Here is a 61,918-nt window from a genome sequence, read left to right on the forward strand (position 1 = left end):
GAAACATGGAAAGGAATCATGAAGGTGTTTCGTGGAGCGCTTATGGTGATGAAAGGTGAAAAGATAGCATCAAACTTGTGTACATACTGAAGGGAGAGACTTTGCTAGAAGCAGAAGCCTCTGTTGCCTCATGTAGTTCAGATTCTGCAATGCAATGGCATCAGAAACTTGGACACATGTCAGAATAAGGAATGAAAGTCCTTGTGGAGCAAAAGTTAATTCCAGGCTTAACGAAGGTATCACTTACTTTTGTGTGAACATTGCATAACAAGTAAGCAGCACCGGTTGAAATTCAACACGTCAAATTCTAGAGGCAAAAGTGTTCTAGAATTGGTTCATTCTGACGTATGGCAAGCACCAGTTACATCCCTAGGTGGATAAAAATACTTTATCTCATTTATTGATGACTACTTCAGGATGTTGGGTGTACCCTATTAAGAAAGAATCAGATGTGTTTTCAACTTTCAAAACTTCAAGGCGAGGGTGGAACTTGATTCTGGAAATAAGATAAAGTGTTTCAGAACAGATAATGGAGGAGAATGCACAAGTGAAGAATTTGATGACTTTTGCAGGAAAAAATACATCAAAAGACAGTTCACAGTGGAGAACACTCCTCAATAAAATGGAGTCGCAGAGCGGATGAACATAACCTTGTTAGAAAGAATAAGAGCAATGTTGAGAGCTGCAGGCCTAGAAAAATCATTTTGGGCAGAAGCAATCAATACTGCCTTAGCTCCATCAACTGCAATAGGCTGAAGACACCAATAGAGATGTGGACTGGTAAACCAGTGATTAATCAAACCTCCATGTATTTGGAAGTATTGTGTACGTGATGTACAACTCCCAAGAAATTTCAAAGTTGGATCCAAAAATCCAAGAAATACAAATTCTTGGGGTATGTGATGGTGTAAAGGGGTGTATCGTTTGTGGGATCCCACTGCCCGCAAAGTGATCATCAGCAGGGATGTTATCTTGTAGATAATGGGCAGAAGCAATCAATACTGTGTTAGCTCCATCAACTGCAATAGAGCTGAAGACACCAATAGAGATGTGGACTGGTAAACCAGTTGATTAATCAAACCTCCATGTATTTGGAAGTATTGTGTACGTGATGTACAACTCCCAAGAAATTTCAAAGTTGGATCCAAAATCCAAGAAATACAAATTCTTGGGGTATGTTGATGGTGTAAAGGGGTATCGTTTGTGGGATCCCACTGCCCGCAAAGTGATCATCAGCAGGGATGTTATCTTTGTAGAAGATAAGCCAAAAAGAAAAGAATACGATGATAGCGTTGAAAAGTCAGAGACTACACAAATACATGTGGAAAATGAGGTTGAACAAGGAGATTCTTCTGAAGCAGAACCAGTATATGATAAACAATAACCACAGAGTTCTAAATCTCCAACAACTCATCAATCAGATCGTGTGAGAAGACGTCACAATTGGCACTCAGTTTATGTTATAGAAGGAAATATTGAATACCGCCTTTTAACAGAGGACGGTGAGCCATCAACATACCATGAGGCAATAAACAGCTCAGATGCTTCACTGTGGATGATGGCGATGCAAGAAGAAATTGAAGCCCTTCATAAAAATAATACATGGGACTTTGTGCCACTACCACAAGGAAGCAAGCCAATCGGTAACAAATGGGTCTTCAAAATCAAGCGAAATAGTGACGATTAAGTGGAGAGGTATCGTTTAAGACTGATGGTAAAAGGATATGCTCAAAAAGAAGGTATTGATTCAATGAAATATTTTCTTCTATGGTTCGACTAACAACATTTCGAGTAGTTTTGGCAATGTGTGCTACATTAAACTTACATCTAGAGCAGCTAGATGTTAAAACAGTTTTTCTTCATGGAAATCTTAAACAAGAAATTTACATGCTCCAGCCTGAAGGTTTTAAAGAAAAAGAAAATAAAAACTTGGTTTGCAGGTTGAACAAATCTATGTACAGTCTAAAGCAGGCGCCAAGGTGTTGGTACAAGAGATTTGATTCATTCATTATGTGCCTTGGATACAACAGACTTAATGCAGACCCTTGTGTTTATTTCAAGAGGTTTAGTGATAATGATTTTGTTATATTGTTGTTGTATGTGGATGATATATTGGTTGCAGGACCCAACAAAGATCATATTAAATAATTGAAGGCACACTTGCTAGGGAATTTGAAATGAAGGACTTGAGATCAACAAACAGATTCTAGGGATGCAAATTCACTGACAGAAGTAATAGGAAGATTTGGCTTTCACAAAAGAATTACTTGAAGAAGATCTTGTCACGATTCAACATGCAAGATTGTAAGCCAATTTCTATCCCTCTTCATATTAACTTCAAATTATCCTCTAGTATGAGTCCTAGCAGTGAAGAAGAGAGGACGAAGATGTCTCGAGTACTGTATGCATCAGCAATGGGAAGTTTAATGTTCGTTATGATATGTACAAGACTAGACATTGCACAAGCAGTGGGAGTGGTTAATCGGTACATGGCGAATCCAGGCAAAGGGCATTGGAATACAGTAAAGAGGATCATGAGGTACATCAAAGGGACCTCAAATGTTGCATTATGTTACAGATGATTAAACTTACTTATCAATGGGTATGTCGATTCTGACTATGCAGGGGATTGGATAAAGCAAATCTACAACAAGATATGTGTTCAAAGTTGCTGGTGGAGCTGTAAGCTGGGTTTCAAAATTGCATTCAGTTGTGGCTACATCCACAACAGAGCAGAATATGTAGCAGCTACACAAGCCAGTAAAAAAAACAATTTGGTTGAAGATGCTTTGGAGGAACTTGGGACAATCAAGAGTATGTCTCTCTGTTTTGTGACAGTCAAAGCGCCTTGCACCTAGTAAGGAATCCAGCATTTCATTCAAGGAAAAAACACATACGAGTTCAATACCATTTTATTCGTCAAAAAGGTGGAAGAAGAGACGGTAGATATGCAGAAAATCCATACCAAAGACAACATAACAGATTTCATGACGAAACCAGTCAATGTTGATAAATTTACTTGGTGTCGATCCTCTTGTAGCCTATCAGAAACGTAAGCAACATGAAGGTACAAGGTAGAAAGAATGGTGTGAAGATATGATTGTTCAAATCAAATCTTCAAGTGGGAGTTTGTTGAAAAGTCATAGCCTCCAGGCAGCTAATTTTGGTAGCAAATGGGGCGACTATTTTTTGTCAAAAAGTGGAAATATAAAGGGATAATTACTAAATTTAGTTTCTAAACTTTAGGGTATTTACAAGATTAGTCCTTAAGCTTCATCTATAAATACCCTAACCCATTTAGCTTTAAAACCATCCCAAATCATTCTAGCTTTCTCCAATACTAGAGAATTTAGAGAGTTTCTTGAGAATTGTTTTCTCTTTTTTATCAAGAGAGAATTGTTATTGTTTTCTCCTTGTTAGATCGAGAGAAGTTGTATTTCCTATTTTCTCATAGTGAAATTCTTCTACCTTTGCCCGTGGTTTTTACCCTATATTATTTAGGGTTTTCCACGTAAAATTTGTGTCTTCTTTATCTTCCTTTTTATTTTCTCAAATTATCAGTTGCGATTTTGCTTATCCGATAGTATATTTCGCAACATTTTAGGGTCTCTTTTATTTCCTTTGATAAGGAGATCATTATCTTCACAAGACACCGCCCATAACTTAGTCCACAAATACATGATGATCGTCATCCCTCATCAACACCTAGGGCACAATAATTCTCTTGCTCATAGTGCCACCGTCATTAGATCTTCACGATTCACTACAACCTTATATTCCAAACCTATTGCAGTCACCAGGCTTCCAGTGGCTACCTTTGCCCGTGGTTTTTACCCTATATTATTTAGGGTTTTCCACGTAAAATTTGTGTCTTCTTTATCTTCCTTTTTATTTTCTCAAATTATCAGTTACGATTTTGCTCTATCCGATAGCCGTATTTCGTAATACATTTTAGGGTCTCTTTTTATTTCCTTTGATAATGAGATCATTATCTTCACAAGACACCGCCACATAACTTAGTCCACAAATACATGATGATCGTCATCCCTCATCAACACCTTAGGGCACAATCAATTCTCTTACTCCGCCATAGTGCCACCGTCATTAGATCTTCACGATTCACTACAACCTCTATATTCCAAACCTATTGCAGTCACCAGGCTTCCCAGTGGCCGGAATCATCGAAACAACAATATTCGAAAATAATGACTTCCATGCTGGAAACTAGTTGTGGAGGAGATAAAGAAGCGCGACAAAGAGGGCAGGTGGAATGTCGATATCTGACCCATTGATCCATGCAAACTCTATGGAACAAATGATCACATCTCAACACTCGAATCTCATTGTCTTCATCAATCCTGCATAAACAAATAGCGCATTCAACAACTTCTTCATATTCCAATTCTTGCTTACTGTTGTGATTAAAGCTTCCTAGGTTAGAATCTTCGCCTGCAACGGCTGGGGGTATTTGATAAGGGAAGAAAGAGTGACGAAGCAAGAATTCACACGCCTATTTCAGAGCCGAAAGGATCAAAAGAAGAGAAAAGAAATACTTCCCTAGCTTGTCAATCGCCATGACTGAGTGATCGAAAGATAACGATGAAACGAGAATTGAGATATGGCTTCCAAAAGGCTGGAAAATATTGGGTTACTTAAGGTCTATTTTATAGACTGTAATTGATTTTCTGTAAAATAATTTATGTAAAGTGAATTACTTGAAACTCTTTACGTAAATGAACACCATGAAATTGTTTTACGTAAAATGAATTACCTAAAACTGTTTTAAGTAAATAAATTACATTTTTAAAAAAAAGTTTCAAAAACTATTTTATGGTGTTTTGATGATATTGTGTAAACCATTTTCACAAATTGTTTGATACACTATAATTAATTTTATAGAAAACGATTTACTTAAATTGAATAAAGTTTGATTCTTTTAATATTAAAAAATGGTTCGATTAACGATTAAATAAAAAAAAGTTAGACTAATTCGGTTAATGGTAATTCGATTCGATCGGTGGTCGAATTAACCGTTTGAACACTCCTAATTTTAATTATTAGTATTTTATTAACATAATATTAAATTATTATATTAATATTAAATGTATAAATTAATATTATTCACTATTAAATTTAATAATATTAAATTTTAAAAAAAATAGATAATATTTAATTAAAATTTATTATACATTATTAAATTAAAATATAATATAATATATTATTATAATATAACTGAGTACATATGAATATAATATTATTAAAATTATATTATATATATATTTAATATTTTAATACTTAATATTTTCATTAAAATAATATTAAAATATTCTATTAATATTAAATAAATAAAATAATATTTTTTGAATGATTATACTTTGAATTAAAAAGTTAGGAAAATGTTTTACCGAAAATCAGATGGTAAACATTTTACAAAAAATACAAAGGAACTAGGAAAATGAATTACATTAGGAAAACCAATTACAACTATCAAATACTGAAAAATATTTTTCGAAAAATATTTTTCAACTATCAAACGCAGGAAAATGAGGAAAATATTTTGCGGCTATCAAACACATCCTTATAAAACACATCCTTATAGAGGATTCTTTTCAGAAATAGAAAAGGGTTATTTGGTGTTGAAATAACAATTATGTATAAATTTTCAAAAAAAAATAATAAAAATTATGTTGAATAATAAGGGAAAGTTAGCCAAATGTCATTTGAATTTGATTTAATTTTACAATTTTTTTTAATTTTTGGAGGCACTGCCTGAGCTACAGTAACAAACATAATTCTTTTCAAATATTGTCATCATACTTAGTTTCTAGGTCTAAGTTTTCATATTTTTTATGCAAACAAAATCCATATAAATAACAAGTTGCAGAGCATACATCAGGAAAATTCATTAGAGATCTATTCATTCATCATTGAAGACCCAGAAAGAAGAAGGGAAGAAGTTTAGAAGGCCATATTAAAGAAAACACGATTTTTATTTGATGGCCAACTCCTGCCTTCTTACAAACCTTAATTCTCCTTTTATAAGCAGAAGGAGAGGAAAACGACAAACTTACAAACTTTTTACGTTTACAAACATAATACATAGGGTACCAGACAAAGTCTGAAAAGCCGAAATACTTAAAAACCTAAAGATTCATTACTTTTTATCACTATAACCAGTGGACTCATCAAACGTCAGATTCAACTCTGTCTAGAAAATACTGAAGATCTGATAAAAAGAACTGGATAGCTACATGATGTATATGGATAAAATACCATAATAACCATTTCAATTCATCTGGAACCTCAGTTAATTTAAAATGGAGTGGGTGAATAAATGAATATTCCCATAAGGTTTTAGGAATAATGGCTAGAATTTTTTATGTATAATGTGGCAACTAATGTTAGTGTAAAAGCTATTTTATTTGCACTTTATCATCTTTTCATCAAAGTTTGATTTTTTTTTATTAATTTTTAATCATTGACGGTAAACGTTATTCATTGATAATTTTTATGGTTACCCTAAATAACGATAAACTCATTTAATCATCTTTACCACTTTACCGGTTTAGATTTTCTTAAAATATCTTTAAAAAAATTAGCTGACCTTATTCTCATACGTAATGGGGTAAGGGGAGGTAGGATAGTAGGATGTCCTCAACGCCAGGTTGAGAGCAGCTTCCGTGGAAGACCTCTGTTATAAATTGCCCTCAGTGGGACTTGATCCCACGACCACAAGATTAAGAGCCTTGTGCTTTACCAATTGAGCTAAACAGGCAATTCTCTTAAAATATCTTAAAACTCCAAAATTAAACATAAAAAATTATCACTTGAAGGGATGTGAAAGCTTTATCGAATTTAAGGGTTTGGGTGTTTATTCAAAAATTCAAATATTGAGAAATATTCTTTTAAGAAGCTCTTCAAACTAGTTTCATCAGACAGTCGAAGGAGGGATCAGAGCATTAGAACGTCGAACCTTTAAATTAAATTTTATTGATTTTGAGTAAGTTCCATAAAAAATCACTAGTTGAATGATAAAAGATGAGAGGAATATAGATATTTTAATTTTAATCTTATCGTGAAAAATGATGAATGATTATAATAATTAGATGATAATGACGATGATCAGTAACAATATACGTTATATTAATTAATAATTCCACAGTTGAGCACATAAAAACAACGAGTGTAACAATAAATAGTTAGTCTTTTAATAAAGATCACCAGCCATAGTAGATTAGCAAAAGATTTATAATTTAAAAAACAGCTACCGACGTTATACATGAAGATGAATATCTTCTTCTGGCATGGCCTACCCAATTCGCATGAAATCCTGCCAAAATTTTCTTACATTGTCAACGGCCTACTTACTATGACCCAAAAAACCAAACAGCTATTATTGTCCTAAAAGAAGTGTTGGCAGAGTAAATGTGGCAAGTTTTGTCAACCTAATCAACCTACCTGCTCACCTCAGATATTTAGATAAATAAATTAATATTTTATTAATAAATTATAAAAATATGATTAATTTTTTTAAACATATTGTTTTTGTTATTTTATTAAAAAAATAACTTAAATACAACTATAATGATAAGAGACAAACACTATCTTATAAAATTGGCATCAGTAGCAAAATCAAAAATACATTCAAGTATGAGCACGCATTATTAACAACATAAAATTTTCATATGTGAGTGAACATAAATAAAATCTGAGAGTGAGCACAATCAATAAAATAATAATTAACAAAAAAAATTGAATTTCATAATAGACACTCACCCTGTCAAGAAACTAGAAAAAAATACACAAGAAGGTCTAAAGAAGCAAACAATAAGGATTGAAGGAAGAAGAATACTTTCTTGAATAGAAAAAACGATGATTTACATTTACATACTGAGTGATATTTAAAGGAAGAAGAAGAACGTAAAACTGCTGCTAATAACTTCTTTATTTGTTACAGCCACTCAACTGAACTTAACAGCATGAACACGTGAGCTTTCACCCAACATTTCAAGCACACGAAACAAATTATGTTTAACATTCATCCTGCTTCTTGAGCTTTCCACACCCAACCTCTTTTAACTCAAAAACACTCAGTTTATTCCTTAGCTTTAAATCTGTTGAGTGCCAAAGGTTTGTTAAAACGTCTGCTACTTGGCTCTTATGGCACATAATTCACTTGTAGCTATTGAGCTCCACTTTTTCTCGAACAGAATGCAAGTTCAGCTCGATGTGCTTGCTTTTAGCATGTAATATAGGGTTAACAGCCATGGCTTCTACATGGTGTTGTCACACCAGATTTTTGGAGCTTCAGGTATAGGTACTTGTAGAACCAATATTTTTGATAAACAAATAAGGAAAAATATTTTTGGACCAAATTGAATTTATTCAAACATTGCAAAAATAATTCAAAGTTTTTAAAAAAAACACAATTTTGGGCCTGGTTTCGAAACCCCTTCAAGAGGTTTCGAAACCCCTATGGTAGAATGCAAAACTTGCCAAAGATTTAGAACCCCCATACCCAACGATCAAAATTTTAAAGAAGATTTCGAAACTGCCTTTAAAGGTTTTGAAACCCCTACGTAGAATTGCAGTTTTTCAGCTCTTAAACAGCTCCAAATCATCCCACGGCTAAAAACGGCTAGTAACTCATTCCAACATATAAAAACAAGTTGAGAACACTTGAAGAAATAAACCAACACCTATCCAAGCAATCAAACACGAGAAAAGCTTTTCATTCTTTCTTCTTTTTCTCTTGCAAATATTTGTGTTTTGTGATCTTAAACTTTGTAAACACCTTTTATTTTTAGGGGTTTTCTTGTTACATCTCTTATCATTTGTAAAGGGGTTTGTTTCTAGTTTAGCCAAGTAAAAAACTAGGGAGATGTAATGTTACTTTTGATCCTTGAAAAAGAAAGAACAAATTAGTGGATTTGTTGAAAAATCCTAAGAGAGGAGCTCATGTAGTGGATTGATAATTCGAACCACTATAAATCATGTGCAAAATTTTCTATCTTTATACTCCTTCTCCCTAAATTTCAAAAAGCCAATTCGCCCCCTCTTGGCATATTTCGGTTGATCGATCGAACTTCACAACGAGCTTAACAATTGGTATCAGAGCTTGACTCATTAGAAGGTCTAACAACCTTGAGACGATCCTTGAAGAAGCTTTAACCATTTCTGACACAACCGAGAAGATGACTTCCACCTCTGGCTCGTTCCACATAGAAGACTCCTAACGATCGACAAGCCTCCATACTTCAATGGAGCTAACTACCATCATTGGAAGAAATTTATGAAGTTATTTATCCAATCCAATGATCTTGATGCATGAGAGATGATCGAGAACAATTACTCTTCTTCAACGAAGAAGACGAAGAAGTGGAGTGATCAAGAATGAAAGAACGCCCAACAAAATGCCAATGACATGCACATGTTGTTTTGTACATTTGGTCCCAATGTCTATGAAGGTGTTTCTTCTTGTTCAAATGCAATGAGCTTTGGATAATGTCGAAGAGATCCATGGAACAAGAAAGAAGAACCAATAAAGGTGGTGTGCATAAGACTCTTGAAGAGCCCAATGTATCTTCTAAATCAAATGAATTAAATTCATATTCCTTTGATGAGTTACAAGATGCTTATGATGAATTGATTTTGGAATTTGAGACCATGAATTCCAAATATAATAAATTAATTTCAAAATTTAAAGTTGAAAATGATTTGATTTTGAAAGCAAAAGTTGATTTAGAAAAACAAAATGAAATTTTGAAAAATGATTTTAAACTTTCAAAATCAAGATCAATAATTTGTAAAAAGAAAATTTTGATTTTAAAGTTAAGCTTGAAAGATTAACAAAGGAATATAATTATTTCTCAAACCAATCTTCATATTTAAAAATGGCAAAATGCTCACATTATCATTTCCATGGTCATGTTGGAACATACTTGTCCCTTAAAGAAAGGAATTTTTTTTGAATTAAAAAAGTATGTGTTCCTCAAGGGGCATTGAAACTAATGTTCAAGGATCCCAAATTGGATACCAAATCCAAATAAATGTCTCTTGTAGGTGTGGGAAAAATGATGATAAAGTGAAGAAATTGAGATGCTCTAACCACACTTTAAAAGGAACGGGTAACCTCTAAGCTTAATGTTATTAATTTTTATATAATTGGTTGTCTATTTGTTTAAGCATGCATGAGTTTTGATTTTAAATGATTTTATATTTTCTATCTCATGTATGTTAAAAAGAAATGTGATGAACATTTTTTTTAAAGTTTTAATGATTTTTCGTGAATATTTGTTCATTATAATGAATTTTGGTCAAAATTGGTTTTAATGTTTTGTTTTTACAAATTTTAATTTTTGACCTTAATTTAAATGTTTATGTATGTGATTTTTTGCAAATCATATATCTCTAACAATTGATATCAATTTTTTTAAATGCATAACATTTTCGGATAGCTTTATGCACATGCACTTAAATACAACAATTGGTTGCATAAAGTATATTAAACTTGATACATTAATTTCTTGTGCTACTAACTTGTTTGTTCATCTTTGTTGAAATTCAGTATCTTTTAAGTTTCATTCTTTTAAAGTCAAATTTTTGTTTGAAATGCATTTGTTGAGGGGGAGCTTTTGATTTTTAAATAATTTTAATGCTAAGATTTTCTACTTAATCTCCATTGTTATTTTTGAACCTAAAGTTTGAATTATTTTTGATATAACAAAAAGGGGGGAAAGTATGAGTTTTAAAAATTCAATTTCAAGAATGAAAAAAGAAGAGCTTTAATATTTTCCAAATATTGCTATTTTCATTAAATGTTTTATTAAGGGGAAGCTTTTGCCAAAAACTATTTTTCAAAGGTTTTGTTATATAAAAAAGGGGAGATTATAGAACCAATATTTTGATATAACAAATAAGGGCAAAAATACTTATGTACCAAATTGAATTTATTCAAACATTATAAAATAATTCAAAATTTTTAAGTTTTAAAAGGCAAAACAAGCATTTTGTGTCTGGTTTCAAAACCCCTATGGCAACAAAACTTGTCAAAGGTTTTGAAACCCCTTAAAAGTTTAGAAGCCCCTTTGCCCAACGGTCAAAATTTTAAAAGAAGGTTTTGAAACTCTTGAATAGTATTGCAAAAATTTCAGCTCCCAACAGCTCCAAATCATCTCCACGATAGTAATTCATTTCAAATATAAAAATAAGTTGAGGATACTTGAAGAAGTAGACCAACCCTATCCAAGCAATCAAACACAAGAGAAAAACTTTTCATTCTTTATTTCTCTTTCTCTTGTAAATATTGTGTTTTTTGAGTTTAAACTTTGTAAACACCTTCCTTTTTAGGGGTTTTATTGTTTACATCTCTATCCTTTGTAAAGGGGTTTTGGTTCTAGTTTAGCGAACTGAAAAACTAGGGAGTTGTAAATGTTACTCTTGATCCTTGAAAAAAAATGAACAATTAGTGAATTTGTTAAAAAATCCTAACTGATGAGCTTAGGTAGTGGATGTAGACTTGGTTGATAAGTCGAACACTATAATCATTGTGTAAATTTTCCTATCTTTATAATCCTTACTCCCTAAATTTCAAAATGTCAATTCACCCCCTCTTGGCATATTTCGGTTGATCGATCAAGCTTCACAACGAGCTTAACGATACTGACATTCCTTCAACACAACTTTTACCCACACAACCTCAGAGGCTACATGTAAGACTTCTGTATTCAACCTTCGCAGTGGATCTAGACACTGCACGCTGCTTCCTCGAGCTTTAGGATAAAAGGTGGTTGCCATTGAAGACGCAATATCCTGACATGGACCTTCTGCCATCTACATCTTCTCCCCAATCTGAGTCTGAAAAAGAATTTAATGCTACTGCTTCTTGAACTTGAGCGAAGAACCACAAACCTTGATCTAAGGTTCCTCGAAGATACATTTGTATTATTTTTACAGCCAACCAGTGTAACTCGATGGGTTTTTAAAGAAAACTATGCAACATTGTTAACTGCAAATGCAATGTCTGGACGAGTTTGACATGTGTATTGCAGGGCCCTACCACCCTACGATACTGAAGAGGGTCACTCAACACCTAACGTTCATGCTTACTCAACTTAGTTGTTGAGGACATAGGTGTGGATGCAACATTATATCCAACAAATGATTCTTTTGCAGAAGTTCTGTGATGGATTTCCTTTGATTAAGAAATAGACCACGTTATAATCGAAGCACTTCTATGCCCAGAAAGAATTTCAATTGAATAAGGTCTTTCAATAAAAACCTCTCATGCAGCTGGTGTATAACCTGATCCACCTCCTCCTGTGAACTCCCAGTGACCAGTATATCATCTACATAGACTACTATGTAGGTAATCAGTCCCTTATGTACACGAACAAAGAGAGATGAATCAACACGTGAGGATTGAAAGCCTAGAGTACAAAAATTCTTGAAGTTTGAGAACTAGTTCCTTGGTGCTTGACTTAAACCATACAATGCCTTTTGCAATTTGCACACCAACTCAACTTCTTTATGTGAGACCATAGTCACATGGAACGCGATACGCTCTAGTATGGGAACGTGGAACGAGATCGCAATTCGCTAGGTCCCTAAAATTCAGTACGAGGGGGGTAGACTTATTTTGGATCGCTCCGGTACGTGTACCATATAAATTGGTACGATGTACCAGTTTCATAGGTTGCTATTTTTCAACATCAAATTTATAAGTAACTATAAATAGTAGGAATAAAATAAAAGAAATTAAAACTTCCTTAATAACTAAATAACACATAAAAAAATAGGGATTTAAACAAATATTTACCCTTACCAGAAACAAATATAAAATTGAACAGGTAAAATTAGAAATAAATCAGTGACCTAAGTACAAAATGCGCATAAGTTACAGGATCCTATATACAATTTATCAAATTCGATTTAAGCTAAAATAATATATAAAATAACATAAATGGTACCTAAACATTTGAAACAAAATAAGAAAATTGGGACGAATTAGGGACCGTTTTATAAAAATTCGCTAAATTACGAGGGCCTAAACATAATTTATCCCTAAGAATATTGTGACTAAATCCTAATTTAACCGAAAACTTTTAAGATAAAACCAAACTAAAGGCTCAAACCTAATTTAAATACCCAAACTCAGCCGCCTCTCTCCAACTCCCTCTTCATCCTCCTATCTTCTTCTTCAAACCCTCACTGAGACTTTGAACCGCCGACCGATGAAGCATATAAGCCAAAACGGGCTTATTTTCATTTTGTTTCATTTCTCAGTTTTGAGAGAGAGAGAGGGTGATACAATCAACGCCCAGATTCCGGTGGGTTTTCCGCCGCCACCGTACGCCAAGGTTAGTTTCACCTAATTCATTATCTTCTTCAGCCTTAAACCGACCCCCGTCGTTCCCCCATTTCCTCTCCTTCAAGCTCCTATTTAACACTCGACGAACCCAAAACTCGTACCGAATCACGATTTTGAAACGACAGGAACGCGTTCGTACCGCGTTTTGGATCGTATCGTACGGTATGTAGATCATGGGCTGTTGAGCGATTTCTGTAACTATGTGTGAGACTTCCTCAAAACCAGGAACTTGATGCATATACACATCTTCACACAAGTCACCTTTTAAAAGGCGTTATTCACATCAACCTGATTTATCTTCCAACCACAAGTTATCACTAGAGAGAGCAAGATATTCACAGTGGTGAATCATATGACAGGACTGAAGGTATCCATAAAATCATAACCAGGAATTTGAGAGAAAACTTTAGCAACCAGCCTGGCTTTCAGCCTTTCAACTGTATCATCTGCATTTTTCTTAACTTTGAAGATCCATTTACAACCAATGGCCCTTCTATCGGCTGGTAGTAGCATAACTTTCCTAGTATTGTTCTGCACAAGTGCATTATATTCAAGCAAAACAGCTTCTCTCCAATCAGGATCTTGAAGAGCAGTTTGAATGTCAGGAGAAGCCTCTTTACATTGAGCAATGTACACTTTTGGTTTGAAGACACCAAGTTTACTTCTAGTGACCATGGCATGAGTGTTTACCATCATTCTCTGTGAGTTACTAGTTTGAGCTTGATTTAACTGTTGATCAGGAGCACGATCAGAAGAAGCAGAACTGGTCTGATCCTCAGAAGATATTTGAGTTTGAGCTGCTTGCTCACCACTGAACTGATTCGAATTCTCAAGATGTGGAGACTCTGCCATGTGCTCTCCACTTCTCGAACCTCCATATCATGTAAAGAGTCATTATTAATGTTGTTCGTAGAAATGAAAACAAGTGTATCATACTTGCATTTATCATTGATGTTCACTTAAAAATTCGCATCCTCTTAATATTCTTTGAACCAAATTCATTAATCATTCTTACATAAAACAGTTTTATCCAAAATTACATTTTCGATTGTCATTAAAACAAATATAATTTTGTGAAACTGTGAAAGTGAAGGATGAGACCCTAAGCTGAAACTCATGTTGCCCCCTGTTAATCGGACTTGTCTACCTCAATCCTAACTTGATCCTAATAATAGAAAATAAATCTTATGTAAAATTTGACAGTAATAAATTTATGTATTATAAATTAGAAATCAATTACTATTAAAACTCATATTTTTTTCTTTTTAAATTAAATAGTTTACGTTAGTGATAACTTAATTTGATATTATTATTTAAATAATTTATAATATTTAATTTTATTAAATTACATCATTCAACTTTTATTATTAACATATACACTTATATTAATTCTATCAACTAATTCTACTAGAGGACTTGACTCTCATGCATACGTGACTTAACATGATATCTTAAATTTAATTTAAAGATAAGTCGTGTGTATGTTGATAAGATAACTTCTACTTAAGAATTATTCAATGAAATCCACATAACTTAATTTTGGTGAAAATCTAAATTAAATAATATAATTTAATAAAATGAAAGATTTATGTTCTACATGAAAAATATTAAATTAATTAATTTAAAATATAAATCACTTTTAATTTAGGCCACTGATGTGTCATAATTTCAAATACGTACACGATTCTATTTTGCACTAGCTTGTTTCCTAATGGTAAGCCATTTTGGTGTCATAGATTAGGATGTTAGATTTTTGCAAGCATGTTTCTTAATGCTATTTTCATGCGTTATTATTATACTAGGTGTTTTACTTTTTTTAAGTTTGAACTCATCTTGGAGTTAAATTGGTTGTGAATTTATTGAGTGATTTCGGTGATAAAATAGAAGTTTGATTTTTTTTGAAGACCCGAGTTTAAGGAACTACACATGCAGGGTGTCTGTACTTTATCAATAGATTAATAAAATTATGAACATATACTACCTTATAATCACCTCGTATTATAAACAAAATTGTTTTAGGAGCTTATGATGTAAGAAAGGAAGATGGATTGCAAGTAAGAGTGATGGGTGTACATTGTATAATGAAAATAGGATTTTGTATTCGTAAATCCTTCGTAAATTCCTTAAAGGTTTGAACCCTCCTAAAACTTCTAAACACTTTTTCAAATCTTAATATAAAAGTCCATATCTCATTTTGAAGTTTGGGCTACGAGGATAATGATTTTTACTTTCAAGAATTACTCCATCAATACCAAATGTTGTGAGATGAAGAATGAAGAAAATGAAAGAATAGAAAAGGAGTAGAAAATGAAGATAAAAAGGTCGACGTTACGAGTTCGTGGAAATATATTATAATATTGGACACTACGGGGTTCACTTACTTAGAACCATTTAAAATTATTATTTGACAAATTCATCACCTCGACAGTATGACGAATTTGCTCTTTTCTATAACATTTATCATAAATTCCAAAATAAAAGTTTAGACGATCTAATAGTTAAATTAAATATACCGCTTGCCATGGGCCAATTCATTTAATTAAAAAAATTGACTATGGAAAGAATAATAGTATAACTATTTCTCTTTTCTGCTGCGTGTTGTTGGTTCGTGTATATATATTCATTTTGTCGTTCAGTCAAAATTAAACAACAGCTGAACAAATGCCAGGTGAGCGGGCCCCGGAAACAAATAGACTAAGGTAGCGTTTGGTTCGCTTGAATATATTGGAATTAGAGGGAATTAGAATATAATTCCACTACTTTCTCATGTTTAGTTCAAGTTTTCAAAAGGGGAATTGTAATTCTATTCCATCAAGAGAGGAAAAGTAAATTTCATCTATAACATGAATTGAAATCCTTTGTAGGAGGGAATGTGAAATTTGACCATACTACCTCATCAATCTTTTGGTATTCGGGTCGGGTCGGGTTTTTTAAAGTTTGATATTCGGGTCGGGTCGGGTTTGGGTCGGGTTTTTTTAAGTGTGAATTCAGGTCAAATCAGGTTTTTTTAAGTGTGCTATTCGGGTCGGGTTCGAGTTTAGGGTGAAAAATACCGGACCGGACCCGAAAAAAATATATAATTTTACCTTATATATTTAGAAATAATTACAATAATACCCTTATATATAATATTTTTTAATTAAGTCACTGTTTTTATTGAATAAAAATAATTTTTTTATTATTTCGGGTCGAGTTTCTAATTTATATATTCGGATCGGGTCGGGTGAAACTTTATTTTGGTTGGGTCGGGTCGGGTCTCTAGTGGAGGTTCCCTTATTCTCGGGTCGGGTTGACCAAAAACCCGACCCATGACCATCCCTAATTGGGATGATTTTAACTTATGATGTTTATTAGTATGATTTTTCTAATTTATTGAAATGAATAATCAATCAATAAAATGAAAATTTAATGTTTTTTAAAATTTTATAATATATTGGTACATGTAAGTTATAAAACAAACTAAAATTAAGCAAAAAAATAAGAAGGGCAATTCTGTCATTTTACATTACTGAAATCAAATTCATCTGACATGTCTGCGAACCAAACAGAATATGGAATTGGATTCCAATTCAATTTCCTGCCAACCAAACATGTTTCAGATTCAGATTCCAATTCCTACAGATTCTAATTCCTTAAAAGATTCTAATTATCTCAGAAATATTCTAGCGAACCAAACGCCACCTAAGAGTCTTCTACTTATATGTTAATATATTATACATATAGTCATAAATATTCAATATTTTATTAATTTAATTTCAATTAATTTTTAATTAAATTTAATCATTAGTATTTCGAAATATTAAATTTAAGTTTCAATCATTAAAAAAGAATCACGTCACTAATTTTTTATATATAAAAACAACAAATAAAATGTCATTTTTAATAGCTTTTATAATGACACTTTGTAGTATAGTCCATATACACGTATTATATGGGTAAACTACATAAATAATTCCCCTACCATATGTTACAGTTTTGTTGAGTTATCGATTACTAGAAATTATAAAATAGTTTTTTGACTATTAAAAGTTATAAAATAATTATTCAATTATTCATATGTTTCAAACTCGTCATTTTTCGTTATAAAAATTAGTGGTCGTCTGAGCTGAACGTTAACTGGTTGACTGTGATATGATAAAATTTGATCCCAAAACCATTTGAATTTTTTTAGATCGACTCTCTATTTACATTATGTCGTCGAGTAATTGTTTGAAAGCAATAACTTTGTCAATAAACATCATAAAAATATTATTTTATCATATCCCATATGGCAAGTCAATGTCCAACTCAATCGATCGTCAATTTTTTAAATAAAAGTGACAAGCTTGGAACATATGAATAGCCAAGTGACCATTTTGTAACTTTTAATAGTCGGATGACTCAACAAAGCAACGATATATATATATATATATATATATATATATATATATATATATTAAAAATTTAAACTTTTATAAATTTTAAATAATTTATTAATATGAAATATAAGAAAAATAATGATATGTTAATGCTCGTAGATCAATACACGTATTAGCATGTAAAACCATTTAAATTTTATAATTTTAGTCAACACAGAAAACGATATAATTATTTTTTATAAATTTGGAGTTAAATTCAACTATAAAAATAAAGATGAAACTGATAAAATATATGTAAGTTAAACTTCTCGATTGTAATGTTTTCTGCAATATCCACGTGAGAAAAATTAATAGAATTATGGAAGCAGCGAGGATTGGAGCTTGACCAGGCTTGTGTTTTAAAGTACTAGGTGAGCCATCGGTTTTGAATTCGTGAGATGAAACAGGAATGGAATGGAATGGGAGTCAGCACGTGGGGTGAGAATTTAGGGAATAAATCTACTGAGCCAAGTCGCTAATGGTTCCTTTAAAACACAATAGTGACTACAAACGCTGAATCTTACACGTCGAAAGCCTCCTGCCTCCCTCCGTCAAATTATATTTATTTACAGGGTTGGACATTCAGACCGTAATTGTAATGAATAAATAAATAAATACCGTGCGAGAAAAGTTACCGCTTGTGCGAACCATTACATAAAATCATATAGTTAGCATCTATTTATACAATATAAAACTTTTTAGTTTTATGCAACGTAACTGATATATATATATATATATCAATAATATCGAATACCTTTTTACATTGCTTTAAAATATATTCTATAAAATATTACATAATTATCATAAAGTTTATTTTATGTAATGTTTCATTGAACTGGTATATATATATAGGGGTAAGATCATGTTATACAATGTAAAACTTTTTTAGTTTTATACAAATTTAAGAGTGTTGGATGAGGAAAAATATATGACTAAGATTAACAGTAGGAAATGAGAAAATATTCACTGAGAAAAAAACAAGTAGTTAATCTCAGTCGTCTATTTTATGTGTAAAACTAAAAGAATTTTACATTGTGTAACATAATCCTATCCCCACATATATATATTAGACATAATATTAAAAAGTAAAAAAAATAAATGAAATAATATTTTAATGATTTTATATCCAAAAACCAAAAAAATAGCCCTTGTAAAATTTAATTGAAAAACATCTTTTACTCCAAATTCTATTTTCTTAAAATTATATTAAGTTGATTTTGGTACCAAAACTCCAAACATAGGTTTGAAAAGTAAGGAAGAATTGTTTAACTATATTCACAAGTCAATTGATGCGAAATTATTTGATAAAAGTATAAAAATATATAAACTCATAAAATCTATATATAAAGTGCTATAAGAATAGTTGTGTTGATTGAAAGTGTTTTTATTTTATTTTATAAGAACTACTAATTATTTTTTAATAAGTTAAACTACTCACTCACGTTCATGTTCACGTTCACGTAACATCTCAAATCAAATAAAAGTGTAAATATGTATTTACTCACTCAATCATCACTTTAATTCTATTTTGATCACTCAACTATTATTTTTTTCAAAATCATTTCTAACGTTACGTTTTAATTTCATTTTAATTATACATCGTTAAAAATTAATATTGATACTGACGTGTTATCATGAAATAATATCACATCATCATTAAAAAAAATCACTCTTGATTATATTGTTCAACTTCATTTTTCAAATTTAATGTTTATGCTCTAAGATGGATAATCTAACCCTTAAATGAATTCACACCATTAATCCATCCAAATTTACTCCACTAATTCCATAGGGGAAAATTCAAAACAAAATAAAAGATTTCAAATCCCGCGGTCAAGCTTTAGCGATGGAAAAGAAATAGCATGCGCTATGCACCCGTAAGCTCCTTCCCTCTCTTTTTTATCTTTTTCTTTTTGTATTAACCCTATATTTTATATATGTATATAATTGTTGTTTCTTAAGTTCAACTTATATAAATTATGTATTATATCGAGTTTTAATTTGATTGAGATAATAAATTTATCTACAATCCTATACGCATGAAAAATATAATTACATAACATGAATCAATTGATCTCAATAGTTAAAGGGACGATTGTTATCTTTAGAGGTCTCTGGTTTGAGCACCAATAACTGTAAGGTATTTGAGCATTCGTTGTTAAATAATTTGATCTTTCTAAAATTTTATAAGTTTAAATTCGTCCCGTAAAACTTTATAAGTTTAAATTCAACCCCTTAACTTAAGATCATGTGTACATTCTTGTATGCATCATTTAATATTTCTTACTCAACGGTAACTATTTGCCTTGAATTTATTATTTTTAACGTGTAATTCATTCTTTAATGAAAAGTCCTTACATTCCACGTTTAGAGTCAAACAACTTTACGTCAGGGATAGAGAGCTTGTAGATTAATCGCTACAAGTTAATTTCATGCATACTACGTCTAAAATCGTTTTAAACTAGTGTGCATCGTATATAAATGGGTTTTCCAAATATTTTTCTTTTTGAATGGAGATTTTTCAAAGTTAATAAATCATATAGTTAATTTTTTTATAACAACTGGTATTTGATCTATTGATCGATTAATCCGGATCGGGTATTGCAGAGGCAAGGGTGACACTCCCAACCCAATTTGCTCAATTCGCAATAGTCAGGATTCAAACCCCTGACCTTGCTTAATGGATCTAGTGCCTCAAAGTTAATAAATCATATCGTTATTAAATACACATCCTAAAACTAGTCAAAACTAGGCTAAATCTTAATCAAATATGTCATTGTTAGAAACAAACTATAATAAATATGAAACCTAATCAAGATCTAATCATACTAAATTATCAAGAATAAAATACTAGATATGGAAGCGTACATGGATTAATTGATAGATTGAAATCCTTAAATCTTTCTTTATCTTTATTTATAACTCTATCTCTCATCAAATTATAAATACAACTTTAATAGTATCTACACTTTTATTTTCATTATACTTCTAATACCTTATGATTTTATAACATAATTTGTCACCTAATTTGTTCATATTTTATGATAACAATATATATTAAAAACACGTGTCCATAATTATGGATTTTAATCCAACAAATAAATAAAAACCAATCATCGTACACCACATGAATCACATGATACAAAATTGTAAGTTATATGAATATTCTCAATTTTAAATTTATTATCATAAATTATATGAATAATATAAAATTTGGCTAAATCCAAATCAAATATGCCCATATTTTTTTTTGCAACTAAACAATTTCAGTGATTAAGTGATTATTATTATTTTTTAAGGTCTCATGTTCGAGTAAGTCTTATGTCAAGGTGTATGAGCATTTATTGTCTAATGATTGATAATCTTTAAATATGTACTACTAGTGCGCAATGATGGTTTGGCAACGATGATTAAAAATTATCATAAATCACCTTCTCTGTCATTGTGAGTGTGTATGGAAGGTTTGGCAAAGATGGTGTAATCTTTGGAAAGTTGTCCTGCTTTTCCCTGGGAATGTAAAGAGCTTATTGATTGTTGGATCGTACAACCAGTGCGCAAAAGATTAAAATTTTTTTGGCATGTGAGCTTCTTCGGAATCTTGTGGTCTGTATGGATAAATAGGAACGAAGCCATTTTTAAAAACATCCCCTGTTCGGAGGACCGATTGTTTGAGAGCGCAGTGATGTGGATAGGAGTTTGGATAAACAGTAAATGGCCACTGGTATTGCCTTTAGTACAAGACTTTATCGTATGCCCAGGATCGTACATCGGACAGTAGAAATCGCTTAAGTTTTAAATAAAAAGCTGTTGCAAGTACTAGCATGGGAGTTCGGTTGTCTGTCTTGCAGGTACTTGCACTGGGATCAATGTTGGCAGTAATTTGGAGGCAATTAACTGTGTTGAAGGAGTGAAGGTCTGGGGAGAAAAACAAGCTAGCTTGCTACCCGGGTCTGTGGTGACTTCAATAGAGCATTCTGGGGGATGAAAATTATAATCTTTGAGGCTTTAAGTGGAGTAGCAGTATCAATATATCGGTGAGTTCGTTTATACCAGAGACATGTTTTCCATGATTTGAATCGGTTTGAATCTTAACAGATGTTTTCCTGACTCTCAGAACAGTCATGATATATCTGTTGAAGATGTTTGCTGGTTTAATGATCATGTGGTGGGGTGTTTTTGAATATTCAGAATAAAGTAAGGGATGATAGCTTATGTAGTAATCGATGTGGTCTTGGCGGAGACTTGGGTGCATGATAGGTTGGCTTAGTAAAGAATTAGTTGCCTGGTTGCAGGAGAATGGTTTAGAGTTCACAGTTTGATTGATAGGGAGCTACTATAGGGTGCATTACATGGCATTTAATGGTTGGTCATGCGCTCCATTTGTTTTCGGTCAGTTTGGGTAACTTATGGCTCAGTATATCTACAGTTAAGGCCTTGGAAGTGGATAGTGTTTAGAGGAAAGCAGAAATTGAAAAGCTGCAGACAATGTAAAAGCATAAGGGATTAAGGGTAATGATTTCTTGTAGCTTTGGTTTTATATGTTATGTAGGTTGTTGAGTGTGAAGTGTGTTGCACGAGAGATATGCTTTCAACTATTCGGAATTATAATATCATTGTGTAGGCGCACTCTTTTTCTTCCGTCTAGGTTTAAGAAGGTTTTTTAATGAGGCTCTATAGGTGTTTTTGTTTTGTATGTGTTACAATTTAATCATACAAAACGCCTTTAAAAAATAATTGATATTGAAATCAAGTTCTACATAATATCCAAATTAAAATAAAAAATGATATCTTTAAACATTTTAATTTCTACCACCCATTATCACTCTTACTCCTCTTATTTGATTGTGACTTTTAAAAGTTATGCAAGTGGTTCAAGATTGGTGTATAAAGATAATATATTTATAAATGATAATTAATACTATATTTCATTTATTTTAAACAAATTGAAATAAATTATGTTGGATTTACAACATTTTTAACCTATCATTATAACAAATAACCTAATATTTTAGGTTTGACACTACAAGAAAATATACCTTTAATGACACACGAACGATGACACACACTAATTTATGACTTGCAAAACATGTGTGTCATAAAAAAATGTCATGTTTTTTAAAATCTGAACGATTTATGACTTACAATAATGTATGTCATATTTAATAGTCATAATTCAAAAAATTTACAAAAACACGGAGTATAGTTTTAATTGTGTGTCATCTTTAGGAGTCGTTTTCTAATTTCTCCCCCCCATTATTTTCATCATTTCCCGCTTCTTCCTGTCGATAATTATCAGTTCACGCCGCTTCTTCCACAGGTATTCCTCGTTCTCTATCCCACCATTCAATTTGGGTTTCTGGTCTTAGGAGTTATTATGTTATATTCCTGTGAATTTGAGATCTCTCAAGATTGCAGCCTCTCTCGCCTTTCGCTTCCCGTAACTCTACTCAGGTAATTTTCCCCCTTTTCTACTCCCAATTCTGAGAAAAAACAAAACGTCTAAAAACGAAAACGATTTTTCAAAACAATTCTTCGCTGCTCCTTTTGTTTTGATTTTCTGAAGAAAAAGCAAGAAAAAAAGAAAAGGATATCCAATAAAGAGTTAATAGCAATGGAGTCGAGAATGGATCATTACGAGATCTGGAATGGATTGGCCGTGGAGCTTTTGGCGCTGCCATTCTCGTTTATCATAAAATTGAAAAGAACATGTACTTTTTTTTTCAATTTCTGATTTTAATTAATGTGTAATTTGATTTTTTTACTATTTTTCTTAAAAAAATAGGTATGTTTTGAAGAAGATCAGATTGGCGCGGCAAACGGAGCGCTGTATGAGTTCTGCGCATCAAGAAGTTAGTTGTTACTTTCATCTAAACAAATTAATATGTTTTCGCCTTAAAGGAAAAGCGAGTTTAATATTCCAATTTACGATCTAGTTTCATTTTTGTGGTATATAGATGTCACTTATTTCGCGAATCCAACACCCTTACGTTGTTCAATTTAAGGAAGCCTGGGTTGAGAAAGTAAGATACCAGACTACTGTTTTTTTTTCTAGGATTATCGAATCAAAATCTGGCTTCACTTTGTAGCTTGTTGAGTCCGTGACTGCTTCATTTTTTTTTCTGTTGATTTTGTGTTTTGCAATTGTAATGTAGGGTTGCTATGTTTGCATTGTTACTGGATACTGCGAAGGTGGAGATATGTGAGTTTCCACGTTTGTATGTAGAAGTTTGATTCGGAGTTTTTTGTTTTTAGACATCCTGCAAAATTTGTAGTATTTTATTATTTTCCTGTTTAACTGTTTTTAACAGGGATGAATTGATGAAAAAATCAAATGGGATCTATTTCCCGGAGAAGGTAATCTTATCTCTCTATTCCTATTGATTTTACAAGTTAGTTTCTTCTTAGAATTGTGTGGCACGGTAAAAGGTTCCCCGTTGGGGTTTCCGTTTCCATGGTCCTCACCTAATTGTGGAAGAGAGGAGGTGGTTACGACTTACAGTTAATTCCGCTGGTTGTGAACATTGTGCAGAAGCTCTGCAAGTGGTTCACTACTTCTGGTAGTTGAATATCTGCATTCAAATTTTGTTATGCATCGGGACATAAAGGTACGAATGTCAATTTACATTGGTCTTTCTATTAACTTATTTATTATGGACTGACTTCAGCACTTTCTTGGTAGTGTTCCAATATTTTTCTTACCAAAGATCAAGATGTTCGCCTTAGTGAGTTTGTCTTTTCCCTTTTCTTCTTGCTTTCTTACAGGTTTTCTCTTTATGTATGTTTCCTATTAAGTTATGTCAGATATCCTACCTAATTGGCTATTCTGCTATTGTTATCCTAAATTCCTTTCTTGTCTGTATTGGTTTAGGGGATTTTGGCTTGCTAAAACTCTAAAGGCAGATGATTTGGCTTCCTCGGTATATACATTGTAATGAAATGATTTTTTGACATACATTTCCTTTTAGTCTTTTTTCAACCATATCTAAAATTGAAAATAATTGTTTTGGGTCATTCTTTTAGCATTTCTTTTCCTTATCTTCCTACAGTTTGGTATAATAAGCTTAGTAGCTTATGCTGCAAAGCTCGAAATGCAGTTTTGTGTTCTGTTGGCAGATGCCTCAATTTCCCTTTACTTTTATTGAAAAAATTCTTGCATGGTAGCATATTACTCACATTCGGTAATTAATAACATATTCCACTCTTCCAGATTGGCTGTCACAATCTAGCATAGTTACGTTTTCTGGAAAAATAAAATGATTTGTTAAAATGAACAGGCCTAGTGTGTACCAAGCTTACAGTTAAACTTGGTGCTAATTTTAATTTTATTGACCGAGACCAAACTGTAACTAATTGTCGAGTAAAATTTATAACAATACCAAGTAGATTAACATAAATAATCACTTAATCATTTTTAAGGAAAGAACTAAGCAAAAAAGAATCATTTGCTGTTACCTTAGTATATTTTGGTATGGCATCATTACTTAGGATTTGAAAATATATGCATGTATGCGACTTCTGGGTAGTTAGTCGAAGTGTGTTAAATTTGGTGATAGGAGAGACGTATTAATAATTAATCATAAAAGGGCCCAGAATTTGTGCTAGGAATAAATACTGGAGTGATGTAAATTAACTGTCACTCATGTTGTATCGATCATAAATATCCAAAGAAATAGCGTATATAAATGTATCTATTGGGTTAAATTTTGTACTCGTCAATCCTTGCTCTCATAAACACTTTTGGACAAAGGAAGTGTGGAGGAGGGAGTTGAAACCTGCACCATGAGCCTCCAATGCAATGAGTATGAGAACAACCACTAGTCTAAAACTCGGTATTCTCAATCCCTTATATTGACAATGAACAATACTTATTTACCTTTTGATATCATTGTTCTATTTTTGTATTTATTCTTATATTAGAATGTGCTAATTATTTTTAGTTCCAGTGCTAGATAATAGTGGTTTTGTACGTGCCTCAGGTGGTTGGAACTCCCAATTACATGTGTCCTGAAATGCTTGCAGATATTCCTTATGGTTTCAAGTCTGATATCTGGTCTCTGGGTATGTCTTTTCTCGTGTGTTTGACTTACATACATGTATATATATATCAGCTGAATTGCTTCTTATTGAACAGGGTGTTGTATGTATGAGATGGCTGATCGTCGCCCTGCTTTTAAAGATTTTGTAAGAGTTCTCACAAATGTTTTTGTTGAATCCGCTTCTTGTATTCAGTAATGAGTTTACACAGTTTCTCTTTATGACAAATAACAAGAATTTCATTTGATGTTTTATTAGAAGGGAATTTAAAATTTTCTTTTTTATTCCCTTCCTTTTTTCTCATTATGGAATTTTTTCCATTTCCAAATATAATGGAACTTTCTATCTTTTGGTTATCTGAATTGAGAATAATATGTAGCAACCTTTGCTAGGTTCATATCAGTTTCCATGAATTCTGCACTCCACTCTTTAAAATAATGCTTTTAAAGTAGTTAATGTTGTCCTCATCTAGTGTGATGTCTTGTCCTTTGAGAGGTTTTCTATAAATTACCATTTGTATGCCTCCACTATCTGTGTAAATTATACAAATTTAATTCCATTAATTTTTGTTAAACTTCTTGTTCTAAGACATGGCAGGGTTGATAAGCAAGATAAATCGTTCCTCTATGGGCCCTTTGCCTTCTTGCTACTCTCCATCATTGTAAGTCTCAATATTAACTTTAGAGCTCACTCTTATTGTATGTTCTCATGATAACCAAGTATTCTCTGTGATTTTTCATGCTCATACTGTGCTTTTCTACCCATGTTTCCTCATTTGCTTTAATTATTCTTTTATGTATTAGGTTTCAACAATGTGCAGATTTCTTGATCAGATTATTTCTTATAAATGTAGGAATTTTTAAATTGGTTCCGTGAAAATTTATTTCTTCTCCCTTAATAAGGCAAAAATAGTGAAGTTTCGTTTAAATTCCCAAGGGACTTGGTGATCTGTATTTTGGCAGTAACACTAAGCATGATTAGTGTTATATATTTTGTCAAGTAATCAAGTCCTTGCTACATGATTGTTAATTTATTTAATTTTACACAAACAGGAAGGCAGTTATCAAGGGCATGCTAAGAAAGAATCCAGAGCATCGACCAAGTGTAAGTTTCTTTTTGCTCAATTCCAAGGATTCTCCACATGCAGGACTTCAATGTAACATTTTGAGTTTTCACCTTGATTAGGCGTTAGAACTTTTGAAGCACCCTTATTTACAGCCATATGTTGATAAGTATCGTCCATCATTTAGCATCCTTTCGAAGAACTGCTGCTTAGATAAGCATGTTACCAGTGGTCGTGGTAATAGAAAAAATATGGTCGAGAGTCAGAATAGTAATAGCTCATGTAGTGATAAAGATAGTTCGGTTTCAAGTCACAGGAACACTGACACAAGGATTCCAAATAATAATAATGAGGCCACTGGAACAGATTCTAGTTCTAAGGAAGAAGATATTTGCCCCATTAGTTTCTCTGGTAAAGTTGATGAAAAAGGAAGGATGAAACCTTCTCATGTTCAATCAAAGAAACCCAAATCCATCAAAGGCGTAGTAACTACTTTGAAAGAAGGGCAAGTAAGAGAAAGTGGTTCCCCTATGAGAGGCGGGCGTACAAAAGCTGCATGTGGTTTGCGCAGCTACTTCTGGCAGTTGAATATCTGCATTCAAATTTTGTTCTGCATCGGGACATAAAGGTATGAATGTCAATTTACATTGGTCTTTCTATTAACTTATTTATTATGGACTGACTTCAGCACTTTCTTGGCAGTGTTCCAATATTTTTCTTGGTATCTTATTTTAGCAGCTAATTAGTGACCATCATGCACTTTTATCATATTGATGATATTGATCACACTTTTCATAACTTCTTTTGCTGGTTGCATGAACTGGTAGTTGTTGTCTTGTTTGTGCACTATACAATTTGTTCATGCTACAACTTAATATTTTAGAATATCAAACTGTTTCTTTTATAATAAAAGGGTATTATTTCTGAATGTCATTTTTTAATTCATCTCTGTTATGTAGTCTCCAAAACCATAGCTGAGGATTCTGCTTGGACATTTGCAAAGGAGAAGGGCCTTGACTTGGTAGCTACATTGATGGTAAACTTCTTGTTATTTGCTTCTATATATTGATAGATTCTGTTGTAAGTAATGAGTGAATTCTTGAATCTAATTACATGTTTTAAGAATGTGGCAATCGATACTATTTGTCGATATATGAATCAATGTCTAAAGGAACAATTTGAAATGTTCGGTGGAGTTGTGAAAGCATTTGACACGTACTAGCACTTAAAATCCAAAATTTGATTTTGTCAAGTACTATAGACGTAACAAGGACTCTCTTGTGGTTATTATTTGTGATGATATTGTTGTGCACAAAGTTGGAATTTTTTATAATGCTATTGATTTTATGACTTTGCATAATGTTATTATGCTTCAAAGAATGCATATGTAAAATTGGTCATTTTAGTACTCTTTAGTAGTTCATTATATACTTCACTTTAAATAAGTATAAATTATATACTTATTTTATATTTTTTACTTAGGTTGGCGATGGGAAAGAAGAATATACGGATGATGACATTGATGATATTCGCAAATAATGAGTATCTTATGTGGCAAACTTTATTATGCCTTGATATTTTGTATCGACATATGATTAATACAATATTTTTGATAACTTAATGTGAATATATTGTATGCAAATAGATTGCTTATATATAATATGGTACATAGATTTAGTATTATGAGGCATTCAATGTGATTTAGTTTGATTATTTGTCAATCTACAATATATATATATATATATATATATATATATATATATATATATATATATATATATATATATATATCCGAAATACAATTACGACACACGAACGTTTGTCGTCTTTTTAAATGATGTGTGCTTCAATGACACGCAATGTAAGTCATATATGCGTGTCATAAATTTATGACACACAAATGTATGTCAAGCAGATTTATGACGGGGGCTTCAATGACGCGCAATGTAAGTCATACATGCGTGTCATAAATTTATGACGCACAAATGTGTGTCATCTTAATTTATGACGGGGGCTTCAATGACGCACAATGTAAGTCATACATGCGTGTCATAAATTTATGACGCACAAATGTGTGTCATCTTAATTTATGACGGGGGCTTCAATGACGCGCAATGTAAGTCATACATGCGCGTCATAAATGCGCGTCATAGATTTATGACACACAATTGCGCGTCATAAAAAATTCATGTCGGTGGCTTCAACGACAGACATTTGTGTGTCATCCGCACTCATAGATGACGTGCAATGCGCGTCATTAAAGGATATTTTTCTTGTAGTGTGAGAAATTAATTCATAAAATCTTAGGACTTAAAACACATTATTAATAGAAAATATAAAAGAATATTTAAATTATATGAGAAATTTAAATTTTCAGAGACAACAGTCATCATTCATACCGATAACCCGATATCATCGTTTGCTACAAGGTGCCTATTTCTTAACCTCTTAACTAGCTAATAGAAGAAGAATTATTAACACAATGGATAGTTTCAGCCATCGGATCCACAATTTCTCGAATGTGGACACGCGTTCACCTTAAAATTCAAATTTTCTTAAATGAATTAATTATTTTACTGATAATACTTACTTTAAAATTTTATTAATACTTACTTATTCGAAAATTTTAGTACGAACTAAGCGATCTCGATGGTAAAAAAATTGTTATTATTCTTTGAAGTCTCGGGTTCGAGCAATAAAAATATCAAAGGTGTGAGCGTTAAATGATGGAGAATTATTTATGAACAAATATTGCATTACACTTACCACGTATAATAAAAAAAAGCAAATTTGTTATTCTGCGTTTACCTCAAAAAATATTTACCATCCTTCACTTACTAGCTAATAGAAGTCATTGAATTTGTATTTCTTGGACTTCAATCCAACACTATTGACTCATGTACCGCAGTTTTTTCTTTTCCACAACGTATAATTAAGTTTGTTTAATACAACTATCCACCAGCCTATACGCTTTCTTCGAAATCATTAAAACTTCAAAGATCAACCCTCTTCCATGTCTGAAGGATTTAAATTTTGATGATAAACTTGTTTTTAATTACATCGAGTTTGTCATCGATACAAACATAAGTAATGTTATTACAATAAATATCAACAACAAAGTTTAACCGTCGTGAATTCACGGCGGTTATTTAAATCTATCGCAGCCACCATGTTTCCCGGTGGTCGGAATCATCAAAAGAACAATACTTGAAAAGAATGACTTCCATGCCGGAAACCAGTTGACGAGGAGTTAAAGAACTTCGACAAATCGGGCATGTCGAACGCCGGTACCCGATCCATCTATCCAAGCAAACTTTATGGAAAAGATGGTCGCATCTCAACTCTCGAATCTCGTCGTCTTCATCGATCTTGCATAAACAAATAGCGCATTCATCATCGTCATCGCCCGAGTCATGCTTGCAGTTGAAGTTACGGCTTCCGAGCTTGAAATCACCGCCGGCAACGGCGGCAGGTATTTTATAAGGGAACAAAGAGAAATGGAGCAAGAAGTTCCACGCCCATGCCAGAGCCGAGACGATCGAGAGCAGAGAAAAGAAGTACTTGCCTAGCTTGTCCATCGTCATGGTCGAATTCTCGAAAGCGAACGTTGAAACAAACACTATGTTTTGGATCACCGGCAAGAAGTACTTCGACGACGATGAGAGAGAGAGATGGTAAGATTTTGGGTTCAAATGGCTGGAAAACGTAGTGTTATATATAGAGTTATTGTATAAAGAAATGGCTGAATTATGTAACCAAAAAAAATGGCTGAATTCAAAAGGAAGACTTTTAATACAGATTAGCAGACAAACAAGAATATTTTACTATTTTATATTTTAGTTTAAATGCATTTTTCATGTTACTCGTTTTTACCACTGGTATTTCAAAAATCACAAAATAATCATTAATGTTATAATTTGTCACAAATTGATCACTTAACATTAACTTAATTACAGAAAGGTGAGCTGGATCGTTAAATGCTTATCGGCAATGTCAAGTGCCACCTTGAAGAGCCCGTTTGACTCATGTTGACCGAACCAATTGTTCCGGTCAATTGTTCCCGCTCAAACGGTGACCAACCAAGTAGCAAGGTTGGTAACCGACATTATGTTAGGTCCATCGTTTCCAGCGGATGATGAAACAAGTACTCCTCGCAAAACTGCACCGTATGCTCCAATTACTATAGGGTCGAGATAATACGGAGTTGAGATTCCGTGCCACCGACCAAAATCGAAATTACGTCAACACCATCTTTAACGGTGGCATCGAAAGCGTTAAAATATCAAAATCAGAAAACCTGAATTCTTCAACAGAGTTTATAAATCACTAGTCTCACTTTCGGCGCCATGCCTTTTGCTACTTTGGCAGCGTAAGCCCCCATACTGGCGTGAAATGCATGTCTCCCGACTACAATAGAGGCCGTGCGAGCTTCGTGACTGTTATCATCTCTCGGCGACATAAAATTGATCGTTTGGTTAATTCCAGAAATCGGACCACCCGGTCTAACGGCCGCTTCATGAACTTTAGAGAAGAATCTAGCACCAATTCGTTTTCGGTTACAATTTTTAGCAACGAATCTGGCTTCGATTTGACAAACCCCTTTCCATTGAGCAGGAAACGGATCGAGATTCGTGTCCGAGAAGCTACATCTTTCAGGTCAGACCCCAGCATCGAAGACTCCTATTATAACATCGAATCCATGTTGGTAATGCTCAATCCCACATTGAGTGAGAAATATATTGGCATTAGATATTTAAGGTTTACATTCTCCACTCCCTTGTTGAGTGATAGAGAATAAAGGGGCTTCTCGCACCCCGCCGCCGTCGTTCGTCAGGCTCATCTTGTCTCATGCTCGTGGATGTGGCAATACGTGTCTTCGACACTTCCACGCGGAAACCATCTATTTAGTAAACGTTGGATAAACCTGGACTAATATCAGGCTATGTTCAGGACATTTTATAGAATAACTGCAAGAGTTACAAAGCAACATGAGTTACAAAGGACTGGATTTAATTCCACGAACCTGGATAGAATTGAGGCTAGATTCATTCATTTGTATAACAGCTTCAGACAATGAATTAATGAACAAATAAAATTATATTTTATATCTGATTTACGTTGGATATTTTACCCCACATGCATTCTATAAATAGAGAGCTCATTTTCTTCTTAACTCATCCCACAATCATTCATTCAACAAACAATTCTCTAAAAAGCTCTCACAACTACTAAAAAAATTTTGGCGATCAAAGGAGCAATACCACCGGTAGTCCACTCCAGTTATGGTTGTACATAAATTTAAGCGACTGTGCTAACCTCGGGGGACGATCCACCTATTGGAGCAATTACACACATCAAGACAAATTCATTTATAAGGAAATGGTTTTCACCACGACACGATCTTGGTTGATTCAAGTTATTTATTTTATTTATTTTTCAGTGAGTGCTAACGGTGTAATTTTGCAGTTAATATTACCAACAATTTATAAATGAATTCTATACTGTAAATATGACGTCACCTTTGAGCAAGCTGATTCCCGACCTTTCCAAGCTCGATGCACTCGATGGAAAGAATTACCGGAGGTGGTCCCAGCGGATGCTCATATTTTTCGGGCAGTTTGACATGAATTACGTGTTTCTCTAGCCACCACCTACCATTTCGTCGACCACCAAAGTTGTTGGAGATAATACCGATGCGGTCCAGACTAATGTCTCCTTAGTCGCTGCTGCTGCGGTTGTCACTACTATCGAGAAATATGAAAAGGACAACAAGACTGTGCAAGGACATTTTCTCAGTCACATGTCTAATAAATTGTTTGACATGTTCCTGAGAGAAAGAAGTGCCAAGGCGATCTGGGACACTCTAGAGAAGAAGTACGATGCTGAAAATGCGGTCATAAAGAAATATGTTGTCAAAGAATGGCTCAAATTCTAGATGAATGATGATAAGCCCATAATGGATCAAGTCCATGACTACGAGAATCTGGTGGCTGATATCATTAACAAAGGAATGCAAATGTGTGAAGTACTCCAGGCTAATGTCCTCATCGAAAAGCTGCCCAAGTCCTGGTTCGAGTACCGCAATGCTTTCAAGCATAAGAAGAGAGATATTTCACTTGAGGAACTAGTGGGCCACATTAAAATCGAAGAGGCCAACTGTTTAAAGGATAAGGTTACAAGTTCTTTTAGTCACATGTCTTTTAAATCTAACTTGGTTAAATCTGGTGCTACCTCAGGGTATAAATTCAAAAAGACCATGAAACGAGGGAATCCAAACAAAAAAGGTGAAACCTCAGAAGGACACGAATTTCAAGAAGCTAGGAAAGACCAAATATGATGGAAAGACACTCAAGTGTTATGTTTGCGGTCTAGCTGGTCATAAAGCTTACCAATGCCAACGTCTCTCATACCGCTAGAATGACAACAAGCCACAAATACATGTTACGAAGAATAATGGCGACATCATTATTGCGGTGGTTTCCGAAGTCAACTTGGTGGAGAAAAGTTCTGAGTGGGTGGTTGATATTGATGCTTCCAAACGCTTCCAAACACTTCTGTGCAAGGAAAGATTTTTTTCACCAAGTTCGAGGATGGGAACGGAGGTGAACGAGTGTACATGGGGAACTCCAACAATTCTGAAGTGTTGGGCAAAGGCAAGTTTTACTCAAGCTAACTTCTGGTAAAACTTTAGCTTTAAACAATGTTCTGTATGTACCTCCCTTGCGTAGAAATTTAATAAGTGGTGGGCTTATGAATAAGGCATGCATTAAGTTAGTTTTTGAGGCAGATAAACTTGTACTTTCTCGAAACGGTGATTATGTTGGGAAAAGTTTTTTAAATGGGAGTTTATTTGTCATAGAAACTCAACTTAATGAGAATAAAACTACCACATCTACTTATATCTTCAAATCTGTTGGTATGTGGCATTCTAGATTAGACACGTTAATATTCATGCTTTAAAGAAATTGATGAAAATGATTTTTCTGCCTAAACTAGACTTAACTAGTTTTAACAAATATGAAATTTGTATAGAAGTCAAGCATGCTAAACCTCACTTTAAGATTGTTTCTAAGAGAAAGAAAGAATTGTTAGAACTTGTTCATATTGATCTAGCGGACTTTAGAAAAACTGAAAGTAAAGGAGGAAAATACTATTATACGACCTTTGTAGATGATTACTCGAGATACACAAAGGTTTATCTCATTATAACTAATGACGAGGCTGAAAACTTCTTCCTTATTTATAAGGCGGAAGTTGAGAATTAGTTAGATAGGAGAATCAAACGACTTAGATCTAATAGAGGTGGTGAATACGGATCAAATTTCATAAAAGAGGTATGTGAGAAGAATGCTCTAATTTATGAAACTTCAACCCCTTATTTTCCTCAACAAAATGGTATAGCTGAAAGGAGAAATAGAACTTTAAAATAGATGATGAACCCATTGTTGATAAGTTTTGGGTTATATGAAAAACATGTAAAGGAGTCATTCTATCGACAAATCATATTTTGAACTGAGTACCTCATAAGAAATTAGATTCTAACCCATACAAATTGTAGAAAGAATACCCGCCAAATCTGCAATACCTGAAAATGTGAGGGTGTCTGGCTAAAATAGGGTTGTCAAACTTTAATAAGTCCACCATCGGACCTAAAATCGTTGATGCAGTGTTCATAGGGTATGCTACAAATAGCGTTTCATACAAATTTATGCTTTTACAAGACTATTTTATTTGTGAGTCGAGAGATACCATTTTCTTTGAAAATTCTTTTCCTTTAGAGAAACCTAAACTGAATGAAGAAATACAAGTAGAAAACTTTCCATCCACTTCTTTTAGTGTACATACTAGTTCTACTGAAGAGATTGAATTCTAACCTAGAAGAAGTAAAAGACAAAGAACCAAAATCTCTTCTGGATCAGATTTCATAACTTCCTTTATTTTTGAGATAAATTATTTAGACTCTCTTTCTGATCCTATAGCTCAAATATTTCTGTTAGATGAGGATCCTAAGACTTATGAAGAAATTATACGATTTATCATTATAGTTTATGAAAAAACGTTATCAATGATGAACTAGAATCGATAATGTCTAATCATACTTGGGAATTGGTTGACTTACCTAGGGGATTTAGAACTATCAGCAACAAATGGGTCTTCTGGAAGAAGCTGAGGCCAGATGGTTCTATTCAACGGTACAAGGCAAGGCTAGTCGTCAAAGGGTTCACTCAGAAGTTCAGTATATACTTCTTCGATACCTACTCTCACGTAATGAAAATCTCAACGATCCGAGAATTATTTGCTTTAGCCTCCATTAACAAGTTGCAAGTACATCAAATGGATGTAAAGAATGCATTCTTGAACGAGGACTTAGATGATGAGATCTATATGGAGCAACCTCTTGGTTTTGAGGCACCTGTCATGGAAGGCAAAATATACAGACTTAAAAAGTTGCTTTACGGCCTTAAACAAGCTCCTAATAATTGGTATGAAAAATTTCACAGAACTATCCTTAATTTTGATTTTGTTGTGAAAGGTTTGGATGCATGCGCATATTCAATGATGTTTGGTGCTTATTGCATCATTATATGTTTATATGTTGATGACATGTTGATTTTCAGTACTAGCATTGAGTCCATTAACAAAACAAAAGATTTCTTGTCTACTAAATTTAAGATGACCGATTTGGGAGAAATTAACGTAATCTTATGAGTCAAAGTCACCAGAACTGAAAAGAGATTTTCTTTAAATCAAACACACTATATTGAAAAGGTGTTAAAGAAATTTGGCAGTTTTGACGTTGTCCCTGTTTGAACTCCTTATGACCCTAATATACATTTCTTTAAGAATAAAGTAAGTATTGTTTCACAAACTAAATATGTTAAAGTGATCGGGAGCCTAATGTTCTTAATGAACTATACTCAGCCTGATATTGCCTACTCTATGGGCAGACTTAGAAGATATAACCATAATCCAAGTGGTGAGCAATGGTTTGCTTTTAGACGCTTACTCAAGTACCTTAAAGGTACAATGGACTGGAAACTTGAGTTTGTTTGCTATCCTGCGGTACTGGAAGGTTATTGTGACGCCAAATGGGTTTCTGACAATGATGAATTAAGCTCTACAAGCGATTATATTTTTACTTTGGGTGGAGCAACAATCTCATGAAAATATGCAAATAAAACTTGTATTGCTCGTTCCACTATAGAGTCAGAGTTTATAACTCTTGACTTAGTTGGGCAAGAAGTCGAGTGACTTAGAAATTTATTAGCAGAAATTCTGTTGTGGGGAAGACCGACTCCTCCTGTTTCCTTAATGTGTGATTCACAAGTTGCAATATGTGTGGCAAAGAACCAAGCTTACAAAGGTAAAAAAAGACACATTCTTATAAGGAATGAATCTTTTAGACACTTGATAAGGAATAGAGTACTCTCCTTAAAGTATGTGAAGTCAGAAAAGAACCTAGCAGATCCGCTCACCAAAGGTTTACGTCAGAAGCTATTCATAGATTCATCGAGGGGGTGGGTCTAAAGCCCATTGGTTGAGGAATTCATGGTGGATACCCAATTTAGTTATCTAAGTTTAATGTGGTCAAACGAACCCATGGAAAGACTCATAGTGTACATTTCCCCCTATCAATTCTTATGACGAATAATGTACATGCCCAGGTTGAGCATAATTGCACTTAATAAATTCATAGCCCAAGCTTTGGGTGGTCTTAGTAAGAAAGACTTGATGAATTTACTGACTTTGGCTGAATATCTATGCTTAATAAGTTCATAACCCAGAGTTGAGTGGGTAGTCCTATTGAGAAGGACATAATGAACTTACCGCTAGAAAGGTTGAGTTTTATATAAACTCTTGATGAATTCAAATCCAAAAGTTTAGATGGTTCTAGTGAGAAAGACTTATTGAATTTACCGAATAATGAGGTTGATTATTTATTCTTAATGATTTCTTATCCTAGAGTTTGGGTGGTTTATTATAATAAAGTTGAAGAAAGTCACCATACCTATGTGATGTTGAGCTATTGTGTAAGCTCTTAATTATTTCATATCCTTGTTATAGGTAGTTTATATCGAGATAAACCTGATGAATAACCTACGTAAGTGAGAAGGGTTAACCACCTTCTATGAAAAACGATGGGTCATTTTCTCTAGTACACTTACTAGAATCCTGAGGTAAGATGGCCAAAAATATACTTTTGTATATATATCTTACACATCGAGGACTCAGGTGGATGAAGGGGTTAGTTGTGTGTTATGAGTTTACCCATATCTTAGAAAGTTCAAGACTAGTTTCACTTGTCTAAGAGAAGGATTGCTCATCATCACTATGTACTAGTTCAAGATACGTTCACTAATGATGAAGCAACTAATCTCGCTATAGCTCTTCTGGAAAGATTTTTTCGAGTTTTATAAGAATTCTTTCACATTAGTGGGGGAATGTTGGTAATGCTCAATCCCAGATTGAGTGGGAAATACATTGACATTGTGTATTTAAGGTTTACATTCTCCCCTCCCTTATTGAGTGATAGAGAACAAGGGGCTTCTTGCGCACCGCCGCTGTCGCCGTCCATCCGTCTCGGCTCGGCTCAGCTTGTGCTCATGGTCGTGGCTCGAGGCTCGACCTAATACATGTCTTCGACACATCTGCGTGAAAACTATCTTTTTAGAGAAAATTTGTAAGACATTTTTCTCTAAAAGAATAAATAAAAAATGTAAAAGAATTTGTCTAGTATTTATATGATACCAAGTCTGTTTGAATTTTGTATTTGTAGAGAGTAACAATCAGTGTCTAAATTCAAATATGTAAACGTTGGATGAACCTAGACTAATATCAGGCTATGTCCAGAACGCTTTACAGAATAAATGCAAGAGTTACAAAGCTTTACTGCAAGAGTTACAAAGTTTTATTGCATGAGTTACAAACGACTGATTTAATTCCACGAACCTGGACAAAATTGAGGCCAGATTCATTTGTTTGTATAACAACTTCAGACAAAGAATTAATGCAGAAATAAAATCAGATTTTCTGTCTGATTTATGTTGGACGATTTTACCCCTTCATACATCCTATAAATAAAGATAAGCAATTGCCGCGATTGGCCGCTACCCATTAAATAACGGCCGCTGCTCATTGTTATTGGTGTGATTCCACTTCACACCGCTATTTTCACATAACATTTTCCACGCGTAAAATTTTCAGAATTTCAGCTTTAAAAGGTTTTTGAAACCATATTTTAATATTTAAGATGAAGCCAAAATTTTAAAGCTTTTGGTACACTGAGAATTTTGAGTACTTCGATGGAGGCGAGGTCCTGTCTTGGTTGCCGGCGACTTCCATGGTTTTATCAGTTTCTAGGGTTGAAACGAACATGTGTTTTTTTTTTTTTTGCTCAGCAATATGTAATTTTTATTATAACTTAGAGATGAAAATCTCCCCGAGAGCCTCGTTAAAAACCCCCTAAACCTAGATGGGAAAGAGTACTCCACGGTTGGGATACAAATAACCGAACCAAAAAAAGGACACGAAAACAGATTCTCGTCATGCTTTCAAGAACATAAGGATCCTACGTCCAATTTATTCTAGAACCACACTAGTTGGTATTACATAGAACACATCGAATAAGATAATTTAAACACACTTAAATATGCATGGCCGAGCACAAGAAAGTAGGAAAATGATAGTCTTTAAATAGGTATTGGATCAACAAACAAAGCACGGATGTCATCTTTCACATATTCCGGATGTGTGTATCCATCTCCATGTTTGTAAAACAAATACGATGCTCGAGCCAAGTTCAAATGTCGTAAGAGTAGATCTCTTGGGATGCATGTTGATCTCATGCATTCTTCATTTACATCCTTCCATGCATCCTCCAGCAGTTTCTCAAATGCTTTAAGCGTGAGTTGCTCTGAAAGGTTGTGTTGCTTCATGTAGCATTCAACGCTGGAAGGTGCATGCTCTCTCAATTACTCGAACTTCAATTAGAATGAGCCACCAAAATAATTGCTAAATTCTGTACAAGACAAATTCAAATAAATCTTTTTATTAAATGACTACCTTATGTGATACTATGTCATCCATGAGACGACCAATAACGTTTAAAGCCTGCATAATTTTGGGATCGTTTCGCTGCCATTCGAATGTTTCTATCCCTGCAATTTTTCCCATTCCTATGAATGATATTGTTATTAAGGGATCAAAGGTAGACGTCTTCATTGCGACGCTCATATACTCCCCAAATATTGGCACATAACCATCATGGTACCATTTCACCTCAGCTTGATAGTTGGTCACCAGTCCAATGAGCTAATCATGCGACCAATGTTAAAATACGAACAGATATATGTTACAATTAAATACAAGAACCAGTTGATAGTTGATCTTACAGCATCTTTTGCATAAGGGACACCGTAAGGTCTTCCTTCCTTCCTAGCCTCCTCAGCTATTTCATCAAAAACAACTAGCACAGTCTTGCAAATAACTTTGGTGTAATCATGCAACTCATCAAGAGCACTAGTGTCCCATCTGAATATTAGAATGGATATGCATGAATATTGACTCTAGTATTATGGAGATGACTAAGCATAGCATGGTAAGAATTAGAATCATGTGTATCTCATTACATTTTTAACGCATCTATAAGACGTTGAAGCTCTTGAGGTGTCCCATAAGCATCAAATGTGTCATCTAAAATTGATAGAAGTAAGATCATCTTAGTAAGAATTATCCGCCACTTTGTGTAGCAAGGTTCAAAAAATAGGTAATTAATCCATGTGTAGATCTCCACATATCTCTCCCTTGCATAAGAAAGTTCAGAGGAAAACTTATTTTCCTCCCAAAACCTGCAACATAAAAGTCCCTTTAACATGCATGCAAAAAGTCATCAGGAATCAATCCTCAAAGTCATACAAAAAGATTTATATATATACCTTGTGATTTGGCTGACCTCCTGTTTATGAAGAATTTGTACTTGATTAAAGTCTAGCTTTGCAAACTTAAGAAGGGGCTCATCTCTGGACTCCTCTTCCTCATAGAAAGAGATATAGGTCCTTGCCGCTAGCCTTGGAGGGGATTTGTTCAATGGCTGATCAAGGGAGTTGGTTACTAGCTTGGCAACAAGCGGGGAAAATTTCTTTGCCGATGAGTTCAAGTTTGCAGTGGTGAATGCAAGGGCTTCCTCTAGTACACATTCCCCATGAACTCTCAGATGGCTAGCTTCGTACAGACTTAACATTCCCTTAGCATCATCGATCAGAATTTCTTTCAACTTACCATCAATGTCTTTGAATTTGTTGAAAACATATTATATTCGCAAATTGGATTGGTTAATAACATTCATAGTTATTTCAGTTTCACATGCGAATGTTGTTATCCTTACCGCAAGACATTTTGAAACCATATTGTCTGAAAACTCGAAAGACAATAGAAGTAGAGTTTAAGTCAAGGTCATTTCCTGCAACAAGAACACTTTGGAGGGAACTGAAAATGCTTTCCAATTGGTTTTGAATATCAGTCTCAAAGTGATATGAAACACCAAGGCGGAGCAGAGTATCTATGAGTTTAACATTCTCAATGGGATCAGCCGTAGAAGCCTTCAGCATGTCCTTCACTTTCTCCTTCAATGGATCTATTTCATTGGTGAAAGAATCAAAGACCTGAGACTGCTTGAAAATCATAAATAAAAGGTAAAGTACATGTGTTTGCAAAAATATGTAGAAGATTACCAAGTCGCCAGTTGGAGGAAATTGATCTCTCCATATGTTTTTGGAGAAAGATGCCATTGGACGGAGAACTTCGCCCTCCTCTACGGACTGCATATTTCCTAGGAATATAATTGATAAGTAGAAAATTCTTTATCTTTGTTTTTTCATCCTTCTTCCCAAAACCCGGGACATATTTATAGACATTTATATATATTTTAAAATGTTAACTACATCATTTATCATTCAACTTTAGACGACATATTGTTTATAACACTGAATTTTCAATTACTTTAATTATAACATTAAAATTTAATTTTCATTTCAATCAGTCTGTTTAATCATCTTTGAGTCGAATGTTCAATTTGCTTTGAGAGGAAACTTTCCAACTGTAGAGCCAGTGGATTCTGTTTAATATATTCATAATATTATGTTTTAAAGAAAGTATTTTGAGAGTAAAATATTGATGAGAGTATAAAGGAGCCAATGAATTGATGGGAAGAAAAAATTTACAAACAATTGTATTCAAAAGACCAAAATGGGTATATTAAGACTATAGACTGTTATACAGTTGAGGATAGTTGAAGTTGTTGGTGGATGTGTTGTTAAAGCTATTAAGAGCAGTTAAGAATTGTTAAGAAGCTGTTACGTTTGTTAAGGTAGTTTGTGTGAGTATATGAGCTATTGTAGAAAACTATATAAGCATAGCGTACTATTGTTGTAAAGTGAGTTCAAGAAATACATTTCTCTTTTGCATAGTCTTCTTTACATGGTATCAATCGCCATTCGTCCTGGAGGAGGAATTGTTGCTGCGTAATTGAATAGAGGCCTCTGCTTGAAGTTCTTGTTCCACTGGCTGAAGGTTCCCTCAAGAATTAGTGAAGATGTTCACCAATAAAAGAGTGAATGTAGTTCTTGATGAGTCAAACTTTCTACTATGGAAACAACAGATACTTCTTACTGTGAGGAGTCATCGTTTAGAGGGATTTCTCACTGGTGCGATGTAGTCTCCACCTGCAATGGTTCTTGATGATAATGGTGAGCTGACTGCTAACGAGGCATATGGAGATTTTGTTGCTCAGGACAGTGCTGTGGCTTCCTGGCTTTTATCCACCATCAGCAGTCACCTCTTGCCGCAATTCGTTGGTGCTGAAACGGCTAGTGCTGTGTGGAAAACAGTCTTGCAATTTTTTGCAAACCGATCCACAACGTCGGTTATGAATCTACACTATAAACTGCAGTCACTCAGAAAGGGAGATGACAGTATGAGGGTGTTCCTTACTAAGGTTAAGGAGGTATGCGATGCGTTGGCATCTTGCGGTAGCCCAGTTCCTGCTGTAGAGCACATTGCCAGCATTCTTAAAGGACTCCCAAGGGACTACCAACCGTTCATGGCTGTTATAACATCCAGTGGTGAGTCTCTTCCCTTAGATAGGATCTATACTATGCTAGTTGATGCTGAGACACAACTAGCTGGGTTTGCTGCCCAAGAAGAACATGCTGTGGCAAGTGCGCATGTTGCTCATGGATCAACAAGTAATGCTGTTGATGGTAATCGTAGTTCAGCATATCGATATCACTCTGGTGGACGTTCTACAGGGCGTGGTCGAGGGAGGCCACGCGTTCAATGCCAACTCTGTGGAAAAATTGGGCACCTTGTCAATAGGTGTTGGCACAAGTTTGATGAAAATTTCAATGGTCTTGATGATGAGGTTGGGCAGTCTCGTCCTAAGCAAGGATCAGCTGGTGCTAATTTTGTCACTATGGAGAGCGCCAACTGTGAATGCTGTCATGCTAAGAAGCATGGGATAGCTCTAGAGACTTCCTCGGCTCATGCTGAATTAGCAACTAGCTCGAATCAATGGGTGGTTGATTCAGGTGCTATACATCATGTTACACCTGAATCCAAGAATATTACTCACCAGACTGAACACTTTGGCCCAGGTAATCTTGTTGTGGGTAATGGCATGTCACTAGCAGTTAACATGGTTGGTAATGCTGTTTTACCCTCGTTATCTCGACAGTTATTTCTGAATGATCTTTTGTTTGTACCTGGTGTAACAAATAACCTACTTTCGGTTTTAAAGTGTGCTAGTGACAATAAGGTGTACTTTGAATTTCATGCGCATGGATGTTCTGTTCGAGATAGCTCCATAGGTGAAGTATTGCTTTCGGGGAAGGTCAAGAATGACCTGTATATGTTCTCCGTGTCTGGCTCGTCGACTGTTTGTGAAAAAGCCCAAGTTAATCTTGCTGGTGTTAATAATTCTAATCTGTATGCTCTTTGGTATAGGTGGTTAGGACATGTCTCTTATAATACTGTTATAAAAGCGTGTAGGGACGTTGATGTATCATTCTCTTCGAATATGAATGAAAAATGTGATGCTTGTTGCATTGGCAAGAGTCATAAGCTGCCATTTCCTGATTCCACTACTGTTTATTGTGCCCCATTCGAATTAGTGTTCACTGACCTTTGGGGACCGGCTCATGTTGCCTCCAAAGGATTTAAATATTTTTGACGTTTGTTGATGCCTATTCAAGGCACACATGGATTTATTTTATGCATAATAAGGCTCAAGTTGTAGTGGTGTTTCGGTTGTTTCAAAAACTAGTGTTGAATCAGTTTGGTGTGTCGATAAAAGCGGTTCAAAGCGATTGGGGTGGCGAGTACATGAGATTTTCTCGTGTTCTACTGCAAGATGTCATTAATCATAGGCTTTCGTGCCCTCACACCTCCGAGCAGAATGGAGTTGTGGAGAGGAAGCACATACATATCATTGAGCTGGCTCTAGTTCTGTTAGCTCAAGCATCCATGCCTACACAATACTGGTTTTATGCTGCCATGACTGCAGTTTACACCATTAATAGACTTCCGACCAAGGTGTTGAGTGACATGTCCCCATATGAGAAGTTATTTGGAAAAAAACATGATTATACTTCATTGAGGGTCTTCGGGTGTAAGTGCTTCCCACACCTCAAGTTGTTTCAGGCTCATAAACTTGAGTTCAGATCTCAAGCGTGCACCTTCATGGGTTATAGCTCACAACACAAAGGCTACTTATGCCTTGCCTTGAGTGGAAGGGTCTGTGTTTTGCGTCATGTTGTATTTGATGAGTCGGTTTTTCCATTTACAGGTCTGACCACCAAGGCTCCTACAAGTGACAGTGTAGTAGAGTCGGCTGACTTGGAGGTTGTAACTAACGTTCAGCAGTTACGAGCTATAATAGGTGCTGTGGGAACTACTGATGCAGTATATGGACCAGTGCAAAGTACTTCAGAGAGTCTACAGTGTGCTTCAGAAAATGTGCAAGATACTTTGAGTAATGAGATACTGAAGGTGATGGTGGACATGTTCCTACAGTAAACTCTAATGATGGTCAAACTGGTGAGAACATTAATGGTGCTGTCGTCCAAGAACCTGTGGTTTCGAACGTTAATGATAGAGATATGCAAGAACTCTTAATGCCAAACATACCTACTGTAAATGCTCACCCTATGATGACAAAAAGTAAGTGTGGTGTTTTTGAACTACGCTGTTCATGATGTCTTCAGATACAGTAGAGCCAAACAATATATGATGCGTTGAAGTCCCCTAACTGGAAAGCAGCAGTTTATGCTGAGCTCGATGCGTTGCAACGCAATGGGACGTGGACTGTTGTGAAGCTGCCATATGGAAGGTCGGTTGTTGGCTGCAAATGGTTCTTCAAACTTAAGACTAACCCAGATGGCTCTGTTCAAAGATACAAGGCTCGTTTGGTCGCTAAGGGGTACTAGCAAGTACCAGGGCAGGACTTCACCGAAACCTTCAGTCCAGTAGTCAAATTTTCCACAATCCATGTGGTTTTGTCCTTAGCTGTAACAAGACAATGGCAGCTGCGCCAGATTGACGTTAACAAAGTGTTCTAAATGGTGAATTACATGAGGACGTGTATATGCAGCAACCATCAGGCTTTGAGCAGTATGCTGAAGATGGCAGCCATCTTGTGTGTAAGTTGAACAAGGCCCTGTATGGACTTCGACAGGTGCCTAGGAACTGGCAAGCTCGGTTAAAGCAGTGTTTGTTTCAGCTGGGGTTCGCTGAATATAGGGCTGATACGTCATTGTTCATACGTAATAACAATGGTGTGTATACTTACATGCTAGTCTATGTCGACGATATTATAGTCACTGGGAGTTCGAACATAGAAATTGATGATGTGGTTCGACAGCTGGATCTTGCGTTTTCATTAAAAGACCTGGGAGAGCTCGGTTATTTTCTTGGGACAGAAATTGAAAGGTGTGGAGGATCATTGGTATTAAGCCAACGAAAATTTGTTCTTGAACTGCCGACTAGAAAAGGCATGGACAAAGCTGGTCCAGTAGTAACACCTATAGTGTTAAGCAAGTTACAATCAGAGGCTGGTGACTTACTAATTGATGCAAAGGAGTATCGCAGTGTTGCTGGGGCACTACTATATGCGTGTCATACTCGTCCTGACATCACCTATAGTGTGAACCAAGTAGCTCAATACATGTATGCACCCAGAGCCACCTGATTGCTGTTAAAAGGATACTTAGGTATCTTGCAGGCACGCTTGAGTATGGGTTAGTGATAGCCCCGTATGGAGTGAATATGAAGATAATAGCCTTTGCAGACGCAGATTGGGGTGGAAACCTTGATGATAGGAAGTCCATATATGGGCATTGTGTGTTTATAGGGGATAACCTTGTATCCTGGACTTCCAAGAAGCAAAATACAATGCCAAGATCCACCATGGAAGCAGAGTATCGCAGTGTAGCTGATGCAGCAGCTGAAGTGGCTTGGGTCAGTGCTCTTTTGACAGATATGGGTGTTGTGAATCAAGGAATACCATTCATCTGGTGTGATAATAGTGGTGCTGTGGCCATGAGCAGCAATCCAGTGTATCATGCAAAGGCTAAACATGTGGAACTCGACGTACATTTTGTGCGGGAGAAGGTGGCTGCTAAACAAGTTATGGTTAACTATGTCCCAGCGAGCCATCAAGTTGCGGATGGACTTACTAAGCCACTGTCCAGACCGTTGTTTGAGCAGTTTAGATCAAAAGTTCAAGTGTTTCCATTTGGCAGAGGAGAAGGAAAAGAGAGCAGGGAGAATATTAAGACTATAGACTGTTATACAGTTGAGGATAGTTGAAGTTGTTGGTGGATGTGCTGTTAAAGCTATTAAGAGCAGTTAAGAATTGTTAAGAAGTTGTTACGTTAGTTAAGGTAGTTTGTGTGAGTATATGAGCTGTTGTAGAAAACTATATAAGCATAGCTTACTATTGTTGTAAAGTGAGTTCAAGAAATACATTTCTCTTTTGCATAGTCTTCTTTACAGAGTAAAATGCAAAGTGAACTCAAAATACTTTCTTTAAAATATAATATTATGAATATTATAATATCCAATTTTCTAAGTAACTCAAAATTTTAAAATTTCAACTTGAATAGAACTCGAAAACCAAATTGACAATTCTAATTCACTTGAATAACGCAAAAAACTCAAAAATGAACAAAATTAATTTTTCAAGTCGAATTAAATTTTGCTCACCCCTATTTAATTCTTCGTTTTCAATAGCAAAATATTTAATGCAAGAATAATTAACCCAAAAGTTTAATGCCAAACTATCTTTTGTGTGGTTTTGGAAACAGCTTCCAAACTTTTACATAACATTGTACATTATAATATTTTCCCTTATTTATTTATTTATTTCTCCGTATCTTCCTTCATTGCCATTTTTTAAAGAGTTTTTAATCCAAACCCAATACATGAAACTTAAACGTATCTATAGTTTTTTTATATCTTTTTTTCCTAATAATGGAATGTGTTTGTCTTGTTCCCAATACACTGAAAACTTGTACAATGTAATCTTTTCCCTAATAGTAATTTTTTTAAAGAGTTTCCAATCCAAACCCAATACATGAAACTTAAAAGTCTCTATAGTTTTTTTTATATATTTTTTCTTATTAATGGAGTGTGTTTGTCTCGTTCCCAATACAGTGAAAACTTGTACAATGTAATCTTTTCCCTAACACTGAATTTTTTTTAAAGAGTTTTCAATCGAAACCCAGTACATGAAACTTAAAAGTGTCTATAGTTTTTTTTTTATATTTTTTTTCCTAATAATGGAGTGTGTTTGTCTTGTTCCCAATACAGTGAAAACTTGTACAATGTAATCTTTTCCCTAATAGTGAATTTTTTTAAAGAGTTTTCAATCCAAACCCAATACATGAAACTTAAACGTGTCTATAGTTTTTTTATATCTTTTTTCCTAATAATGGAGTGTGTTTGTCTCGTTCCCAATACAATGAAAACTTGTACAATGTAAACTTTTCCCTAACAGTGAATTTTTTAAAGAGTTTTCAATCCAAACCCAATACATGAAACTTAAATGTGTCTATAGTTTTTTTTTTATCTTTTTTCCTAATAATGGAGTGTGTTTGTCTCCTTCCCAATACAATGAAAACTTGTATAATGTAATCTTTTCCCTAACAGTGGATTTTTTAAAGAGTTTTCAATCAAAACCCAATACATAAACTTAAAAGTGTCTATAGTTTTTTATATCTTTTTTTCCTAATAATGGAGTGTGTTTGTCTTCTTCCCAATACAGTGAAAACTTGTACAATGTAATCTTTTCCCTAACAGTGAATTTTTTTAAAGAGTTTTCAATCCAAACCCAATACATGAATCTTAAATGAGTCTATAGTATTTTTATATCTTTTTCCCCCCTAATAATGGAGTGTGTTTGTCTTGTTACCAATAAAGGAAAACTTGTACAATGTAATCTTTTCCCTAACAGTGAATTGTTTTAAGAATTTTCAATCCAAACCCAATACATGAAACTTAAATGTGTTTATAGATTTTTTATATATGTTTTTTTCCTAATAATGGAGTGTGTTTGTCTCGTTTCCAATACAGTGAAAACTTGTACAATGTAATCTTTTCCCTAACAGTGAATTGTTTTAAGAATTTTCAATCCAAACCCAATACATGAAACTTAAATTTGTTTATAGATTTTTTATATATGTTTTTTCCTAATAATGGAGTGTGTTTGTCTCATTTCCAATACAGTGAAAAAATGTACAATGTAATCTTTTCCCTAACAGTGATTTTTTTAAAGAGTTTTCAATCCAAACCCAATACATGAAACTTAAATGTGTCTGCTGTTTTTTTATATCTTTTTTCCTAATAATGTTGTGTGTTTGTCTCGTTCCAAATACAGTGAATGTCATACCCCAATTTAGGAGCCAAGTTTTAGAAATTATAAAGTATTGAATTAAAATGGTATTTTGAAAGAAATTAAGGATTAAAGTGTAAAATCGCAAAGTTAGCAGACCATTTTACGAAGTATAGGAAATTCAGGGGCCAAGTCCTGAATTTACCCATTTTCTTATATATTGAAAAATAAAATCCCCTCCCCCATCAACCCCTTTTTTAACTCCGATTTCTCCACCATCCAGCCACCGTTCGTCGATCCGAAACCATCAATAGACTCACCATTGAACGGTGAACAAAACCCAACATGTATTCCATCGTGAATCGACGTCATTCGCCGTAAAAATCAACATGAAGTTTCATCGGTTTTAACTCGATCGTCATTAGTTTTCCGTCGATTCAAGTTGATCTGGCCACCCGTTTTCGACACCTCCCACACGATCGTGTTTCTTGCATCATTCCGAGTCCACCGATGTCCTTTTTATCTATGTCGTCGTTGGCGTGTGAGGGGGTAAGGAAGTTAAAATTTTTGATGTTTTAAAATCGAGCTCTCCGTCGTTCAAAATTGTGAACCGAGCTTGGTAAGTATCTCAAAATCCCTTAAAATAATTTTAGAAAAATTTGTGGAATTTTCCAGGCATCGTACGGCACCACACGCGCCCCTATACGCCGTCCCCTTAGAGTGGGCCTCGTCTGGCAGCCCGGAGATTGGGTTGACCAATTGGACAGGTTTGGATCAAGCCGAGCCGAGCCATCGATCCTTTGATTGTTGACCGCCGTTGACCGTTAACTTTGACTAAAAAAGTCAATTTTTTTGAAAGGTCATATTTTATGTTTTTCGACGTCCTGAGTTCGATTCCGAAGTCCGTTTCACCAAATTCGAACCCGATAAGCTATTTTTCACTGATTAATCCCAAGAATCGATCCGTTTTTCGTAATTAAGCTTCGTTTTTTATGAAATTTATGTTGTTATGTAGTTGAGGAATTATTGGAAGTTGAATTAAAGATCGAGGGTGTTCGAATGGAATTTAATTGATCGATCAGTATGGCACAAAAATCAAGGTAATACATTACTATCTTTTCATGATTTATGGAACATGTTGGTATTGGTAAATGCATGAATAAGAAAATGTTTGATCTCATCTGTATAGTTAGGTAATTCGTACAATCAAAACGAATGCGGTAAAAAGTCGATAACTGAATAAAATTCTGATGGCTTGTACAAGATACTAAAAGTTTGATAAGGAATAATTTCAAGTTCAAAGATTATTCGGGAAAGCAATTAACCCTAGGATCTCCAAATTCTATTATTCTTGTTATGATTTTTAATATTGAAATTATTCAGTTATGAAACTTCGAAAATGCCCTTGAGAGGTATAAATAGTTCGAGTTGACTCTAAGTGAGTAAATACCTGAAGAATAATTTATCGAGTGTGCTCTTTTATCAGAATTGTTTGAAATGACTAGAATAGATGATAAGTTTGAATTAAATAATATGATCGGACGGAAGGAAGAATTGAAATACCTTGGATCTGTAAAATGACCAAAATACCTCTGGAATGGAAATGAATCAAGAATATCACCAAGACTAGGAATGAGTAGATATCATCAACCTCTGAAAGGACTGAATTAACATTGAGCACCAAAATGACCAAAATACCCTTATAGCATAGAATAAGTAAATGTCTTGGATTAATTAAGAAATTCAAATAAACATGGATGTTGTACTATTCTTAAAAGTTATGGAACAATGATTAAGCCGGTAACCAATACTAGTACTATATCAGTACCTGAATGGCATAGATACCACTTGAATCCTTGTTCGTCTCCTCAAGTTTGGATCGATGATAATTCTAGAAGTACTTAGCTCAACTCAACTCTAGAGCACATTTTGTACTAAGAAATGGATATTCGTTAGACAAATCAACCACGAATACAAAATTGAACTGAACGGAAGTACAATATGTATCTGAAATTCAGAAACTCTGAATTACTCTGGAAAACTCTGGAGTAACCGGGATAGACTTGACTACTAAATAAACTAAGTAACCTCAATGACTGAGTATTAAGTAAGTGATTGGGATAAGTTTGGAAACTTGGATGAACTTACATGATGTATCATTCCTATGGGTTATGAACCACAAATCAAGTACGACGACATTTCCTGATATAGTTGAAACATGGAAATGAAATAAAGACCATTAGAATATTTGTTCGTCTCCTTAAGATCCATTCATTGATGACCCAGAAGATGATTTATGGACAAGAATTGTTGGTATTAAAGAGTGAATACCTGGAAGGGCAACGAATTAACCGGTCAACATGCATTAGTTCTGGGAGTTATTCAGCTTGTGTTATTTCAATAATCAGATACATTGACACAGACTGTAAATGTCCCGAACCTTCATTTCCTCCTTATCAGCTCAAATCACATTCTGAATAACTGATGATTTTGTCATTTAATGAACTCTTCCAATAGTGATTATAACTTCCCGCATTCTATCGGTATACTTGTCGAAACGATTTTTTTCTTAAAGGTGAAAAAAATGAGATTTTAAAAACCACATTAATTTTTATTTACCTCTTTCAATTGATTTTTAATTTAAAAACAAATGCAATTTAAAAAACCTCTCGTTTCGAAAATTTTTGGATTTCGTTTACAATAGAAAAATATGGTTCGAAGAGTCGCCACCAATATTTGATTAAGGTGTGATTGGGCACCCAAAAACATTTTTGTTATTTTAAATAAAATTTAATTTTAATTAAAACAACAAGTTAAAGTCTGCGTTACCAAAATCGAGTTTGGAAGTCGGTTACGAGTGAGGAAGGATTAGCACCCCACAGTACCCTAAATCGACACCTAGTCGATTAATTAACGTATTTGCAATGAACTTTACAAATTTGAACTTAATTTGATTTTTGATCCCATAAAACAAATATGTGGATTTAATAATATTCAAAAGCACTGAAATAAATTAAATTAAAATTACCAAGTCATTTTAGAAAGATAAAAAATGTTAGATTATTTACAAATATCGAGACCAGATCTTAAAAGCTATAACAACCTTTTCTCGATAAATTTAAATAGCCGAACATTTCTTTTTCTTCCATTCCCAAATTTTAAAGTGATGGATCAATTTTTAGGTTTCACTAATGGGATACACTTTTATTTTATAATCATTAAAAACGGACCTCAAATGCATTATGACAACCCACTTAAAACAATTTTAAATTAAAAGTGTATTACCCCTAATCCAATTATGTAATATGTCGAGTTATGCATATGAGGATATCATACAAATTGTGCAAAAATGGATGTCATACCAAAATTAACTAAAAAATATTAAAAATAGCAAACAACGTGACATACAAAAAATTATATACATATATTTTAATTAACAATCATAAATTATGCATATTAACATATAATGTAAAAATGTGACTTAAATATAAAAATAAAAACATGACATGCTAAACTACAAATTTTTTAGAAAATATATATACATCCATATTAAAGCAATGACTAAATTTAAACATATAAAATTAAACATGCTGACTAAAAATTAAAACAGAAACTTAAATAAAAACGAACATAAACATAAGGAATTTAAACCTAAATAACTCAAAATAGTAACTAAAACAAAAAGTGGAAAATAACTAAATCGAGACAAATAAAAAAAATTCAAAAATTAAGCCCTGCATGTGACTAAATTATAAAAAACCGTTAAACTTAGGAGGATCTAAAGATAGTTTACACCTAAAGTTACAATGACTAGACCCTAATTTACCCAAAACATTTAATATATAAACTAACTTAAAAAAACCTAAGTTATTTGTTAAAACTAAAGAACATAGCCACTTCCAGTACCCTTCTCCACTCTCCATTTCTTCCACGCAAGGCGTTGCCTTACCCAAGCTGCCATTATCGACGTTTTAGTCCCGATTGAAAACACAAAGGATCTCAATACCACTATTTCAGCTATGGAAACCTTAAACCGCGATGTATAACTCACCAACAACTCAAAAGAAAACTATTAAATCATAAGAACACAATCCCTCAAATCCCAGACAAATAGAAACAAAAAGGATTCGCATGTTACCTCCAATCAACGAGGCTCTATTTCTTCCAGTGAGGAAAGTTAAGGGCTCTTTTAAAGGTGGGGTAAATCGTTTTGATTCGTTCTTTATTTTTGAATCAAAAATCCTCTTTTTTTTGTTTCCTTAGCTGTTCGAATCGTTGGGTGCAAGGTTTGGCAAAAATGGCTTCTTTCTCTTTTTTGTTTCGAATGGCTATGGGTTGTTGATGAATTTTTTGGTCTGCTGATTCGAATAAAGGCTGATTTTTTTACTGATGATGGTTGCTGTAAAGGATGAGGTTTTGGTGATAGAGGAAGCCCAAACAAACCCCTTTAACTCTAAAGTTTCAACCTCATTACTGCTAACGAAAAACATTAAATAACTAAGGTTATGTCTTTAAAATCCTTACCCTCACTTCTCATTTCATTATTATTTATAAACAATATATCAATAGAGAAAAAGAAATTAATACTGGAAATAACAATGAAATGGGAGTCGAAAAAAATGAGAAAAAAAACCTCTTGTATTGCTTCTACTGTTTTTTTTTTCCGAAAATGAAGGCTGAATCCCTTTATTACACTGTTTGATCATATTGCTCTGTTGAGTAAAAAACAACAATTGAAGAACAAACTCTTTCGTGCTTTTCTTACTTTTTCAAAAAACTGGCTTCTGTTTCCTCTCTTTGTTTTTCTCGTGTGAAATCTTTTCTGGTTCTTTTTTTTCCTCGCTGATAATCTCTCCCATGTGCTAATGATCAGTTTTTTTCATCAAAAAATGGCCTCTCCCTAAAACTAACCCTTTTCCATTTTTTTCCTTCCCCAGTCATGCTCAACTCCACTACCAAAATGGCTCCTAACTTGTTAACTGCCTTTTCACCCTTGTTAACTCCTTCTAACCATTTTTGTTTTCTAGGCTTCACGTTGACTGGTCTGCTCTGCTGAGGACTTGAATCGGGCCTTCAACTGGTTTGCGGTGGGGTAAGTGCCATTACTTCGGGTCTGTTCCGACATAACACCAGACAAATCGAATATCTACAGCTGCCCCTCTTTGCTTATTATTGCATAACGAGAATGGAGGAAAGATCAAAAGATAATCGAGTTTGTCCAATCTTGAGAACTTCAAAAGATTAAAGCACTCCACTGTTACTTCGAGATAAATGAAACTTGAAAAATCTTCAAATGACGGGTTTGATCCCTCTTGTTCAGGGATTAAGGAACTCGAACAATCTTCTAAAAACGGGTTCGCTCCCTATTACTTCAGGGAGTTGAACTCGAATAATCTTATGCTTATGGGTTCGCTCCCTCTTGCTTCAGGGAGTAGAACTCGAAAAATCTTCTGCCTACGGGTTCACTCCCTCTTGCATCAGGGTGTAGAACTCGAACAATCTTCTGCCTACAGTTCTCCCTCTTCTTCAAGGAGTAAAACTCGAACAACATTCTGGTGTGATTCTGCTACACTATTCTCCCATAAAGGCTCAACTTCGAAGGTTAAACCTGAAAATCAAGCATTGCCACTCATTAATGTATGCTTGAAGATTTGAAAAACATTGTACTCGAAAAATTTAAAATTTAAGAGAATATTTGAGAATCCATTTCTCTTGAGGGAGCTTGTTTCGCAACAACTAGAAATGAGAATCTTCTTGGACTCGGCTACCATCTGAACCTCTCTCTTCCTGGGACCTTGAATTGGTTAATGACTCCTCGTGTGCATTTCCTTTTAATCAATTGATCCGTTTCTTTGTACTCGAGAACCTTTGCTTTCCTCCCACATCTGATGATCTGATGGCTTGCTCCAACACTCTTCCGAGAAGGCTTAAAATGGCCTGGAGGACTTATCATCTCGCTCAGAAGACTTACAAATGACCCGAAGGATTTCATCATAATGCTCGAAAGACTTACTGATGAATTTGCTTCACTACTCTTCGGTGAAGGCTTACAAATTCCCCGAATGATTTAATCATCATGCTCGAAAGACTTACTGATAGGTTTGCTTCACTACTTTTCCGTGAAGGCTTACAAATTACCCTAAGGATTTAATCATCATGCTCGAAAGACTTACTGATGGCCCGAAGGACTTCATCATCATGCTCAAAAGACTTATTGATGGCCCGAAGGACTTACTAAGTGCGGAATTTTGGAAAAACTCCTCCTTAGTTTTCAAAGGTTTTATTTTCTTAAAACATCACTTTCTTATTTTTCAAACTCATGTGAAAACATCCTACCCGAAGGTCTTATGGATGACCCGAAGGACTTATCATCTTGCTTTAAAGGCTTACAGATGACTCGAAGGATTTCATCATCATGCTCGAAAGACTTACTGATGGCCCGAGGGACTTAAATTGTTTACTGGGTAAGAAACCTTACTTATTTTTCAAAAATCTCAAATTTCATATTTTAATGAGAAATCCTTCTCATTTCACTTCATAAAATGACTTAATGGTCGGTCCACGTGTCATGCTTCAAAGCGATGCTTTCTTTATGGATTGACCCTTGCGTTCCTCAGGTTCTGCCTCTCTAAACATGATTCCCTGTATTTGATGTTTAACCTTTACCTTTCAATTGTCAGGATTTTAACATCCTGCATCTTCTCTTTTCACTGGAAGATCTGTCAAAACCATGTGTTTATGCATGAAACACAAATACAATTAAATGTATTAGTGTAATGCATTTTCTTTTATGCAAATGATGTTCTCATTAATGCATAAATGTCGATTTCATCTTCATTTGACTTCAAAGTGGCGAACTTAGTCTTCTTCTACTTGATCATTCCTCTCCGGGGTTTGCTTTAAATATCCGTATAACAACTCATAATTTTAAACCTGCATTTTTGAAGAGCCTTATGATCTTATTCTATCTTCTTGTTGTCTTCATTTTTTATCTTCATTTCGGAGAAATTATCTTCTCTTTCAACTTCTTGTTATGGTCAGAAATACAAGTGTGTTGCCCAATTTCCTTTATTGGCTCAATTACTCTTTCTGAGTTGTTCTTTCAGGACTCTGCCATTAATTGATGCTCGGTTGGTTTGCTTTACAAGGTAAGCTCTGCTCAAATTTACGGTCTGCCCCTGACACTTCAAGTTGTGAGACTCATTCTCAATATCTTCTTGGTCTGAATCTTGTCATCCCAACAAAATATGGGTTTCTGGTCATGCCCCAAAGTGGGTACTCATGGATTTCTTTGTGCCCAACATATCCTAACTTGAATGTTCTCATTCTGGTGTCACTACACAGTAATGTTGTCAAGTAGTTTGAGGGCATCTCTTCACATTGTCTAAACACTTAAGAAGTGACCAATTTTTCTAACAAAATGTCTTGCATTTTATACAAGTTGTATTATGTGCACCTTCTGAATAATGATCATCTTCTTCTTAATGGGTTATTGACAACGTCACAAGGAAATGTCACAAGTTTTATTCTTCAGTCCTTCTAATCTCCCAGACTACTTGCTTTCAATACTGTGAAATGCTACATTATTCTGGCATCATTTATTTTTTCTACAACAGAGGCAAAATAAGCCTTACTAACTTCAAGGACTTTTCACATTTGAGACTGTCCTGTTTGAAAATGTTTTTCCCTTTTCTCTTATTTTAGGGATAAAAAAATGAAAGAATTTTATAAAAAATTACCCCTCAGTTCAGGCTCATAATTGAATCAAATCATAAACATGAGTTCACAGAATATCAAAATAATCAATAGCTTCTTTAATGTTTTCAAAGTTATAGCTCTTTGACAAGTGTCAAAATTGATGGGTTGGCTTCAGGTTGGCTTCCTATTTTTTTAAGGTTTTGACCACCAAAATTTCATTTCCCTATCGATCGTCGTGAATATTTTAACATGCACCTCTTTCTCGGCTTGGTATTTTAATCGGATACGGCCAAAATGACGCAACTTGCATAATCAATTACTAGACTTTCTAGAACACTTCTATTTCAATTCTCTGAAATCTTCCATTTGTTCAAGCTTCGTAGACTCCTCTAACAAAGGTAGTGCAGAAATATCGGTCTAAAAATGAAATTCCTGAGTGCTCGTGTGAAATTGACTATAACAGGTGTTCCTTAACTCCCTTAGTCCATTTTTACCGAAACTCCTTATTCATAAAATTGATTTAATTTGTCATTGTCTGGCTAGCTAAAATCAGCTTTATTGTAATTTTCCTTTATTGGGCTAGCTGAAGGGCTCATCTCATCACAAAGTCTTTAACTTGACAATCACAGTGGAGCATACATCGAATTGCCAAGTACCCGAACAAGGTCATGGTTTGAATATAATCTATTCATGAAGCCAGGGCTTTCGAGTTTCCTCTACAACCAATTGCCTTAGCGGAATAGCTCAGCTTTATTGTATATATAATATCATCACCTTTATTAGGCTAGCTGAATTCTGTCCATAAAGCTGGGGCGTTTAACTAATTGCTCTAGAGGGACAACTCAAGCTTTATTGTATACATATAATATTATAATCCGGGTATACAGATTCAATTTCTTAAGCTTGTCAAGAAGAACCTGTCATAGTCTAGGTGTTGTTGAAAGTCAGAAAATCTCATCGTTAGAGTTCAATTCCCAAGCAACTAACCTAAACTAGATTCACCTACTCGACTATTACATCCGTAAAGATCATAATCATCATTGAACGTCATCAACAAAAGTGTGGTCTATTAAGTTTCATGACATTATACACAAAAGATGCCCCACGTTGTCCGCTCCTATACATACCTGAATACCAAGCCTCTTGTTCATTCCCTTATAAGAGGAGAAGGTTATATCCTGCAAGAAAGTGTATGGTGCTCGATTGTAAATCCTGGGGGTAAGGTCCAGGGTCATTATTTTACCAGTTTTCAATCATGTCACTTTGTCAAAGAACAATAATTCTGACCATTTACAGAGTTTTTTAATTCAGTTGATATTCAAATAATTTTAAATTACAAATTTGATTCAATGCTCACCATCTTTAAAGTAGCATAAATTCATTTAAATATCATTACAAAAAAACTAAGAAATGATGAAAAACAAGTTCAAACATGATGTTGCAAATGGAATAAAGCTTCATGATAGAATGAAATGATCTCTTTCTACGTAGGATGCCCCATTACCCATCTAATGTCGTGGCACTTAACTCAAACGGATGTTACATATTGCTCTTTGATGCCCCACTCAAGCTCGTCATCCACTGTTCCACCAATTCCTCTTTTAACATCCCATTTTCCACAAGCATCTCTATCTTCTTTAACAGCGGCCTACAGTTTCCCGTAGAATGTCCCAATACCCCCAAGTGGAAATCACATACACTATCTTGATCATAGTTATGAGCAGAATGGTCTGATTGCACTTTCACTGGCCTCGGTGTGAGGTATTGACCTTAAATTAAATGGGGATACATATATGAGATAGGAGTTTGGAACACTTTCAAAGTGTTTTTTGATCTTGGGACTTTCTTTGGACGTCTCGAGTAACCCGCTGCTTCTTTTCTTTTACGGATGTGAGAGCTCTGGACGTAACATTCATTCACCTCATCAGCTTGTTCCTCTTGATCGGTTGGAATTTTGGAAGTGACTTTCAAGTTTCCTTTGGTGATTACATCCTCAATTATCTCCCCAACTGTCATAAGATCCTTGAAGTTATTCATCGACTTTCCCAGTATTAACTCAAAGAAACGAGCTGGAAGAGAATCGTGAAACATATATGATATTTCTTCTTCTAACAAAGGAGGCTAAACTTGTACTGCCACTCCTCTCCATCTTTGGGCATATTCTTTAAAGCTCTCAGTAGCTTTCATTTTTTTTGAAGGTCATGATGTTTCGGGGCTAAGCCTTTAACATATTGATATTACCCCATAAAAGCATCAGCTAGGTTGACCCATGTCTTGATATGTTCTTTGTTTAAACAGTTATACCACACTACAGCTAGCCCAAAAGACTATCATGGAAGTAATGAATCAATAGATTGTCACTATTTAGGTACCCTTCCATCTTTCTACCAAACATCTTCAGATGAATTATGGGACAACTAGTGCCATCATATTTCTCAAAATTAGGCACCCTAACTTCATGTGGGATGACCAAATCAAGGACCAAACTGAGTTCTCTAGCTTCTAACTCCTTGTGAGAGGCATTAACAACCTTCATATCTTTAATGGCTTCATTCAGCCACCTGAATTTGTCTTCAAATTGCTCATAATTGACGAGGCTATTCTCTTGGTTTGAGTTAGATGCTCCAGGGTAGGTTATGATTCTCGACGTAATAGTCTGATGAGACTGGTATCCTTTATCAACAATTTCCTCTCTATCAGCAACCTTAGTTGCCAACACTTAGGTCATTTGATTTGATACCACTTGCAGAGAACCCGATGCTTGATTCTTCATATCTTGTTGTGACCTGACTAGCTGATCTTGTAATTTCTCATTAGATTGCTCCATTGCTTTTATTTGTTTGTTCATGACGATGAGGAATAGTATGAATGAATGATCTTGTTACTACTGTCAGATAACCTTCCATAAGTTATTTTTGTATTTTTATAATTATTGCATGTAAAATACTTAAATAAATACATGCAATGCAAATGAAAATGCCAAATGCAAATACAAAAGGTGTCATTCCAGAGTGATCATCTTAAAACAACTTTCATTGAACACAAAAGTCTCGATACATCAAACAAACTTTGCATATAACAAATAGCTTCACTCCTAGCTTTTCTATCTCCTTCAAAATCCACTTTAACTTCCTCATGCTTGGGGGTTGAGTTGTCAATCTGCTTTAATTCTCTTGCAAAGCCAACTAAATCAACCCATTTCTGAGCCACATTGCTTGCTTGGGTCATAGCTTCTTTCATGACGTTGTCTCTTTTCTCTATCTTGAGTACCGATTCTCGGAGTTGTAAACATTGCTGTTGAATCTTCCTTGCAAGAAAATCATTGTGGTTATGCAGCTCTTGCATAAGATCACTACAATCATCCACAATCTTCATCAACTTCTTGTTCTTGGTTCTAACGGCTTCTAGCTCAGCGTCATTCTCCCGCTTGTGGCGTTGATATGAAATTTCCATATTGGCAATGAACCTATTTAACATCTGATTTTTGACCTGATATCTTCCCAAATTATCAACAACTATATTGCGTCTTTTTTCTGTAATTTGTAAATCATGAGAAAACTTCTCGGCTCGACCTTCTTGCACCTTACAATTCCTTCTCCACTGTTCAACGTCATTCTTCAGTTTAGCGACTCCTGTTATCCACTCATCTGGGATATTTCCCATACCAGCAAATTTAAAAGCTTGACTTCCTTTGAAAATCATCTCGTATGTCTTTCATCTCTCTGCTCAATTTATCATTTTCACTTCTTAAATGACGAATCTGAGCTCCGTACTTTGGCAACAATCTTCTTCTTGAATGTCCTCACTAATACCCTTACATTTGGTCACTTTTGGTTCAAACCCAACAGGATAATCTGTTACCAAACGAGGTTGTCCTTTCAATTCAAACTCCAATACTCCATGATCTAGTAGAAGTTGGACTCGACGTTTGAAGGTAGAACAATTCTCAATATAATGTCCTTGAATCCCAGCATGATATTCACAACGAACGTTGACGTCATACCAACTTGGATATGGAGGCTGCAAAGGTTTCACATAATGAGGGACCACTTCTCGGGCTTCTAACAGTTCATCATACAATTCCTTATATGATATTGGGATGGAATCACAACGAGAGCCACCTCTCAACTTGGTTTGAATTGGAGTTTCCAGTTTTATTTCCCCTGATGTTGGGAGTAGACTATCAAACACCAACGAGTTCTGACTGCATGACTTCTTTTCATCCTTTGAACTTCTATAGTTGCCACTATTTCCTTGGCATTTCCAAACAACTTGTTGATACGAACAATAATTGTGTGATTTCTCATACTGACTAGAATCAACAGGTTCTAAAGTAGTCCTTTACGTATCTGACACCTCGAGATTGTTTTCATTGAGTTCTTTCTTTTCTTTTGTAGAAGTCTCTCTTCCTTTGGAAAAAATATCTATTCTATCCATCATCTTGGATATTTGCTCTTTTATCTCTCTTATCTCATTGTGCTCTTCGTTAGACATATGATCTTTATGTGTGCAACTCTCCACTATTTTCGAAGCTTTCTCAGGATGCCATTTCTTGACTGTGTTATAGTCTGTTTGATCACGAAACCCCTTGTCCGTCACGAAAACCTTTTACTATGATGACCACTCACAAATCAACACCTTTTGAATATGTCATGATCATGCAATGCGAACAAAGAGAAAAACCAACATAGAAACAAGTTAGTACAAATGAGATAACAAAATGACAAAAAGCAACAATAACAAATAAATAAATTAATGCTAATAAGAATGCAAATGCAAATGCAAATGCACAAGGTGTTAATTCCAAAATTGACCACCATAGAACAACCTTCATTTAGACAACAAGAATTCAGTACACCGTGTAGCCAAAATATATAAATGTGATTCTTCATTCCTTCATTTCCTTGAGTCATACTCTTCATGGAATCTAACATTGCACCCAAATTTGTCGGCGTACTTTATCACCTTTAATGACGCCAGATGTCTTTAAATTGAATCTTGAGGTCTCCATTTTTACTTTCAATACGAAGTGATCTTCATGTCTTTGTGAAGGGTCTTCTTGTCCCTGGTATAACTGTATCTATCTTCTTAGGGAATATCTTGGCCTTCACTCATTTAAAGGAAGTCTTCAATCAGCTTCAGATTTCTTCATTCATCGGATGTCCTTCTTCATGGATCATTTGAACATCTTTGAATCTCCTGATTTTGACTACATGATTAAGAATTTTTTGTCTCATTATGACAAACCTTCTTATTAGTCAATCACTTGCGAATTAACACCTTTGGCTGACATGAAGATGCAAATGCAATAAAATCAAAATAAAATAGACATATAACAAAATGGGTTAGTACACATAATATCAACAACAAAATAATATATCATAATCATTAAATAAAACCTACCCTTACATGCTGGCTACCCAATCATGCTTTAGTAGATCCTACCCAACATGATATCTACCCTATGCTTTGTTATTCACAAAAATCCTAACCGCATGATATCTAATTCGCATGCTTGTTCAAGAAAAATAAACCTAACCGCATGATTTTCTAGTTCGCATGCATTTATTAGAAAAGCAAAAATAAATGACTCAAAAAGCTTTTCCTTGTGTACCCACCTCACGGGACTCTTAAGGTTCGGGTTAGGTTCGACCTAAGCTCGGGCTCTATGTTCACTATATGCTGGGTTCGGTTCTAAAGTAATAGATTCTCGAATTGTCCTTGTCGGTGCCCCCTTGGAGTGTTGAACCCTTAATCCTGTCCCATCACAGGCTTTAAGGGATTGAGTTCAATTTCAAGGGAACACACCTCCTTATGTCCATGCAGAGGTGAATACCATCACGAGGACCATAAGGCGTGAGCTCCAGGAGCGATCCACTATCCCATGTGGAGGTGAAAACCACACGAGGGCATAGTCTCTCACTCCTACTTAATTTGGACGGAGCAGGGTTTTAGCTCATGTCATGAAAATGCAGTTGTGCAGTGTGTGAGGAAAAGCGAAAAAACACACAATAAAAAACTCAAAACCAATTCCCAAATACACAATTTTCTGAAACCATTAGAAAACAAATCAGAACAACTATTTATTAGTTAATCGAATTAAATTAAAAAAAATCAAAATACAAAAAAAAAACTTATTAAAAAACAAACAAGGGATCAAAAACCAAATTAAAAAGAATTTATAATTTTCAATTGCAAAGACAATTAATTAATCGACTATCGGCCTGACTCTCTAAAAAAAAGTCCCCAGCAGAGTCGCCAAGCTGTCGAAACGATTTTTTTCTTAAAGGTGAAAAAAATGAGATTTTAAAAACCACATTAATTTTTATTTACCTCTTTCAATTGATTTTTAATTTAAAAACAAATGCAATTTAAAAAACCTCTCGTTTTGAAAAATTTGGGATTTCATTTACAATAGAAAAATATGGTTCAAAGAGTCGCCACCAATATTTGATTAGGGTGTGATTGGGCAC

General features: G+C 34.4%; 1 protein-coding gene and 2 pseudogenes across 1 annotated transcript; 1 reads left to right on the forward strand and 2 right to left on the reverse strand.

Moving 5' to 3' along the window:
• The first annotated feature begins 23,377 nt into the window (after nt 1–23,377).
• Nucleotides 23,378–28,085, forward strand: LOC120126485 (annotated as a pseudogene).
• A 1,933-nt stretch (nt 28,086–30,018) lies between these two features.
• Nucleotides 30,019–30,447, reverse strand: LOC120126487 (E3 ubiquitin-protein ligase RHA2B-like). Its single transcript, XM_039144661.1, has one exon. It carries the CDS (start codon nt 30,445–30,447, stop codon nt 30,019–30,021), a length of 429 nt encoding a protein of 142 aa, XP_039000592.1.
• An 8,092-nt stretch (nt 30,448–38,539) lies between these two features.
• LOC120126488 lies at nt 38,540–53,298 on the reverse strand (annotated as a pseudogene).
• Between the last annotated feature and the right edge of the window lie 8,620 nt (nt 53,299–61,918).

This window comes from Hibiscus syriacus, unplaced genomic scaffold (assembly GCF_006381635.1).
Source record: "Hibiscus syriacus cultivar Baekdansim isolate YM2019G1 unplaced genomic scaffold, ASM638163v2 tig00110458_pilon, whole genome shotgun sequence".
In the NCBI taxonomy this organism is placed as follows: domain Eukaryota; kingdom Viridiplantae; phylum Streptophyta; class Magnoliopsida; order Malvales; family Malvaceae; genus Hibiscus; species Hibiscus syriacus.

Coding starts and splice junctions, on each gene's coding strand:
- LOC120126487 (XM_039144661.1), bottom strand. CDS start 30,447: ATGACGATGGACAAGCTAGGCAAGTACTTCTTTTCTCTGCTCTCGATC.